Source organism: Pinus tabuliformis, chromosome 7 (assembly GCF_031772625.1).
Source record: "Pinus tabuliformis cultivar Carrire ecotype Pingquan chromosome 7, CPIR1, whole genome shotgun sequence".
Classification (NCBI taxonomy): domain Eukaryota; kingdom Viridiplantae; phylum Streptophyta; class Pinopsida; order Pinales; family Pinaceae; genus Pinus; species Pinus tabuliformis.
Genome location: NC_142293.1, coordinates 424,691,580 through 424,763,668, shown reverse-complemented (window position 1 = coordinate 424,763,668; position 72,089 = coordinate 424,691,580).

The following is a 72,089-nucleotide window of genomic DNA, read 5'->3' as shown; positions in this document are numbered from 1 at the left end:
GTTCCGGTTAACAAAAAGCAAGGAACAATAAGAATATGTATCGATTATAGGGACAATGATCGAGCCTGTCCAAAGGACAATTACCCAACTCCCTATATCGATCAAATCATTGATGATTGTGTCGACAGCGAAATATTCTCCTTTATGGATGGTTTTTCCGAATACAATCAAATCAATATTCTACCTACCGATCAACCAAAAACGGCTTTCATTTGTCCATGGGGGGCATTTGCTTATTGAAAATTACCTTTTGGGCTCAAGAATGCCGGGGCAAATTTTCAAAGGGCCATGTCTTATGCATTTCATGACATCAAGCACATTGTGGAACCCTATCTCGATGATTTTCCTGCTCATTCATTACATCAAGCTGATCATCTCAACCATTTACGAGCAATCTTTATGAGGTGTAGGCATTATCGGATTAGGTTGAATCCACACAAGTGTGTTTTCTGTATAGAAATGGGTCGGTTGCTGGGGTTTGTTGTTTCGAAAGCCGACATTCACGTCGATCCCTCGAAGGTTGAAGCTATTGTCAAATTGCTGCCTCCTTCGAGTCTTCGCCAACTCCAAAGTTTGCAAGGGAAAGCAAACTTTTTAAGACGATTCATTCCTAACTACACCGAGGTTACAAAGGGTTTTACCTGGTTGTTGAAATAGAATACTCCATTCTATTGGGATGAGATAGCTCATAAATCTTTTGATGCACTAAAACATGCGTTGACCCATGCACCATTATTGCATCCTCCCAACTACAACCAGGACTACTTCTTGTATCTCACCACCTCCCATTCCACCATTGGAATGGTGTTGGTTCAGGAAGATGAATTCAGTACTGAACATGTGATATATTACCTTAGTCGAACTTTAAATCCAACTGAGCTAAAATACTCACATGTGGAGAAATTGGCATTGGCAGTTGTTCAAGCTGTCCAACATTTTCGTCACTACATTTTACTACATAAAACTACAGTAATTTTTTATTGCAACCCTATGATTTATATTTTGACCAAGCAATTGCTAGGGGACAAGTACTCCAAATGGATTGTGATCCTGCAGGAGTTCGACTTGGAATTTGAAAAGTCTAAGTCGAAGAAATCTTTAGTTTTTGCAGAGTTAATGTGTGACTTCCCGCGTGCTGATAGGGAAACTGTGGCAGAGGAGCCCATTGCGGACGAATCCTTGTTTCTAATAAGAACTTTATATCCGTGGTATGGGGATATCATCGTTTATCTCCAGACCCAATCCTTTCGGCCAGAAATTTCAAGGTCAGAACGTCGAAAAATATGATTCCAGTCCCAACAATTCAGAATTATTGGAGATACTCTTTATCGCCATGGGGCGAACTCTGTTTTTTGACGTTGTTTAACTCACAAGGAAGCTGAAGGGGTTCTAAATGACTGTCACTCTGGAGTGTGTGGCGGTCATATGTCTGGGTATGCCACAACCCAAAAGATATTGCGCGCTAGCTACTTTTGGCCGTCCTTGTTTAAAGATTGTATTAACGCGGTCCAAAAATGCCACAACTGCCAAATTTTTGATCGAAAGATGCGCGCTCCAGCTGCTCCTCTCCACCCTATAATTGCAGTTGGTCCTTTTTCCAAATGGGGTATCGATTTTATTACATGTAACCCTCACTCAGCCGGGGGGCATGCGTATATCATTCTTGCGGTAGATTATTTTACCAAGTGGGCCGAGGCGATGCCTACATTTGAGGCAAACGGGAAAAGAGCTACGATTTTTGTGTTCAATCATATAATTGTTAGGTTTGGTGTTCCACAAGCGATTATCACTGATCATGGGCGTCATTTTCGAAACGTTATGATGACCGAACTTACAGGCCAGCTTGGCTTGCGTCATGATAGTTCAACTCCTTATTATCCACAAGCTAATGGTCTGGTTGAATCCATCAACAAAGTTTTAGTCATCATGATCCGATGAATCATCGGGATTCATCAGTTGAATTGGCATAACATGCTATTTTCAGTGCTTTGGGGGTATCGAACCTCAGTAAAAACATCAACAGGGTTCACTCCTTTCCAACTAGTTTATGGTCTGGAAGTTGTGTTACCCATTGAATGCGAAATCTCGTCATTGCAAATGGCCATCGAGTTACTTCCAGCCACTTCCAAAGAGGAAAAACGTTTTTTATACTTGGCTAAATTAGATGAGAATCGACGTGATGCTACATTGGCGATCGAAACTCATGCAAAATGTATTAAAGCTCAGTATGATCGAAATGTGACCCCTCGAAATTTTTCGGAAGGAGACCTAGTTTTATTATACGATCAACCTAATGATAAATTACGCACTGGATAAATTCGTTCCTATGTGGCATGGTCCCTATGTTGTCAAGTGAAAGCTAGCAAAAGGGCCTATGAATTGGTAAACTTTGACGGGGACTCTTTAGGTAAACCCAAAAATGGTCTTTACCTGAAGAGGTATTATTCTTAAAGAATGGGTGTGGAGATTTTTAGTTAGGTTAGTTTTCTTTCTAGCTGGTGTGTTTTAGTTTAAAAAGTGTGCTTAGCTTAGAGAGTTTTTTTCGTCATTATTCCTGCTTATCTTGGTTTTACTTTTGATATTGCAGATGTCGATGACTCTCCAAACATACACTAGTTTTGCTGATGGTGCTTGTCGTAATACATGGAACATTTCTTCCACAGCTTGGGTTATCTATTCGCCCTCTGACGAGTTGGTATCTATGCATGGTGTAAGCCTCGGTCAAACAACGAGCAACATTGCCGAGTATAGTGCAGTGATTGAGTTATTGTCTAAATCTATTTCATTTGGGATTCAGAGTTCGATAGTGAGGTTAGATTCTGAACTCATTGTATTACAGCTTAATAGAGTATATGCCATTAGAAATCCAGTGTTATTGATATTGTTTTTGAGAGTGTGTCTCTTGGAATGTGAATCTGATTATATTGAATATCAGATATTCCAAGATCTTTAAATACATTAGCAGATGCAATTGCTTCTCGAATGTTAAGTAGACATTTGCAATAATCATACATGTAAATTTAAAAGCATTCCATAACATGTTTTACAAGATAAGCCGGTAATAGTGATATAGTATAATATAGGAGTGTGTCAAAATATACATCGTCCTCAATCATAGGTTGAAAAACACCTTATGATCGGCAAAAATGATAAGTACAAAAAGCAAAAATGTCATATGTGTCTACAATAGGTGATCATCCTATCACTGGTGATGATCTCGATAAGAAAACACTGTACGGGCCACCTTACAAAGGAACCTCATAAAAGGTCCTGGGACCCCAATCATATAGCACTGTATGTTGGAAATAATACTGAGAGGGGGGGGTGAATCAGTATTATCAGAGTAATCAAACTTTTTCTATGCCCAGAAACATATACGCTACTTCAGTTAAGTGAACCAGCGTGTACACGCTACTGTGACGAAGTAAAACAGCGTATAAGCAGAAAACTCACAATTTAGTTAGCTTATTCTTCAATTAAGTGCATCAGGACATTATTCATCATATTAACAGTAAACATGTGCAGTATAACAGAACAGATAAAAAGCCACACACATGAACACCAAGATATAAGGTGGAAACCCAATGTGGGTGAAAACCACCTGCTGCAAGTTGTCTCTATCTTTCTTTAATATGAAACTTCAGTTTACAATCTTTTGTACTGGTGCAGCCTTATACCAGTACGCAGGCTACAACCTGCAGAAGGCTTCAACCTTCTCTCGTTCTCCAAACTTCCTTGGAAGGGAGCTCCAACCCCCTTTGCTCTTGTACTATCCAAGATACTAGTACGTAGGTGCTGACCTACAATCTTCCTTCTTCCAGGTATCACTTTTCATACATTTTCAGACTTGGATATTCCTGAAGCACAACATTACAATCTGAAGACCACAATTCATTCAATTTCCACAACAGATCATTGAAGCATAAGACAACCAAACTTTGAGTCACTGAACCACTGAACCCTGTCAAACACCAGTTACCAGAACACAGAGCAGACTATAGAACTCTGCAATAACAGTCAGACCCCACTGTAAACCCAAAATCAAGCTTCAAAAGATATACGCTACTTTAATGAGCAGAACCCGCGTGTACACGCTCTTTTACCGAAGCCAACCTGCGTACAGATCTAAAAATAAACTTTCTCAATTTGCAGCTGTACCAGATATTAGTTAGACCCAGAACGTAACATTGCGACAATATGCAGATCTAGAAATACGCATAATCAACCATATCATGATAGTGCATTTCAAACCATTAGATCCCGATCTATCCTTAGATCTAGTCTTCCATCAACCGATGTGATCTCTCCTTGACTTAGATCAAGCAACTCAGAACCTGCATATCAGATCTCTTTCTCTCTTAGATATTCAAGCCTTGTCGAAAGATGATTTTTGCCTAATGATCTTCTTCTCCTTATATAGCCTTAGGCCTTTCTCAATACCAAGAGCCAAAACCATAGTAACACAATACCATCAACTTTAAAACTAGGGATCGACACGCCCGTCGAGACATAATGGTCCGAAATCATAGGCACAACTTCCAAGGACTAACCACCATGAACCAAAGGAACCTTTCCACATACACGCGCTTTTTCTGAATCGAACTAGCGTGTACACGCGACTTGGGCTTAACGCAACGGCGTGTATGAGCTTCCTTGGCATGCTGTCTTCTGATTGAGTTGCCATCACCTGTACCAACCTCTGAGCACCTGTACCATCCACTGAGTGAGTTGCCATCAAGGACAACACTTGAATCATAATGCCAACAATCTCCCCCTTTGGACTTGATGGCAACCACCACACCAAGTCACTCTCCCCCTTTGACATCAAGGGCAAAGGGCTATGCTCCCCCTGAGGACATGCTGATACCTCTGCTTGGCTGTACTGACTCGTGCTCCCCCTGACAGTAGGCCAGATCTGCAAAAGATGTTCTTCAACAAGAACCAAGACTTATACACCATAAGGGACCTTTCTATCATCAAGGACTCAATACATACAACCATAACATATCAGAAACAACCACTTTATATTACAGCATTCATCCCAGGCATAGTGGGGAAACCAACAAAGGCCGTTACATGACCTTGACACCATAAAAGAGACAAGAGAGATACATGACATAGAGACAACAGATCTAGACCAAGACTTAGGAAAGACACCAGCAGCATCTGATAAACATCTTGTTAGATCAGCAACTAGAATTTCTTTCTGAGCTCCTTCTCCTGAAACCAACAACCAAAACATCTGAATGCCAACAATGCTTTATGAGACTTTTGAGCTGCTCCCCCTGAACCTGTGCCTGTTGCACTCCCTGAAACTGTGCCTGAATAATTCTGACATTCCCATTGCTGTTCAGAACTTCAGAGTTTTCCCTTGCTGTTCAGAACTTCATATACGCGTTTTATCCTGTATAAAACAGCGTATGTACGCGGATATTCTTTCTGCAACAAGCGTCCAGAATACACGCGACTTACCCAGCATGAATCCGCGTGTATACGCGCATATCCCTTCCGTAACCTGCGTATACCAACTTTTCTGTAGAACAAACAAATTTAAACAACAGGATGAAGCATCAACTACTCCCAGCTTTTGTCTGAGATATTCAAAAGTTTCCCTGGGCAGTGGTTTTGTGAGAATATCAGCAACTTGCTCCTTAGAAGGAACATACTCCAACTTGACCTTCTGCTCAAGCACTTGTTCCCGAAGAAAATGGTACTTGATTGGTATGTGCTTGGTCTTTGAGTGCATGACTGGATTCTTTGAAATGCTGATTGCACTTGTATTATCACATAAGATAGAGACAGGTGGAGTGCAAGTGATTTGAAAGTCCTGCAAGGTCTGCATCATCCAAAGAAGTTGTGTGCAACAAGATGCTGCAGCCACATATTCTGCTTCAGCTGTAGATAAGGCAATCGAACTTTGTTTCTTGCTGAACCAAGATACTAATCTGGAACCCATGAAGAAAGCACCTCCACTTGTGCTTTTCCTATCATCCACACTTCCAGCCCAATCTGCATCTGTGTAAGCATGAAGAGTGAGATCTATATTTCTAGGATACCATAAGCCATAGTTTTGGGTCCCTTGAAGATATTTGAAGATTCTTTTGACTGCCTGAAGATGAGTTTCCTTTGGGTTGGCTTGAAATCTTCCAACCATTCCTACTGCATGTGTAATATCTGGTCGAGTACCTGCCAAATAAAGCAAACTCCCAATCATGGATCTATAAGTGGGTTGGTGAACTGCTGCTGATTCATCATTTGCACTGAGGCTGCATCCTGTAACCATGGGTGTACATACTGGTTTTGACTCTTCCATGCCATACTTCTTCAAGATCTGCTTGAGGTATTTGGTTTGAGACAAGAAGATACCTCCTTCATTTTGTTGGATTTGCAATCCAAGAAAATATGTCAATTCTCCAAGAAGTGACATTTCGAATTCTTTCTGCATAACCAAGGCAAAGTTTTGACTCATAGTCTCTTCATTGCTGCCAAAAATAATATCATCTACATAAACAACAAGAATTAGCAATTTGTTATTTTCAACTTTTATATAGAGATTGCTATCTGCTGATCCTTTTGAAAAGCCTTGTTGGTGAAGATATTTGTCCAACCGATAGTACCAAGCCCTTGGAGCTTGTTTGAGCCCATAGAGAGCCTTTTTCAATCTGCATACAAGGTTTGGATCATTCCCAAGAATGAACCCATCTGGCTGCTCAATATATACTTCTTCTTCTAAGTCTCCATTCAGGAAGGCTGATTTCACGTCCATTTGAAATACCTTGAAGTTTTGAAAGCTTGAGAGAGCAAGGAACATTCGGATGGCCTCTAGTCTTGCCACAGGAGCAAAGGTCTCTTCAAAATCTATTCCTTCTTGCTGTGCATACCCTTTACAAACAAGTCTGGCCTTGTTTCTAATTACTTCTCCATTTTCATTTAACTTATTCTTGAAGACCCATTTTGTTCCTATTACATTCTTATCTTTTGGTCTAGGAACTAATTCCCAAGTGTTGTTCCTTTCGATTTGCTCAAGTTCTTCATCCATTGCTTTGACCCAACATTCATCTTTGCATGCTTCTTTCACATTTTGTGGTTCAATGGAGGAGAGTAGAGCCAAGTAGCTTGAAGCTTCTGCAAGTGTCCTTCTTGTTTGTACTCCTGCTTCTTTCTGCCCCACAATCTGAGATTCTGGATGATTCTTTTGGACATATCTGGATGGAGTCTTCTCTTCTATTCTTGTCTGCTCCTCTGGTTCTTCTTGAGATTCTTCTTCTTCTTGAGGTTCTTCTTCTTCATCATTTCGCCTTTGAGAGTAACCTTCATCTTCTTCATGATGAACTTGCCTAGGAATATATCCCTTCTCATCAACCACTATATCAATACTGTCAACAATTCTGCCAAGTCTTTTATTGTAGCACTTGTATGCTTTGCTATGTGGAGAATAACCAAGAAGAATGCCCTCATCTGCTCTAGGTTCAAGTTTGCCAAGTTGCTCATCAGTATTCTTAATATAACATTTGCTCCCAAAGATTTTGAAATGCTTCACGGAAGGAGTTTTACCACTCCAAAGCTCATGAGGTGTTTGAGTGCTGTTTACTCGGACATTTGTTTTGTTAAGAATGATAACAGCAGCATGTGCAGCTTCACCCCAGAAGGTTGCAGGAGTACCTGATTCATCGAGCATAGCACGAGCCATTTGTTGGATAGTTCTGTTCATTCTTTCCACAACCCCATTTTGCTGAGGAGTTCTAGCTGTAGAGAATTCTCTTCTTATCCCATGTTCATCGCAGAAATCGAAAAATTCATTTGATGTGAACTCCCCACCTCTGTCAGATCTGAGGCACTTGATTTTGTGTCCTGATTCATTTTCAGCCAATGCTTTGAAGGATTTGAATTTTTCGAATGCTTCATCTTTGTGCTTCATAAGCCCTAACCAAACAAACCTTGAGAAATCATCAATGAATAATATCAGATATTCTTCTCCTCGAGGTGTCCTTTTCCTAAATGGACCACATACATCTGTATGGACTAGCTCAAGAGGCAAGCTAGCTGATCCTTCCTTCTCTGGAAAGTTAGTTCTGGTTTGCTTTCCAAACTGACAAGATTTGCATATGGTGTTGTCTGGAATTTTGATATCTGGAAGATCGCGAACTGCCTGATATTTGCATGCTTTCCTTATTTGTGAGAAGCTTAGATGTCCCAACCTTCGATGCCATAACCAGTGCTCTTCATCCTTGCTAAGATAGCATTGTTGTTGTCCTTCTTCAAATATGTACAGATTATTTGGAGTTCTTTTGCCTTTGAGAACTGTTTTACCTGTATCAAGATCACGAACAAGACATCCATTCGATCTGAAAATAACCTCTGTTTTTTGATCACACATCTGGCTGACACTTAGAAGATTATGCTTCAATCCATCAACATACAAAACATTTTCAGCCTTGACCTTTTCTTTCAAAGGAGCAATACCTTTTCCTTTTATAGTTGCAGGAGTATCATTTCCAAAAGAAACTTTCTTTCCCTTTTCTAAAGTAGAATAAGATTCAAGTTTTTCTTTATCACCTGTCATATGTTTCGAACATCCACTGTCAATGTACCATAGATTTTCCTGTCCTTCTGCATAAAATGCTATCCCACATCTTTCTGTTTGAGGTTCCTTTATTCTCCATGTTTTGGTGCTTGTGGCTTGTTCCTTTTTCTCCTGAAACCTGCTCCTGCATTCAGAGTCTTTATGACCAAAATTATTGCAAATAGAACATTCAACTTCATTTTCAAGCACCGAAAAGTTGTTATAGGTCCTTTTTGTAATCCCTGTCATACTTCTTTGTTTTTGAGCTTCCCTAGTCATGATTGTTTTATATGCAACACATTGAGCTGCTCTGTGACCAAAGTTGTGGCAAGAAAAGCATTGTCCATTGAAGAAGCTTTTGCGGTTATTGAATCTACCAGCCAACTGATTGTAATTTCTATTTTCATCTATTCTTGAGCCAAACTGAGAAGATTTTACCTGTGGTTGGTTGTAGCTTTTGTTCATCCTTAAGGAGGATTGTCCCTGATAGTTTCTGTTTGTAACTCGTCCCTGCTTTACCTGATTATCTTCATTGTTCTTCCGCTCATTTCCTCTTGCTGCATCAAGATAACTTTTTGAGGTGGATGCTTGAGAGGTTTCTCCATTATAGCCCAAACCTGTCTTGTTTAGAGGAGACCGCTGCACACTGATAATCTCATCCAAAGTTTCAGATCCTTTGACAAATTTAAGATTAATAGCTTTTGTTTTCTCAATTTCTTTTCTGAGACCAACAATTTCACCTTCTAGTTTTTCAAGATGTTTTTCCTTTTCATCAATCTGAAATTGCAAAGTATCAATGATCACATTCTTTTCTTCTATGCCTCTCTTGAGTCTAGTGATTTCATTATAGAGATTATCCACATCTATAGCATCCTCATAATCATCATCTTCAAATGCCATTAACAGCTTATATTTATTACCTTGTTCATCTTCATCACTGTTTGATAAGCCATCACTATCTTCATGGGTGTAGTAGCTTTTCTTATTTGCACTTTGTTTCTTGTTCCATCTAGCAGGTTCTTTTCCTTTATCCTTATAAGGACATTTTGCAGCATAATGACCTACTTTCCCACAAGCAAAGCATTTGAAAGGTAGCTTACCTCTGAACCTTCCAGAACCCCTTTGAAGATTTCTGACAAAATTTGATTCTTCTTCCTCTTCTTCTGGAACATGGCTTGCTTCATAGTAATCTTCTTTTCCTGATGCCTTAAAAGCAGCTTCCCTTCTGTCAGATGGACCTCCCTTTCTCATTTCATAAGCGGTTAGAATTCCATGTAGCTGAGACATAGTGAGAACACGGAGATTTTCTTTTTCTTCTATTGCAGATACTTTAAATTCAAACTTGGGGGATAAAGATCTTAGAATCTTTTGAACTACTATAGTTTCTCTTATTTCTTCACCCAAATTTTTCATACAATTAACAATCTCATCTACCCGAAGAAAATAATTAGCCACACTTTCATCATTATACATCTTGAGAGTCTCATATTGAATCCTGAGTGTTTGAAGTTTAGCTTGCTTTACCTGTTCATCTCCTTCATAGCTAGTGATCATTTTGTCCCATATTTCTTTTGCTGATTTGAAGTGCATGACCTTCATGAATTCTGTTTGAGATATACTTCCTAATAGAGTACTGACTGCTTTTGCATTTGTTTCATATGCCTTTTTCTCAGCTGGATCTGTAGGAGTAGCTGAAGGAAAAGCATAGCCTGTTTCTACAATGTCCCAAACTTTTGTACCAAGAGATTGAAGATATGCAGTAACTCTTACCTTCCAATAATTGAAATTTGTTCCATCAAAAACCAGTGGCCTGATTGATGCTTCTTTCTCGTAGTTGCTCATGATGAATGATCTTCCTTCAAGCGATCAAGCTTCTCTGAAGGACCTGCTCTGATACCAATTGTTGGAAATAATACTGAGAGGGGGGGTGAATCAGTATTATCAGAGTAATCAAACTTTTTCTATGCCCAGAAACATATACGCTACTTCAGTTAAGTGAACCAGTGTGTACACGCTACTGTGACGAAGTAAAACAGCGTATAAGCAGAAAACTCACAATTTAGTTAGCTTATTCTTCAATTAAGTGCATCAGGACATTATTCATCATATTAACAGTAAACATGTGCAGTATAACAGAACAGATAAAAAGCCACACACATGAACACCAAGATATAAGGTGGAAACCCAATGTGGGTGAAAACCACCTGCTGCAAGTTGTCTCTATCTTTCTTTAATATGAAACTTCAGTTTACAATCTTTTGTACTGGTGCAGCCTTATACCAGTATGCAGGCTACAACCTGCAGAAGGCTTCAACCTTCTCTCGTTCTCCAAACTTCCTTGGAAGGGAGCTCCAACCCCCTTTGCTCTTGTACTAGCCAAGATACTAGTACGTAGGTGCTGACCTACAATCTTCCTTCTTCCAGGTATCACTTTTCATACATTTTCAGACTTGGATATTCCTGAAGCACAACATTACAATCTGAAGACCACAATTCATTCAATTTCCACAACAGATCATTGAAGCATAAGACAACCAAACTTTGAGTCACTGAACCACTGAACCCTGTCAAACACCAGTTACCAGAACACAGAGCAGACTACAGAACTCTGCAATAACAGTCAGACCCCACTGTAAACCCAAAATCAAGCTTCAAAAGATATACGCTACTTTAATGAGCAGAACCCGCGTGTACACGCTCTTTTACCGAAGCCAACCTGCGTACAGATCTAAAAATAAACTTTCTCAATTTGCAGCTGTACCAGATATTAGTTAGACCCAGAACGTAACATTGCGACAATATGCAGATCTAGAAATACGCATAATCAACCATATCATGATAGTGCATTTCAAACCATTAGATCCCGATCTATCCTTAGATCTAGTCTTCCATCAACCGATGTGATCTCTCCTTGACTTAGATCAAGCAACTCAGAACCTGCATATCAGATCTCTTTCTCTCTTAGATATTCAAGCCTTGTCGAAAGATGATTTTTGCCTAATGATCTTCTTCTCCTTATATAGCCTTAGGCCTTTCTCAATACCAAGAGCCAAAACCATAGTAACACAATACCATCAACTTTAAAACTAGGGATCGACACGCCCGTCGAGACATAATGGTCCGAAATCATAGGCACAACTTCCAAGGACTAACCACCATGAACCAAAGGAACCTTTCCACATACACGCGCTTTTTCTGAATCGAACTAGCGTGTACACGCGACTTGGGCTTAACGCAACGGCGTGTATGAGCTTCCTTGGCATGCTGTCTTCTGATTGAGTTGCCATCACCTGTACCAACCTCTGAGCACCTGTACCATCCACTGAGTGAGTTGCCATCAAGGACAACACTTGAATCATAATGCCAACACTGTAGTCGATGAGGAATGTCATATTTGCCAGTCTCTGGAATGTCCCTTGTCAAACGCTCTAGATGACTCTCCAACTCGGCCAAGGTCTCTGTTGATTCGTCCTGTGGGGCTGGTGCCGCTGCAGCTAGTTGTTTCCTCTCGTAAGGCTGGAGAGTGGCTGGTCACTGTGGACCCACATCTGCATTTGAAACTTTTACTATCAGTTTTGGGATGAGATAAAAACAAAAATAAAATAAACTAGGAAAATGTTGAAAATGATTTTACCTGAGTCATCCCATTGCTCTCCTGGTGGAAGAGCCATGTCTGGGTCATCGCGAAAATCTACCCCAGCGTAAGGGAAGTCCTGAATAGCAAAAACCTGGTTTTCCAACCAATGGAAATACTCAGGTTTGAATCGAATGACCTCTGTCCCCTCGTCAGGATGACGGGCCATAACTGCAACCCATCGCATCAGTTTGGGCTCTTGAGGAAGTCCAACTCCAACAGTGAGGTGTTGCGGGACCAACATTGGGACCCTCTCCAGACCAAAGCTCACAACTAAAGCACAATATCCAAAGGTCTTCAGTTGTTCGTTCTTGGCTCTGGTCAGTTGGCCTTTTACATTAGCCAACACAACATCGCACTAGTTGAAGATGGTGCCTCGAAAGCAGTCAACTGTCATCCGCATCTGGGATCTAGTGGAAATATGTAGTGCAACACTCCCACAGAGCCTGGTAACAGTAAACGTGATCACCATGAGTTCAGGACGGGATATGGTTTTGATGTCTATCCCTTTGTCTCTAGCATGGTTGTTGCAGAACTCTAGCCGGAGGCTATCGACAGACTGGCCACCTAGCCTAGTCCCGAATAGAGTCAAGTCTTCGCCTTTCTTAGGCAAACCAGTCAAAAAGTATATGTCTGCCGACTCAATTTCGAGCTGGTGGCCACCAATGAAGAAGAACTGGTCCTGTATGCTCCACCTGTCTACCAGCCACTGCAAGAAATCCACCTAGGCCCTCATGCCAGGTATGGCCCAGAATTTGTACAAGCCGCATGCCTTCAATGCATCGATCGAAGATTGGTGATTTAACACGGCAATATCTACATCCTCATGCTCATGTTCTCACCAATCAAGCATGATGTATACTCTACATCCAACAAAAAGCCAAATTAGAATGCAAAAAATTAAATTGTTTGGGTCAATTTTGAGAATTTTAGGGTTAAAAACCCTTATTGCGGGGACTGCACCCTCTCTATTAGAGACAGTGCATGGGTCCGCACCTTGCCTTCATGGCAGGTGTGGACCCCTGACTTTTTCCCCATTGAGAAAAAGTCGGGGTCCGCAGGCTGCCAATGTTATGCCTGCGGGCCCCCACGCGCGGGTTTCTAGCCTAAAAACCCTCTAAAAAATGAAATAAAACCCTAAAAAATGATTTGAAACAGATGAAATTGAAGAGTAGGATGATGTGGATTACCTAGAGGAGATGGCGCTCGATTCCGACAGATGGATTTTCCGCAATCTTCACGGGAAGTTTCTGACCAAAAAGCACTATTTTCTCACCCAAATATCAAACGGTAAAAATGAATTGACGAAAGCCCTTTTTATAAGTTTTTTGAATAAATGAATTGTAAATTTGTTTATTTTTCACTTTAGAAAGGTAACTTTTGCAGCATCTTTATCCATCTCAAACAGGTATGAGTAATGTTTGCATTTTTGTTCAGGATAATGGATTTTTCAGGCGAAATCGGTCATTTTCGATGAAAAAACATTTAGAGTCACCTTTAAGCTCTTTTCTGACTCCTAAAACATGAAAAGATCGCCGAGTTTTTCTTTTTAAACTCGTTAAAACGTAACTAAAAATATGGTCCACTTACAACTCTTTTTCTGATTGTAAAAACATGAAAAGATTGCCAGATTTTTGTCATTTCAAATTCGATATTGGTTATAAAACGATGTGTCATTGATCGCTTTTTTACTTTTTCAGATCAGAGGCACTAATTACGAAAAGTACTCCTTGGTTGTAAAGATCAAGTGGTTCTCTCAAGTATTATTTTATACTTTTTCGGGCTTGGGAGACACAAATTTATGAAAAAGGTCGACCCTGGGGTCTTCTTAAGTTTTTTCAGACTCTCTAAAATTGAAAAACGTCGAGTTTCTGCTATACTGGACTCGTTAAAATTTAATAGTAAAGGACCTGTTCAATTACAAACAGGAACGGACCACTCCTTCTTAGGGTTCAAATTTAAACTAAGTTGGACTCATCCGAAGGATGAGCTTATAATCAAGCAAATGTTATCCTCCTCAAGCTTGTCAAAAATAAATAGGTACTTGCCAGAAATGGTGGGGGAAAAGAGAGAAAAATGAGCCTGTTTGTCATACTTTGTAACCACTCTTGAACACGACACTTTTATTCACCTGGGTTGGGAAATCCTTTGCCTAACAGTTGATCAAACCACATTGAAAGTCTTCAGCCGGTTTCTAGGTATTAACTTTGGGTCAATTGTCACCAAACCATCTGCTGTGTCTTTATGTGTTCAAGAAGTCATTGCCAATAAGCCATTCATATGCAAAATATATGTCATCCATCTTGACCATCCCTGAGTCAGTCCTTGCAACTAAATTTCTTCAACTTGATCTATGATTTTGTGTTGTGGACTTGCCTACGACGGATCGGTTTCTATCGACTTCAGCTGATTATCTAGAAAGATGATCTAGAAATCATCAGTACCTTGGGACCTGCATGCCTCAATGGCAGGTTTCTCACCTTCAACGACAGGTTGCATCATTGACCTTCGATCAAACGATTCCGTGACATGTTCAACATCAACACATCTATTCACATCTCATGGATTGTACTGGGTACTTTGAGAGCCATTGACATTACTGGTGGTTTCTCTCACACTTGTTAACAGTTTACATCATTGACTGGTAATCAAGTGGTTTCTACCCTGTTCGACTTCAACACATTCATTCGCATGGATAGAATCGTACCGTTTCGGGAAGTAGAAATGAAGACCTTGGATCTAGTCTCCGAAATCCAGGCTGCGAGGAATTTTGTATTCATTATATTGTGGACTATTCGTAAACAGATGGCAGCTTCCATACTGTGTCTACATGTGTCTATACTTGTGATGTATACAAGATCATTCCTATATTAGAGTAGTAGTTAGTTTTCTAGTTAGTTTTTGATCTGAGTATGGGAATGCCTACCTCAGCGATGATATTATCTCATATATATATTTTGCATTGAATGTTTTTACAGGTTCCGATCGGGCTCTCCACAAGATGATCCTCGAAATGATAAAGTACTTCACTCTTCCTAAATGATAAATGAAATTCTCATCTACTAAATACTTTTCACTTTAGGGGACAATCTGTTAAACAAAAATATCGTCACCATGACTATTTGTAGTCAGTATGGGTCTATCATCCCTTGTACTGTCCTCCTAAGCAAGTCTCAGACCTCAGCTCTTCAAGTCAAGCTTTGAAAATGAGAGAAAGACATTAAAAATCAACAAATCTTTGGTTCCACACTTGCTCTCACTGTTGCCTGCGGTCTCGCACCCCCTGCTCACCAAAACTGTGGACCTGCCTGCTTTGTCCCTAAAGGAGTGGGTGCGGAACCCTGTGAAAGTAAAAAAGGCGCAAGTTTATTCTAAAAAACTCACTTTGGGTTAATTCTAGATGATTCTCAAAGGAATTTTGACGTGGATTGGTTGCTCTTAGGTGGTTCATGCATCCCAAAAGAGAAGGAGCTAATCCCTTGATGAGAGGAGCTATCCCTTTGAAGGAGGGCTTTATCCCTTTGAAGGAGGACCTAGTAACTTCCATCCATTGCACTATAAATTAAGGCATTGGGCTGGTTGCTAGGGAGGTTAGAAGCTGAACATTTTTTAGGGTAAATGCTGGTGGAATCGAGACTTCCTAGTTAAGCTTGAGAGGAGAGATCACATACCTTTTTGGCTTCATTGGGAAGAGAGTGAAACTTGTCAAAGTAGAGGAGACTTCTTGTTGGACCCTGGGAGGAGCTTGTACAGCATCAAGGCACAGGTTGTAAAGTTCTTCTTTTATTTGAATTAAAACAATCAAATTCATTTTTCTCAACAAATTGTCTTATGTCATTTGTTTCATGAATTCCTTGATCATCATGTTAAGTATGCTTTATGATATTGGCTTTTCAGGTGCTATTTAATTTGTTTGCTTGTTTGTGTTTGTAGATTCGCAACAAGGGGGCTCATTTGGATCAAAGGAGCGAGGCTTCCACAAACTTGCATTGGACCCAAGGTAGGCCTAAAACACTTGTTTTCCTTTGTTTATATATTGCATATTTAGAGAAAGACAGTTTTTGATTGGCTTGCTTGTCACTAGATATTGTTAGATCTAGGAAGGTCTATCTTGTCCGCAAGATCGACTCATTTCGTGTGACAAAATGCTAGTCTACGCTTGCAGAAATGAAATTGCAGAATGGAAATGAAATAATCTACTTAGCAGAAGTTTGTAGTGGAAAATAGAAGAAAAGTAGCAATCACAAATACTCTGACGCTTCCTCGGCAACGGCGCCAAAAATATGGTGGGCTCCAGTATTGCAGCAACAATGCTGCAACTCTTGGGACTCCCTTTTTACTTTTATCAACCCGGTAGTTCGTAACAAACTTGGAAGCGACGGTGATGTATGCACAAGTACTAGCTCTTGCCGCAGCTGTCACTTGCTCAGGTGGCACAAGTCTGCTATGGGCTCAAGCCAACTTCTATGAGCTCTGATAAGAAGCTTTTTAACTGATGGATGGAAGCTAACTCGAAGGAAGCTAATCTATTTGCAGAAAGAAACTAAAAAGCTGAAAGCAAACGCAAACCCTAATTTTACCGGCTAGCTCTACTGATGCAAGAAAGAGGATGAAAGCTACTGGGAGAGATGCCATTGACTTCTAAGAAGATGAAATGCATGTATCTAAGCTATGTCTACAACAAAATCTGAAAGAACCATCTTTTTGTATTTTTGAATAAGCTGTCAGAATTATCATGCATGCGATTTAACCGTTTTTGACTGTGCAGAGGTGGATTGGCGAGAGGAAATGCTTGGAAGAGGTCGGGAAGGTTCAGAGAGGGCCTAAGGGGTCCCTAACACCCTTCCAGAGAGTTTCACAGAGTTTGGCTATCAAGAAACCTCATTCATGAGCTTCTACAGGAAGTCTGCAGGGGTTCCACAGGATGTTCTGGAATTTCTACAGGATGTCTGTAATTTTCTATAGGATGTTCAGAAATGGGATTTTGGTAGATGAATGGAGGAAGAAAGATGAAGGAGTGGGTATGGAGGTGAGCTAGGTCTGTGAAGAGGTCCAGGACTTGGGGAATGGAGCCGAGGAGTGGCAAGGATGGTGGGACTTGTTCAAGAGGCAGTGGAGCAATGTGGCACAAGGATATGGGGAATTAGGGCAAAGTGAGAAAATGGCGAACATGAGGCAAGAATCCACGTTAGGGGATGGAGCAGATGGGTTTGATGGAGTATGGGCAGATAGAGAAATGGTACGGGTGCTCTGCAATTTGTTTTTCCAACTGAACCGACAAAGACTTGAAAGAAATCAAAAATCTAGTTATGCTAACCTAATCTGATCTAGCTAACAGTAAAGAGACTGAACTGAAGTTTACTTGCAATGGAACCATGTATAAACACTATGCAACGAAGCAATCAAGAATCTGAACATGTAACCAACTTCTGCAAACAAAAATTAAACACTAATGGTTGCATGGGGAAGCAAAGATAGTGTTTTTGATGGCAGCAAGGTCATCTTGATCCCAGCTCCTGATCCCACGGAGGGAGAGGTGAAATCAGAGGTGCTTGATGACCCTTTTTGGAAGATCTCCCCTGTTATTATCCTAGCAGCTCCCTGATGCATATGAAAAGCCTATCTAATCATTAACCATGAACTATGTAACCAACAAGATGCTATTCTACTTAACAGAATTATTTTGCAGAGACATAAAAAAACAAATAACAGTACATAAAGGAGGCCTTGGCTCTTAGGTTGGGCCCAACCCCAAGAGCTACAAGCTCCTATAAAGAACTCAGAGCTGATGCCAAATAGAACTGCTTTTCATTATCCAAAAATAATCGTCACAAGAAAGTTATACAGCAGTAGCTACAAGAAAATGAGTTGAGAAAATGACAGCACTATAGTGCAAAAATACAACAGTTCCAAAAGTAAACTCTGAAGGTTGAGGCCTTCCTATTTATACACTACGAGGGGCCTAGTAGCCCTCCTAAATTCAAGGGACACGGTTGTTCCAACTGATAATAAATAGTCACTCTTCCCAAAGCTGCTTGGTTGCCTTTAGGATTCGTTTTGGTGGCCTGTTGAGCTCGGAGTTGAGGGTGGATATTTCGAGAAAGGGCCATTTAATGCCAGAGACAACCCCCCTACGAATCCTCACCTCAAGCTTGGCTGTCACCTGGCCCATAATTGCTTGGTTTTTCTCCAAAATTTGTCCAAAAAACCTAAAATAACCACGTATTAGCCTCCCTGGTAGAGTGACCACCCTTATTTGTTCAAATAACATAAACATACTAAAAAAACATGCATAATATATGAAAAATGGAGGATTGAACAAGGGAAATTAGGCAAAATGAGCCTAATAAGTTACCCAATTCGGGGCTCATCAGTAGCAGCAACATACTTTACTTCTTTTGTTGAAAGTGCAACAACACTTTGTAGTTTTGAGGCCCAACTGACAGTTGTTCCACCTACAGTAAACACATACCTTGTGGTGTTCCTCCTGTTATCTCTATCACCCACCATATTTGCATCAACATATCCCTGTAGAGAAACGTTTGAACCACCAAAGCATAATGCTTGATTTGTGGTACCTCTCAAATACCTAAGAATCCACTTCACCGCCATCCAATGTTATTTTCCTAGGTTTTTCTTATACTTCCTTACAACTCCCACTGCTTGTGCAATATCAGGCCTTGTGTAGACCATTGCATACATTATGCTTCCAACTACTGATGCATATGGAACTTTAGACATATGAGCCATTTCTTCCTTAGTCTTGAGACACTCCTCCTTACTTAATTCGAAATGGATAGCCAAAGGTATACTAACTGGTTTTGCATTCTGCATATTAAACCTTTTCAACACCTTTTATATGTACTCACTTTGAGACAATGTTAATTTGTGATTCTTCCTGTCTCTAGTTATTCTCAAATCAAGGATTTGTTTTGCAGCACCCAATTCCTTCATTGCAAATAAGTTCGCCAATTTTATTTTGAGCACATTTATTTCCTGCATGTTAGAACCTACAACAAGCATGTCATCTACATACAATAACAATATAATATAGGTGCCATCATTTTGCCTTTTGAGATAAACACAATGATTAGAGTGACATCTAGTATAACCTTGTTCAGACATAAACTTGTCAAATTTTAGATAGCACTGCCTTGGAGCCTGTTTTATGCCATACAAGCTCTTCTTCAACCTGCACACTAGTTTCTCCTTCCCTTTTACTTCATATCCTTGTGGCCATTGCATATATATCTCTTCCTCCAAATCCCCATGGAGAAAGGTTGTATTTACATCTAACTACTCAAGATGCAAATATTCAGCTACTACTAGACTTAAAATAGTTATGATTGAAGTCATTTTCACAACAAGAGAAAATATCTCATCAAAGTCTATACCCTTTTTCTGTGCAAACCGTTTCACCACAAGTCTAGCTTTATACCTTTCTCTACCTCCATCTTATTCCTTGAACTTGTAAACCCATTTATTCTGCAATTTTGTTTTACCTGCAGACAACTTGACTAAGTCCCAAGCCTGGTCATGTGCTAAGGAGTCCATCTCTTCTTTCATGGCTTGCTCCCACTTCTTCCTGGTTTCTACCTATGCTGCTTCTTCATAACATTCTAGTTCACCACAATCAGTCAACAATACATAATATAATGAAGGAGAGTATCGTTCAGGGGGTCTACTTATCTTGGAAGATATTCTAACACCACTTTCAGGTGTTTGAGGTGCTTGTTGTTGTTGTGGTTGTTGTTCTAGATGTTGATCATTATAATTTTCAGGCACCATCACTTTTTCTGTGATCTCATCAAGCACTGCGTATTCTCTATTTTCTTTTTCCTGTTTCTTTCCCTACAACTGATCCTTATACAAAACCTTTTCATTGAATATGACATCTCTACTCCTAATGATTTTGTGTTTTTCATAAACATAAAAGCGATAACCAAAATCATTAACACCATATCCAATAGAGATACATTTCTTTCATTTTGTCTAAAGCTTTGTTCTATTTTCTTTATTAATGTGGACAAAGGCTTCACAACCAAAAGTCTTTAAAAAAGATTAGTTTACTTTTTTACCTGTCCATGCCTCCTTTGGAATACCACCATGTAAGGAACTTGAAGGCCCTCTATTTATTAGATAAAAAATAGTATCTACAGCATGTGCCCAAAATTGTAAAGGCAATATTGCATGCAATCTCATTCACCTTGCACGCTCCATGATTGCCCAGTTCATCCTTTTTAACACACCATTTTCTTGTGGTGTTCCTGGAACTATCTTCTCTCTGCGAATTTCATTCTCTGAACAGTACCTATCAAACTCTTTGCCACAATATTCACCTCCATTATCTGATCCGAGACACTTCAAAATTTTTCCTGTCCCATTTTCAACCAAATTTTTCCATTTCTTGAAAGTATCAAATACAACAGCTTTATTTCGAATACAATAAATCCAGGGTTTTTTGGTTAAATAATCAATAAAAGTAATATAATAATGAGAGACACTAAGAGATGATACCTAAGCAGGTCCCCGTACATATGTATGCACAAGCTCTAATTTTTCTCTCTTCTTTTCTTCCCAACTTTGAGGAATATGACTCTCTTCTATTTTCCATAAACACAATTCTCACATAATTTTAAATCAACATGCTTCAAACCTGGCAAAAAATTTCTTGAGTGAAGAATTTGCATCCCCTTGTCACTCATGTGCCTAAGCCTATGATGCCACAATGTCATATCTTCTCCTATAGAGGTTAAAGCATTAACAGAGTTAGAAATACCATTGCATAAATACAATGTACCAACATTTTCTCCTTTTGCTATTACCAGGGATCCTTTAGTGACCTTCCAGGTTTTTTCTGTAAAAGTAGTCACACAGGCTTCACCTCCCAATTGCCCTATTGAAATAATATTTTTCTTCAGATCTAGAACATGCCTTACCTCCTTCAATAGCCATTGATTTCCATTTTGATTTTTTATGAAAATTGTACCCATTACAATGATTTTACAGGGTTTATCTTCACCCAATCGAACCTGTCCAAAATCTCCTTGAACATAATCATGAAATGTTTCCTATCAGGTGTGGCATGGAATGAGGCCCCTAAATCTACCACCCAGGCACCAATATTATTTTCTAAAGAAAGAATCAAAGAATTTTGCAACACATCACCTATTACATTCCCTTCATAATTATTTTCTTGTTGCGTGTCTCCTTATTTTCCCTTTCGAGACTTGTAGTCTTTCTTCAGGTGTCCTTTCTTCCTGCATTTCTAGCACACTATCTATGATATGGACTTGGATCCGCCTTTTCTTGACTTACTGCGATATCCAGGGCTCTTTCCTCTTTCCATTTTTCTTCCCCTGGCCTCTGTAGTCAAAGAATTTCCTCATGTTCCACCAGCGCTTTTCTGTTGCATTTCCTCGCTAAGGATTGCACCGACAACATCATCAAAATTTAAAGTACTAGATCTAGATACAGAGTTACTAATGGGCATAACTAAACCATTGCAACTTTCTGGCAATGTGAATAGAAATAACATAGCCCTAACTTCATCATCAAAAGTTACCCCTACAGAACTTAACTGACTGGTAACTGTATTAAATTCATTTAAATGATAACAACAGATCCACCTTCTGACATCTTCATATTAAATAAATGCTTCATAATAAATAACTTATTTGAGGCCGAGGGTTTTTCATATAGTTTGGCCAATGTCAACATTAAACCTTCTGTTGTCATTTCCTTTGTCATATTAAATGCTACCGACGCCGTGAGGCACAACTGTATTGTTCCAAGTGCCTTTCTATTGAGAATATCCCATTCTGTGTCTATCATACTCATATTTTTCTTTGCCTTTCCACTCAATGGTTGGTATAGATCTCTATGATACAAATAATCTTCCATTTGCATCGTCCACATCTGATAGTTTTCACCGTTAAATTTTTCGACCCCAAACCTACCATCTTCCGCCATTTCTCCCACTCGAACCAGGAACCCTTCTCTCCTGTGAGTTTATTAGCTAAATAGACCTTAGGCTCTGATACCAGTTGTTAGAAAATTATATATTACACATTTACATATACGCAATACAATTTTTCTCATATATAGCGAGGGGTTGTCTTCTAGGGAAAAAAATCCTTAAATTAAACATAACTTCTACCATCAGATCTCCGCCTAATGAACGACCCAAATTGACTACAAAATTACAACATTTTCTAAGGCAATTTTACATCTATTTTTAGCTTCGAGGGCGCTACCCCTGATCCCCCGCTAGGGGGGGGCTCCTAAAGGTCGCAACTGGCTCGCTCGTGAACCCCCCTATAGCGAATATTTTACGGGCGGTGTTGTCGCCCCATTATGAACTAGGGTCCAATGCGGCGATACCTTTGAATACAGAAGATAATCAGGCTCCACACCCAATAGTTTATTTCTTGGTAGAATCTTAGTGGGCATATCAATATGGTTATTATTTGAATGGATATTTTCCATGGATAACCATCCTTCCTCCAACACATGCTAGATCCAATGGTACCTTAAGTCAATGTGCTTGGTTTTTTAGTAAAATGCTAGGTTTTTCGCCAAGTGAATAACACTCTGACTGTCACAATATAGCACATACGCGTCCTTCTTTATTCCTATATCTCCTAGTAATTGTTGCATCCACAACATCTCTTTACAAGCTTTTGTTGTAGCTATGTACTCTACCTTTGTTATAGAGAGAGATACTTTTTTTTTGTAGCCTTAATACCCAAGAAACTATTGGCCCTACAAATGCATACAAATAACCTATAGTGGAATTTCTAGTATCCATATCTTGAGCCATATCTACATTTGTAAATCCTTCAAGCATAGTATCATTATGACCAAAACATAAACAATAATTAATAGTACCCTTGAGATACCTCAAAATCCATTTTACTGCTTGCCAATGTTGTTTCCGTGGATTGGCAAGGAACCTGCTCACTACTCCCACTAAATATGCAATGTCTGGTCATGTGCATACCATGGCATACATCAAGCTGCCAACTACTGAAGCATAAGGAATCTTGCTTATTTCTTCCTTCTCATTGTTATCACTAGGCCATAACTCAATAATCAACTTGAAGTGGGATGCAAAGGGTGTACCAACTAGCTTGGAATCCTTCATATTAAACCTATCAAGCACCTTCTTGATATATTTTTCTTGTGACAACTATTATCACTCCAAGAAACTCTCCTATGGTTGTAGCTTGGAGATGCTTGGTAACATATAATATTCAATATTGTTCTCTAAACTATTGGAATAAATAATGCTCTGGAGTAAGCTGGATAACCACTTTGAATCTGTTATTACTCAAGACATGCATGAACACCCTCAGCCTACCAGTCTTTAGACCACCAATGCTCAATAACTTGTAGATTAAGTGAATGAATGGAGAATACTAACCATACCAGCAGATACATACATAAAACATATGATGGCTAGCTACAGAAAGCAAAGAAACTTGCAAGTCTAATACATCGACACAGAGAGAAGATGACTGTTTTTTGGCATTAGACACAAAATAATCCTGAACAGCCTGTTCAATTGCAAGCTTAGAACACAAGAGAAATTGGGATATTGAACACATGACAACAAAAGAAGCTTGTATTACTGATGAACGAAGATGAGAAGCTTTAGTAGCAGGGTCTTTATAGTCTCTAGAAGTTGAACCTTGATTACATCTTACTTTCAGCTATTTATAGCTATTTACAATGTTCTCGAGCTTTTTAGGGCTCGAGGTGTCTTAATCTATCGCTACTGTCTTTAACTGCCTGATTGCATACAAGGACACAATTCTCCTTCCATCACGAAAAATGGTAATTAATTCTGGTACAGTGTTGCCCTGTTAGGTGGCTGGCTTGATTGCACTAGTGAGGCTCCATGACTATTTAATTCCATTTGCTTGTATCGTGCTACATCCTTCCTCTCTTAGCCATACTTTCTATTAATTCAGTTCAGCGACCTGACTATCACAATACTGAAAGAGTCAACAACCTTCCTGGTAGGAAGTAGAGTATGAGGTGCATGGACAGCTAGACGTGCTAATTAGGAAGAACAGAGTAATGGCGGGATGGTGAAGGACTAACGAGTAGCTGTTGTATGAATTAAATCAGACGGACAGAGTAATGACAGGGTGGCGAAGGACAAGCGGGAGCGATCTTGAACGAGGGCCGCTGGATCGGAAGAAATGGATGGAGGGGATCGATTGCATGAGGCTTGTGGTCTTTGGTGAAAGCAGAAAAGTCTGAGCCATTGGATCTCGGCGGATAGATCGGATGGCTATCGGGCGGACGAGGCGCTCGGACAATAGTGCCAGGGGGGTGGTTTAGTTTGGGTGGTTACATTTCTTATCAGGCACTTATCGGGCGGTAAGCAGTAAAGGGTGCAGTCCGCTCGATGCCACTCATTGCATGACACGTAGCGGAGGAGGAGAAAGAGAAACCACCTTTATCAGGTGGGTACTCCTCTCGCTAGTTGCCAGCGCGATAAGAACGACAACTGTTAGATCTAGCGGGAGTGATCTAACGACAGAGATCGATTGAGCATATCTTGTCGATTGGGTGAAACGTGGGCCATCGGATCAATGGGAGAGATCGATGGTAGAGGAACCCAAAGGTATAGGATATCCTCGAGAAATGTGTAGAGGGCGCGTATGGATGAAAAGGTAAGGTTTTTCATCGTTTTGGGTTATTATATTTAGGACTAAGGCAAAAGAGGTTTTTGTTATGAAGTGAGGGTCGGGTTAAGATATGAGCGGGATAGAATGTAAGTGGAAGAGTGGGGAAGGTGGAGTGATGGCCTGTGTGGGGGCCCTTTCTAGGACGACAAAGAAGGCCATCTTCTTCCTCTAATCTTCAAGCTAGCAGTGCTGCACCTTATGTCTAACGCTGGCTCCTTCTGGGGATGAAAGCCTCCTTCTGAGGTTTGAAGAACTATAGATCACTGCCTTTCCAGTAAAACCAAAATCAAATCTTCCTCCTAGTGTTCCATTGGGGATGGAGTCAATTTTGCATAAAAATAAAAACTGAGACAAAAACATATTTACAAAGCTAAGGCCTTTACAACCTTAAAAAAAATAGGGCTTGAGAAAACGCCCATTGATTGGGCCATCGAAAACACTTTCACCCTCCATATTGTGAAGGACAAAGGTGTTGTTTGTGTGAGCCTGAGTAATGACAAAAGGTCCTATCCATAAGGCATTGAATTTACCATGATTACCCTTCGTTTCCTTGAACACATCCCACTTGAGGACCCAGTCACCAACTTGGAAATTATCCATCTTCGTCTTTTTATAAAAACGTCCTTGATCTTCTTTTGATGCATTGCTGACTTTTCAATCAGTTTTTCCCTGATCTGTTGGACTTCAACCAAGTCACTCATCCTCCTTTCCATGTCATCTCCTTCATCCGGATCCTCTTGCAAGAACTTGGCCACAGGGAGGGTCAATTGGATAGGAAAAACAACCTCAGTCCCATACACCAGTTTGAATGGAGAGTTCCCTGTGGATTTCTTGGTGGTAACTCTATCAGCCCATAGTGCAAACTTCAACTTGGAATCCTAACTCCTTTTTTTTGTCTTCTAGCAGTTTTTTGATTATCCTTACCAGGCTCTTATTGGATGATTCTGCAACGCCATTGCGTTGAGGATAGTATGAGGTGGAATGCACCAATTGAATGCCCATTGATTCACACATGTCTACCAATTCCTTCACTCTGAAATTTGCTGCATTATCAGTGAATAGCTTGGTTAGGCAGCCAAATATAGTGAAAATATTCTCAGATAGGAACTTCATGACAACCTGGTGATCAACCTTCGTAGTGGGTATAGATTCAATCCATTTGGTAAAATAATCAGTGGCTACTAAGATCCACCTGTCGATCTGAATTTTAAACTACTTGAAATTTGTTTGCTAGGTATTCAATTCAGAATTAAACATGCTTAAAAGATTTCCATGTCTCGCAGAAAGAAAACACATGAAATTTTCAGCTGTTCATGACCCATTTAAGCATAACAGAGTTATTTCCTTTTACTTTTGAACATATTAAAATGAATTTGTTCTGCAAAATAAATCAACCACAAATGCAAAGGAAGTTGATAAAGCAGTTCACCCCCTCCAGGGCTACGTCTGCTGCGTCCAAAGCTCCCAACCCGGCTTGTCCTTGTTTTTATTAAATGATCAAATTGAAAATACATCTGAATAGAAGCATCTACAGGAGAAATAGATGGTAAAAATGGATTCACATCACTTGAATCCTTCAGGATTGACTATTGGATCACCTCCAATGGATACTTGCAACCCTATACAGTCTTCACAAAACTGGGCCCTCGTGGCTCCTAGAAATTTCACGGCTCCAAAAGCTCTGCAAAATGACCTCAGATGGCTATAATACCTGCACCAATAGCTTCAGAAGGTCAAAAATACCCAAAAAAAAAAAAAAAATCGTCCAAAACCGACTTTCCTAGCCAAAGTTATGGCCATTTAAAGTTTCTCCAGTTTGCCCCTAGAAAAACTCCAGCTAACTTTAGTTAACTCCATATAGCTCCGCCAATCATGGCGGGTCCGCCAAATTTGGTGCTCCTGCCAAAATTCTGCCAACTTAACTGCAGTTACATTTAATGTTTTGGTGGTTGCCTCGGATTTCGTGCTCACGGAATATTCCTTTTTTAATTTTTTTTTGAAAAAATAAAATTTCTCATGTTATGGACAAATTCTTCTTTTTGCCATAACTTCCTCATACGGCGACCATTTTTCGAACCGTTTGCGGTGCCGGAATCAGGAAGATGAGCAATTTAAAATCATTCAACTTTGAACCAGTTCTAAGCACTTTAAATTTTGAGCATTTTACGACACTTAGGACATGAGCACCTAATCACGCCTCCCCATTGGGAAGCTTTTGGACCCCAAAAGCCTTCAACTACCTGTTAAAGAGGTGAGGGTACAACTCCCTCACTCTATCCACCTCCATCCACTTTGCCTTGTTCGGTTTGCTGCCTTTGAAACCAACCCAAACATAATCTACACTGCCCCTCCTTGAAGTGCGTGTCCTTCTGTCAAGGATTGTATCTTCTTTCAGCTCATCTAAGAATTCTGGCGAGAAATCTTCTATAGATGGAAGCTGAAAAGCATTTTCATGATCAACAATCAAAGGAGGTTCATACAAACATAAGTTCTCCACATTGACAACAGAATACATTTGCATGTAGGAAGGCAAATCTAATTGAAAAGCATTATTTCCAACCTTCTTGAGAATTTTGAATGGACCATAACGAATAGGCTTCAGCCTTTTACCTTCTCCTTGCATCCTTTCCTTACTAATGTACAGCCATACCTCATCTCCTTCTTGAAACTTGTGATCGACTCTATGCTTGTCGTGTCTTTCCTTGTACTTGCCTTGACTCTTCTCAAGATGTTCTTGAATTTGCTGATGTATTTACTGAATTATTTCAATGAATGAACAAGCTTTTTCAATGTCACTATGTCCCTCAATGGAAACATCTTTCTCAAGAATGAAATCAAGAGGCGATTTTGGCAAGTAACCAAAACAAGCTTCAAACGGTGAGGTGTTTGTGGAAGAATGCTTGACACGATTGTAAGCATGCTGTATGTAGTGCAAATGTTCATCCCAAAGCTTGGGATGCTTGCTGCAATAACCTCTCAAGAGGTGCACAATGGTTCTGTTCACAACTTCGGTTTGTCCATCTATTTGTGGATGGAAAGCAGTACTTTTCTTCAACTTTGTGTCCATCATCTCCCATAGGTTGGACCAAAAATTCCCCACAAATATGGAATCCCTGTCACTAATAATGGAAGTAGGAAAACCAAAGTGAATCCATACATGATGAAAAAATAATTCAGCAGTTATAGTTTTCTTACAAGGCATAAGTATACACATTTTGCTGAAACGATCAACTACTACATATAAATAATCATGCTGCTTTCGAGATTTTGGCAAACCTCCTACAAAATCCATAGAGATGCGCTCCCATGGTCTAGAAGGTACCGGCAAAGGAGTATACAAACCAAGCTTCCTGTTGCTAGGCTTGCTTGTAGCACATACTGAACAACCTCTTATGAACCTTGAAACATAATCTACCATGCGAGGCCAATAGCAATACCTCTGTAGATGTGCAACTGTTTTTATCACACCAAAATGGCCAGCAATAAGAGAAGAATGAGCTTCTCTTATGAAATTTATCCTCTCCCCCTGTGGTATACACAACTTGCCCAAATGAAACAACAGATTGTTCTGCATGTGATAGTCATTTTCCTCTACATGATTTCCTTTACTCAAGTTAGCATACACATCTTTAAAGTCATCATCAAATGCATATTGTTCTATGTAACTATCATGTACAATGGAAGCATTCTTAAGTAAAGTAACAACACCAATAATAGGCCTTGAAAGCATATCAGCAAACTTATTCAAAGTACCTTTCTTATAAATTATTACCAAATGGAACTGTTGCAAGAAGCCCATCCATCTGAAGTGTCGTGACTGTTGTAACTTGCTTTGTGATTGCAACTACTGTAAGGGATGATGGTCAGTATGTATAACAGTTTCTTTGCCCATCAAATAGTGTTTCCACTTTTTGACGCTTTGTACCAACGCATACAACTCCTTATCATATGTAGGATAATTTACAACAGCACCATTAAAAGTTTCAGAATGAAAAGCAATAGGCTTACCATGTTGTAGAAGAACTACACCCATAGCATAATCACTAGCATCAGTTTGTATCTCAAATGGATATCTCAAATCCGGTAATGCAAGGACTGGAGCTGAACTAATCTTCTCTTTCAAAGATTCAAAAGCTTTTTGTTGCTTGCCTCCCCATTGGAAATCATGCTTCACACTTGTCATTGCATGCATAGGAGCTGCTATAGAAGAGAAGTTAGAGATAAACTTCCTCCAATATTGAGCTGCACCCAAAAAACTTCTTACCTCTGTTATGGATTTGGGAGTAGGCCACTTCACAATAGCCTCAATCTTAGCAGGATCAATTCTCAAAGCACCTCCTCCTACTATGTGTCCCAAATAAACCAAAGAAGTCTTTCCAAATTCACACTTTGACATTTTAAGAAATAACTGATTCTTCTTCAAAACATCAAGTACTTTTCTAACGTGCATGACATGATATTCTCTAGACTTGCTGAAAATTAAGATGTCATCTAAGTAGACAATAACGAAATCATCAAGAAAAGGACGCAAGACATCATCCATTACCCGCATGAAAGTTGTAGGTGCATTGCACAAACCAAACGACATCACAAGCCACTCAAAGAGTCCTTGTTTGGTTTTAAAGGCTGTCTTCCAAATGTCACTTTCTTCAATTCTTACTTGATGATATCCACTGCGAAATTCTAGCTTAGTGAAATATCGAGCATCTTTTAGCTGGTCTAGCAAATCATCTATCCTTGGGAGTGGGTAACGATTCTTTACCGTTATCTTGTTCAAGGCCCTAAAATCAACACACATACGCCAAGTGCCATCTTTCTTTGGAATCAATACAATCGGTGACCCACATGGCGAAGTACTTGGCCTTATGAAACCCTTGGCCAACAAGTCCTTGATTTGCTTCCTTATTTCAACATTCTCCATAATAGACATGCGGTGCATGCCTATGTTTGGAAGAGGACAATCTGGATGCAAATGGATTTCATGCTGAATCTCCCTCTTAGGAGGCAAACCTGTTGGGTCCTGAAACATCTCATGATATGCATCAACTACATCATACAAATCTGATTTAAGTTTTGGATCACAATTGTCAAATGACTCATGATTCACATCAACCTTGGGCTTAATCATAAGAAGAACAAAATTCTTACTTGAATTGACCATCCCTTTTTCCTGTCCTGCATTCACCATCGCTATATTTGTCTTCTTGCGATGAGCTCTAACAATGAACTCCTTGCCATCTTTGAACAGATGATATTTATTTTCATGGCGGTGAAAGATAGCTTTCCTGTCAAACAAGTAAGGACTTCCCAAAACAATTCCTGCTATATCAAAAGGTACCACATCAAGTTCAACTGTGTCAATAAAATGTGCAGTAATTGCAAAGCGTAATGTGCACTTTCTTGAAACTTGTAAATTTGCTTCCTTGCAAATCCATCAAAGTGGATATGGCTTTAGATGTGGAACGGTCTCAAGTTTAATCTGCTTGACCAAGTCCTCTGATATAAGGTTTGCTTGTGACCCACTATCAAAAAGTGTGTCAATTTTAGTATGTTTTGAAATCACCCTCACATGAAACAGTTCAATTCTTTCTTCCTCATTAGGAGCTTGTACATGGCAGTTTGAGGTACTAGTGCTGGCTTGATTTTCAATTTCTTTTCCCTTCAAGTTTTTCAAACCGATGGCTGCAATTTTGGTTTCATCACCTGAATCTTCCCCTAAATCTTGTGGTGTAGATGTAGTAGCAGCAGTTTTCTGTTTCCCTTTGGATTTGTTAAATTGAGGTCTTTTTTCAGGATATAATTTCCAACAGTTTTTCTCCTCATGACTTGGTTTAGAACAGTGTTTACAGATCACTTCCTCACTCTCCTGTTTGACAGATGCATTCTTTTTGCCCTTTCCCTTGGAGGTTTTCTATTTGTTTTTCCCCTTGGGGGGCTTGTTTCTACCCTCTTCAAATGTGTTTTTTCCCCTTGCCTCTAAATGCGTAGCTTGGACACAAACCTCATCTAGGCTAGTAGGGTTAAACATCAAGATGGTGTGTCTAAGGTAGTTATGCAAGCCACCAATGTATTTCAGTAAGGTTTCCTGGGTCTGCAAATCTACCCCTAACAAGAGATCTCTTCTCCTGAATTCTTGGGTGTAGTCTTGGACACTCTGACCCTTAAGTTGTCTGAAATTTTGCCAATTCATAATGGCCTTCTGCATGTGAGCAAGAGGATAAAACTATTTTTTAATGGCTAACAGAAATTCAGGCCATGTTAAGGTAACCTTACCAAATTTCTTGATCTCCTCTTTAGTCTTGGCCTCCCACCAGACCAATGCTGCTCCATCCATTCTCAAAGAAGCCAATTGAATCTTTGTGGCATCATCATGCATATTTTAGTTCCTCAAGTAAACTTCCAACTGCCTAATCCAGTTGTCAAGCTTTTCTGCATTCACTTCACCATTAAACATAGGTAATTCGAATTTTACATCAAGCTTCAAGAAAGGACTTTTTCCAGAGGATCAATGCTTATGAACAGAGGAAGACGAGGATGAAGAGGAAGAAGGTGAAGATGGGGGTGGTGGATCACCATTTCCTCCATGTCCTTTCTTGGAATGATCATCATCCTTCTTACCTCCTGAAGAGCTCTCTCCTTCATGTGGATGTTTGGACCCTTCTCCAGCCAATTTCTCATTTCTTTCTTGGTACAATATCCTCACCATTTCAGTGAGGTCCAAGAAAGCCTTTCTGAGGACTCTTTCTTCTTCTCTTGGATCTGTCTCTATAGGAATTTCTCCTTCATGTTCAGACATCCTTGAAGCTTCTGCTGAGACTCTTGAGGGTGAAATTGAAGGTGGAGGTGATGGCTCTCTCGCCTTCCTTGACTGAGGATTATCTCGTTCTCTAGTCAACTGTCCTTCCCCTCTTTTGAGTTTCAACCTGGTAAGCATCAATATTTTGCAAGACAGTTAGAATATCTTTGCACAAAACCCTGAGCTCTGATACCAACTTGATCTGAATTTGAAGCTACTTGAAATTTGTTTGCAAGGTATTCAATTCAGAATTAAACATGTTTAAAAGATTTCCATGTCTTGCAGAAAGAAAACACATGAAATTTTCAACTGTTCATGACCCATTTAAGCATAGCAGAGTTATTTCCTTTTACTTTTTAACACATTAAAATGAATTTTTTCTGCAAAATAAATCAACCACAAATGCAAAGGAAGTTGATAAAGCAGTTCACCCCCTCCAGGGCTACGTCTGCTGGGTCCAAAGCTCCCAACCGGGCTTGTCCTTGTTTTTATTAAATGCTCAAATTGAAAATACAGCTGAATAGAAGCATCTACAGGAGAAATAGATGGTAAAAATGGATTCAGATCACTTGAATCCTTCAGTATTGACTATTGGATCACCTCCAATGGATACCTGCAACCCTATACAGTCTTCACAAAATTGGGCCCTCGTGGCTCCTAGAACTTTCACGGCTCCAAAACCTCTATAAAATTACCTCAAATGGATATAGGACTTGCACCAATGGCTTCAGAAGGTCGAAAATACCCAAAATCAAAAAAACATTCATCCAAAACCGACTTTCCTAGCCAAAGTTATGGCCATTTAAAGTTTCTCCAGTTTGCCCCTAGAAAAACTCCAGCTAACTTTAGTTAACTCTAGATAGCTCTGCCAATTATGGCGGGTCCACCAAATTTGGTGCTCCTGCCAAAATTCTGCCAACTTAACTGCAGTTACATTTAATGTTTGGGTGGTTGCCTTGGATTTCGTGCTGGAGGAATATTCTTTTTTTAATTTTTTTTTGAAAAATTAAAATTTCTAATGTTATGGACAAATTCTTCTTTTTGCCATAACTTCCTCATACGGTGACCGTTTTTCGAACCATTTGTGGTGCCAGAATCAGGAAGACGAGCACTTTCCAATAATTCAACTTTGAACTAGTTATAAGCACTTTAAATTTTGGGCATTTTACGACACTTAGGACATGAGCACCTGATCACCTATGCTGGCCACTGGAATGTGGATTAATCTCCCCTATGAAATCTAAACCCCACTGCTGGAAGGGACCATTGGTGTATATGGGCTTCAAGGGCAAATATTTCAGTTGTTGTCTTCCTGTAAACCTCTGGCATTTGTCATAAGATTTCACAAATGAAAACACATCAGAGAACAGAGCGAGCCAATAATACCCAGCCCTTAGGATCTTGTGGGCTGTGGTTTTCCAATAATGATGCTCTCCATAGATGCTAGAATGAAACTAGTGCATAACTTCCACAAATTTTTCTTTGTCTAGACATATTAAGAGGATTCTAGATGGGTCCCTCCAATAAAGCAGGTTCTTATTAATATAAAACTTAGCTGATCTGAGCCTAATGGTCCTAGCCTAACCTGAGCTAAGCCCTGGAGGGGCTTCTAGTTTCAATAAGAAATGAACTATACCAGAATACCACTCACAAGTGGCCAAATTCTCAGCCAAAGACTGGTTCTGTTCGTGCTTTCCCGCTGCTTCCTCTGTTTGTTCTCCATCTGAATTTAAGCTCATGTAATTTATGTCCAGCAGACTGCAATTTTTGTCAGCCATAAGCTTAGCCAGGCCTTGGCCTTTGACAAGCATGGTGGGCTTCACCTCTATATTGAATTCTATGGGTTTTTCAATCCATTTGGCTCTTCTTCCATCAACATCTGGCGAGGTTAGGACATCCTTTACTGAAGCTGAAGGCACATAGGCAACCACCTTTGAGTGGATAATGTAAATTCAAAATTCCGTTAAGGATTTTATAAGAGCATATGCCTGTTTTTCAATAAGTTCATACCTTATTTCAGCATCCCTCAATGTTTTGCTAAAGAAGGCCACTAGGTGCTCTACATCTTCACCATTTTTTTGCAACAAGACCCCTGCAAGTGTATCATAAGAGGAAAAAGAGAAGATATAAAACTCCTTGGTGTAGTCTGGGATGATTAAAGTGGGAGCTTCCATGATAAATCTTTTGATGGCTTCGAAAGATCTTCTTGCATCCTATGTCCATTTTATCTTTGACCCCTTTTTTAGCATGGAAGTGATGTGCTTCACTAGCTCTGCAAAGTTTGGAATAAATCTCCTTACAAAGTTAATTCTACCCAGAAAGGATTGAATGCCCCTTTTCGACCTTGGGATGGACAATGTTTGTATTTCTTGAACTCTTTTCGGATCAATTTTGGCACCTGTAGAAGAAACAATATGCCCTAAAAGCTTGCCTTCTTCAAGTGAAAAATGTTACTTATTTGGATTTAGTGAAATTCCAAACCTCCTAAAATTTAGGAACACATTCCTCAAATGTTGTAAACGGTCCTTGTGACTGCTGGAGAAAACTGTTATGTCATCAAGATAAACAAGGACAAACTTGTCCTTCTTTCCAATGAAGGCTATGTCCATGGCCCTCTGAAAAGTAGCCCCAGCATTCATCAGTCCATAAGGCATCTTAAAGTACATGAAAGTGCCCAGGGAGTAGTGAATGCAGTCTTCTCTTGGTCTTCTAGGTGTACGACAATCTGATTGTAGCCTGAAAATCCATCCAAGAAAGACATGACTCTAGCCCCTGAAACTTTTTGCAGCAAATCTTCCATCTTGGGTAGGGGGTAGTTGTCTTTCTTAGAGCACTTGTTCAGATTCCTGAAATCAACACAAAGCCTGATTTCTCCATTCTTCTTCCTCACTATCACAAGTTTGGCTATCCATTTTGAGTACCTTAGGGGAACTATGATTTTGGCATTTAGCAACTTCTTGATCTCCTTTTCAATCAGAGGTAACAAGAGAGGATTAATCAACTTCAATTTCTATTTGAAGGGGATGGTGTTCTTCTCTAGTGGAATATTGTGCTGAATAATGTTGGTGTCATAGGTTTTAAGGTTGTTGTATTCCCAAACGAAGACATCAGCAAATTGTTTCATCAGGGTGCAATACTCAGAGCTTTGGGTAGAGGACAAGTGAGTGGACAAATTGATATATTTTGGATGGGTTGTACTCCCTATATTATGTTCCTAAACTGTAGACTCACTTTCCCTTTTGCCAGGTTTATATGGTACACATTATGGTCAAAAAACCTCTCTAGGGGCACCAACCCTTTGGGTATATGATTACTAGGCAGCTGCACAATACTATCTTGGCCAATTTTGTCTCTCATCTTGGACTGGTTACATTCCTCAATGGCTTCATTCTCTTGGTCAATTTGCATTTCAAAGAATTTATCAATGACCTATAGAAACCTATTGACTTCATCATCATCTTTAAATACTTTCCAGTACTTGACATTGTTGGGCAAGGACGGTCTATATTTCACTTGGACTTCATAAGTCAACTTAGGAGGCAAAGGAGGGATAAAAGTGCTCATATACACAGCAAGGGAATCAACAAGTTGATTCTTAGCTCTAGGGATGTACGAAATACTAAAACTATTGAAAGAATCCTTGAGCTTCCATACCGCATCTCTGTATGCCTTCAGCCTAGGGTGTTTTGCTTGGAATGTCTTGCTCACCTGTTGAATAATCAAATCCACATCTCCAAATACTTTTAGATTTTTGATGCCCATTTCTTTAGCAGCGTTTAGGCCTAACATCAGGGCTTCGTATTCTACTATGTTATTGGTGACTTGAAAGGTTAACTTGAAAGATAAATGTATGTATTCTTGTGTGGCAGATACAAGACTTTCCCCTTCTCCTGCAACTTCTTTAGAGCAAGCTCCATCAAAGAACATATCTCATATTTATGGGCCTTCCTTCTCTTTGATATGGCAAACTAGCTTTCTAAGCTGCATGGAGGCCAACTGTGCTTTTTCTACTTGAAGAATACATGAAACAAAATCAGTATCAACAATATAGATGGGATGATTAGTAGGATTCCTTTCATCGGTGATGCTATAAGCTAACTGAGCCTCTCTATACAATCTCCTGCTTTCACCTCCAAAGACTAGGATGTTGGCATAGGACAAGTCGTTCTGCAATGTCCTAACTAATCTTTTAATCCATCCTCTGGAAAGTAACATGCCAAATTTGTGAAGGATTTTGTCATGAATAGTCAAGGAGACATAGAATGATGGAGAATTGTCATCGGAATGTTCAATCATTGGGATGAGGACAACTTCTGGCTTGTCATCTTGCAAATTCACATAGTCATTGGAGGCTTGTGTGGCTTTAAGCTCAAGCGCCTCAAAGATGGGTCTATTAAAGGATTCATTCTTCACTAGTTCAATCAAAGGTATGGATATTTTTAGCTTTTGGATTTCTGATTCAAAACTGAAAGGAGAAGGGAACTTGTTAGGGCCTCTTACCTCTTGAGTTGGAGCTTTGAGAATGATGGGATTAGCTGCTGGTCTCTTTTTCTTGTTAGTTTGCTACATTATAGGAATGGTAGCCCTCTGAACAGGGGTTTGCTGGGCATTATTTACCTTGGACCTTAGATTGTATCTAAGTTGGTCATCAGTTTGCAAAACAGCCCCACCATCCCACTCTTGGCTGCTTTGGTCTTTCGGATAGTGACTCTTCATATGCAGCTAGGGTCAAGAAAGAGGCACTACCGTTGTCTTCCAGACAATGGATCTCATCGTCTTCCTCATAATGATCTTCATCCATGACTAAATTTTGCAAGGGGGTCTTCATTCTTTGGTCTTCATTTTCATCTTTGTTTCTTTGAGGAACTTGCAACTACTCATTAGTTCTTCTGTATGGGTTCGGATTTCTAAAAGCAAAGGAATTAGGAGCTCTCCCTTTCCCAAAGTGTTGTTCCATCTTTAGCTTAGAGACTTCAGAGGCTAATGACTCTATTATCTTGGTCATCTTATCTAACTTGGGATCTAAAGATGATGAAGATTCACCCCTCTGTCTCCTTCGATCAGCATGTCCCTTGAGTTTCTCTGTGGTTATGATGTTGGATTCTACCTCCAAGGCTGCATCTTGCATCTTAGCCAAAGTAGCACATCTTCTCTCTCGCAATAGTAGATAGAATTCAGAGTCAAAAGAATTGGCGTAGGTGAGTTTAGCAGAGGTAGGGGTGGGTTTCACTTTGGTTGGTATCTTTTTGTACATGCGGTTAAACCTATTATTGAAATTAGATAGTGACTCACCATTTTCCCTTTTCAGGTTCGCAAACTCAGTATGGTAGTAGAGAAGATCTTTATTATCCCCCCAATGCTTTAAGAATACATCATCCAAAGCTTCAATATCGGTTATAGACCTCGGGGTCAATTCTCTGAACCATTTTCTAGCCTCTCCATCTAGGCTTTGAACAAATACTCTCATCCATACATCATCTTCACTAATGTATGGATTATCAGCATAGTTATAGAATGATTCAAGATGTTCTTTAGCTGTAACCCCTTCTCTCCCAGTAAACTTAGGCAGTACTAGAGGTCCATACCTAGCAGCTATAATTCTCTCCATCTTGGTGGGTGCTTGTGGACCTGCCATAGCTGTGGTGGCTAGAAGGGTCCTAGAAGTTTGAATGATAGAGGGTTGAGGGGTGACTGATAATATTAAAGGGGGATGATGGATAGGAGGTGAGGTTCCCTTTGGGCTTACAACAAAAGGAGAACCTAAAGAATTAGGAGCTTTATGTATCTCTGAGGTTTTTCCTTCACTACTTGTTTTAGATACTATACTCTCAAAATGTACTCATTCAATTGCAGGATTTTCTTGAAGACCTATAGAACATTGTTTAGTTTTACCTGAACCCAATGCTCCCTTATGGAAAGACTTTCTTTCTTTGATGATCTTGTCACAGTCAGGGATTGGGTCTGCTTGTGACATTTGAGGATTTCTCCGAGTATGCCTTCCAAACTGAGCTAGAATTATGGAGTGGAGTCGCCAAGAGGTTCGTCCTCCAGTAGAGTAGCTAGATAGATGATTACAATCATAATTGTGTCCAGACTTTGTCTATCATCAAAGCTAGATCTGTGTCATTTCCCAGGGAAGCTAAGCTTAAATCTCCTCCCCCCAGCAATGGCACCAATTATGTTACCATTCCAAGAAACTCTCCCATGGTTGTAGCTCGGAGATGCCTGGTAACATATAATCTTCAATATTGTTCTCTGAACTATTGGAATAAATAATTCTCTAGATCAAGCCGGATAACCACTTTGACTATGTTATTACTCAAGGCATGCAGAAAACCCTCAGCCTACAAGGCTTTAGACCACCAATGCTCAATAATTTGTAGATTAGGTGAATGAATGGAGAATACTAACCATACGAACAGATACATACATAAAGTAAAGAAACTTGCAAATCTAATACATTAGTGTAGAGCTAAGATGACAGTTATCTGGAATTAGACACAAAATAAACCTGAACGGCCTATTCAAGTGAAAGCTTAGAATAGAAGAGAAATTGGGATATTGAACATATGACAGAAAAAGAAGCTTGTATTGGTGATGAATGAAGATGAGAAGCTTGAGTAGCAGGGTCTCTATAGTCTCCAGAAGTTGAACCCTAATTACATCTTACTTTCAACTATTTATAGCTCTTTACAATGTTCTCGAGCTTTTTAGGGCTCGAGGTGTATTAATATATCCCTACTATCTTTAACTGCCTGATTGTGTACAAGGACACAATTCTCCTTCCATCATGAAAAATGGTAATTATTTTTGGTACAACGCTGCCCTATTAGATGGTTGGGTTGATTGCACCAGTGAGGCTCCATGATTGTTTAATTCTATTTTCTTGTATCATGTTGCATCCTTCCTCTCTCAGCCATACTTTCTATTAATTCATTTTAGCGACCTGACTGTCACAATACTGAGAGAGTCAACCACTTTCCTGGTAGGAAGTAGAGTATGAGGTGCATTAGTGGCTGGACGTGATAATTAGGAAGAATAGAGTAATGGCAGGATGGTAGAGGACCAGTGGGTAGCTGTTGTATGAATTAAATTAGACGAACAGAGTAATGGAAGGGTGGCGAAGGACAAGCGAGAGCGATCATGAACGAGGGCCGTTGGATTGAAAAAAATGGATGGAGGTGATCGATTGCATGAGGCTTGCGGTCTTTGGCAGGAGCAGAAAAGTCCAATTCGTTGGATCTCGGTGGACAAATTGGACAGCTATCAGGTAGAGGAGGTGCTCGAACAATAGTGCCCTGGGGGTGCTTTGGCTTGGGTGGTTATAGTTTTTATTGGGCGCTTATCGGGCGGTAAGCGGGAAAGGGTGGAGTCCACCCAATGCCACTCACTGCATGCCACATAGCGAAGGAGGAGAGAGAGAAACCACCTTTATTGGGCGGGTACTCCTCTCTCTAGTTGCCCGTGTGATAAGAGTGATAGTCGTTAGATCGAGCGGGAGTGATCTAACGAAGGAGATCAATCTAACATGTCTCATCGATCGGGTGAAATGTGGGCCATCAGATTGGTGGGAGAGATCGATGACAGAGGGACCTGAAGGTACAAGATGTCCTCGAGAAATGTGCGGAGGGCGCATATGGACAGAAAGGTAAGGTTTTTCGAGGTTTTGGATTAATTTATTTAGGACTAAGGCAGAAGAGAGTTTTTTTATGAAGTGAGGGTCAGGTTAAGATATGAGTGGGATAGAATGCAAGTGGAAGAGTGGGGAAAGTGGAGTGATGGCCCATGTGGGGGCCCTTTCCAGGACAGCAATGCAGACCATCTTCATCCTCTAATCTTCAAGCTAGCAACGCTGTACCTTAGGGCTAACAACAACCACAATATTTTGTTTTTCTTGTCATGCATGATCCTCATGCCCAATATCTGTTGTGTTGGACCCAAGTCCTTCATTTTAATTTGTTTGCCAAAATCCTTCTTCATCTTATTGATTGTATTCTTATCATGCCTAGAAATTTACATGTCATCCACATATAACAATAATATTATATATTTCCTTGATGATACCTCTTGATATAGACACACTTGTCAGCTTCCAACATATGAAAACCATGTTCCACCATGAATGAATCAAATTTCTTGTACATTTTTGAGGTGCCTATTTCAACCCATAGAGACTCTTCTTCAACCTACAAACAAGGTGTTCTTTTCTTTTTTATATGGAGCCTTCGAGCTGCTCCATACAAATTTATTCCTCCAATTCACCATGAAGGAAAGTAGATTTTAGATCTAATTGTTCACATTCTAAGTCTAATGTAGCAACAACACCAATAATGAATTTAATGGATGACTTTTTAACAACATGCGAGAAAATTGCAGCGAAGTCAATACCTTCCTTCTGGGAAAATCCTTTCACCACCATCCTTGCTTTATACCTCTCCTTCTTTTCGTCACCTTCATTCTTAATCTGTAAACCCACTTGTTTTGTAGAGCCTTTCTACATTATGGGAGATTTACCAACTCCCAAGTTTTATTTTACAACAAAGATTTCATTTCTTCCTTCACTGTTTCCTTCCATTCTTTACTGTGCTCAACCTTAGAAGCTTCTTGAAAGCAATAAGGCTCACCTTCATCAATTAATAGTATATAGTTTGAAGGAGGATACCTTTGTGAAGTCTTATGAGGCCTAGAAGATCTACGAACCAATTGTGGTGGTGCATTATCAGGTTGAATCTCTTGTGAAGGTTCCTATACGATTCCTTATTTTTGGTTTTCATCATTTTCTACTTGTTTTCCTTCCTACTCCAAAATATGTTGTCCATTTTCTTGCATTGGTGGGATGAATTCATGCTTCTCTTCGAACCTGTCAATAACTTTCTTTACCTCCAGCTCACCTACAATCCTCTTAATCATTTTTGACTCATTAAATATAAAATCCTTGCTTCTAATAACTTTATGTTTTACTGGATCCCATAAACGATAACCAAATTCTTCATCCACATATCCCAGAAAAATGTATTTCATAGATTTATCATCTAAATTAGTTCTATTTTCTTTGGGAATATGTACAAATTCTTCACATCCAAATATTTTCAAATGAGAATAATTCAACTTCTTACCAGTCCAAACTTCTTCTTGAATGCCTCCATCCAAGGTTGTAGTTGGAGATCTATTTATAAGGTAGAATGTTGTCTTGACTGCTTTTGCCCAACAATGCTTATCCAAACCAGAAGTGGACAACATACTCCTCACATTTTCCATAATGCTGTTATTCACCCTTTCTGTGACACCATTCTGTTGAGGAGTACCAGGTTGAGTGTTCTCATGCTTTATGCCAAACCTATTACAATATTCCTTGAATGAATTTGAGCAATATTATCCACCATTATCTGTTCTCAAGCACTTGAGCAATCCTTTAGTCTCTCTTTCAACAAGAACATGGAGTTTTTGAAATATTTCAAGCACTTAATTTTTTACTTTTCATAGGGTAGGCCCAAACTTTCCTAGATGCATCATCTATAAATGTTACAAAATATGATGCTCCTCCTAATAACTTGACGTTAATAGGTCCAAATACATGTGAGTGTATCAATTCTAACAATTTTTTTATTTCTATCATAGACACCTCCAACGAATGAAGTCATTCTTTGTCTACCATATATACAATGCTCACAAAGATCAAGATTATAGGATTTCAAACCTGGTAGTAAATTTTACCAACAAGAATTTTTAAGCCCTTCTTGCTCATGTGACCCAAGTGCTTATGCCAAAGATTTGTTGAATTTACTTATTTTGTGATAGTAGCGAAATATTATTTTCCTATCATTTCCTTTAATGTATATAATGTTTCTATCTTGGGTCTTTTGCCCACAACAAACGCTCCTTTGCTAATTTTCCAGCCTCCTTTTCCAAAGCTTATGGAATAGACTTCATCATCTAGCTGTCCCATAGAGATCAAACTCATCTACATTTCTGGTACATGCCTACACCGTTTCAACAATATTTTATTGTCCATCCTTCTTCTTGATTTGCACATATACCACTCCAACAATACTGAAATAATGATTATTCTGCAAATGCACTCTACCATAATCACCAAGATTATATGTAATAAAATTATCTTTGCATGGGGTTACATGGGGTTACATGGTGATATTCTCCATATTCAAGGATCCAATCAAAGCTTCTACTAGATGTATATAAACATGCATCCTCTACTGAAACAATAAACAACACATCATGATCTATGGCTAGAACAATAGTCTCACCTTCATTTGTGTTGGATGACTTTTGATTTATATTGGTCAGTCTTTGATCCTTTTCTCCATTATTCCAGACTAAAAATTATTTCTTCATGTGCTTGGGTTTTCCAAAATGAAATAAAATGAGCCTTCACCTCCTTGAATTTGATTGGACTCTCAATCTTGATCGCCCTTGTTGGCCTCCACCAATTCTCCTACCACGGTTAGCTAGAGCTAGAGCTTCTCCTCCCTAATTTATTGCAATTGACTTGTGTCACAACTCCTCATTCATTAAACCACTACTGATAGTATCAAACTTCATGGTTCTTGTAGGTGCTAAAGTTCTCATAGCTACAATTAAATTTTCCTAGTTGTCTCACATAGAACACATTAACAAGATAGCTCTAATTTCATCATCTAGAATGATTTTTACAGAGGCAAGATGACTAGTAATAATATTGAATTCATTTAAGTGCTCAACAACTGAAGTGCCATCCTTCATCTTGAGATTATAAAGCTTCTTCATCAAGAACACTTTGTTTGATGTCGTGTTCTTCTCATAGAGACCATGGAGCCTTTTCCATAGTCCTTCTTTTGTCTTTTCTCTAGGCACATTGAAATACACATTCTTTTCTAGATATTAGTAGATTATTGCAATCGCCTATCTATCTAGCTTATTCTACTCTTCATCTACCATCGATCACAGTTTCTTTGTTGTGCCCTCCATCAACAAATCATGATCGTTTAAAATCAATATATCCTTCATCTATGATTTCCCTAAGGAAAAATTAGCCCATCTCAACCTCTCCATGCCAGATAATGTTGTTGTCTCCATAATAAAATTCACGCTCCAGAAAAAAAATCAAAAACACCGCTTCTGAGGTAAGAGACTTTAACTATTACACCTTACTGAATTTTAAATAAAAGGCCAAAGAAAAATCTATCTCCTTTAATAAAAAGAACCTTCCGCACCTGCCCCCTTTTTTTAATTAATAAAAGAACCAAACTTCACATAATTATAAACGATATATAAATATATATGTTTTACAATAACAAAATATAGGCTAACGAATTGGCCTTTATAAATTCACTTCAAAAATTTTCAACAAATTAAATATTCAACTCAAAGACTCATGACAATTTAAGCATAATTCCACGTTTCTTCACTTCCAGATCTGGGATCAATAAAACTAACTTCAGGTCAGTAAGAGTGATATGACTCACTCTCTTGGAACTGATTTGGGATCAGTAAGAGTGGTATGACACACTCTCCTCATATGGAACTGACTTCAGGTTAGTAGAGAATGGTATGAGACATTCTTGATCAATTCTTCTTCTTCATGGTTCAGCAGAGTAGAGCAGTGCAGGGCACTGATGCCAGAGATAGTACAGTCAGACAGATGGATTAGCGGATGGAGTTCTCCCTAGTTGAGAGGGAGTGTTAAAATTGGAAACTAGGGAAAAACTCCATGTGGGTCATTTTATTTATAGCAGCTGATATTTTTGTTATAACCCTCTCATCGAGAGGTGTAGGATTGATCTAAATATCATCCGATTCCGATAAGGATTCATGGAGTTATGAATTTATTTGTGTTATAAGACAATTCGTCAAGGTCGGCCAGCAACCAAATAAACCCCACATGTGCTCAACGTTTTAGTATAAAAGGATATGACTTGAGGGTCATTTCTCAGACACACTTCTATCTTTATTTCTCTCCAATTGTCTTAGGTTTTAGTGGAAGAGAAATCTAGGAGTGGAAGCCCTGGACATTGGAGGAAAGAAGACTAAGGGTTCTACCCTAGAGGAAATGCCCTAGCCCTAGACACGGTCTAAGAGAGGCCCTAACGCTATCCAAAAGGCAACCCTAGATGTCATCTACGAGCAACCCTAAACGTTGTCCAAAAGGTAGCCCTAGACATAGTCTAAGAGTAGCCCTAAACGTTGTCCTAAAGGCATCCCTAGAAGCACTCTAAGAGTAGCCCTAAACGTAGTCTAAAGGGCAGCCCTAAATGCTATATAAAGGCATCCCTCATGTAGTCTAAAGGAAGCCCTAACGTTAACCTACAATGTCCTATATGTAGGCCTAATACAGCTGAAAAAGTGGGTTGTAGGTGACCCTCGAAACAGGGACAACATGAGAGTTTGAGGACTCAAACATGCCCAGGAAAACAATGCTAATAAATGGGACAACTTGGCTATATGGTGCTACTAAGACATATGGGACAGTAGCAGGTATGGCAAGGCTAAGGGGACAACAACAAGGTATAGCATTACTATTAGGGATAGAAGCTACACCTATATGTCTAGGTAGAAGTGATGGGAAAACAACATACTATGATGGGACAACAATGAAATTGATGGGACAACATCATACTATGATGGGACAATAATGAAATTGATGGGACAATAGCATACTATGATGGTACAACAATGACATTGATGGGACAACAACATACTATGATGGGACAACAATGACATTGATGGGACATCAACATACTATGATGGTACAACAATGACATTGATGGGACATAAACATACTATGATGGGACAACAATGACATTGATGGGACATCATCATACTATGATGGGACACTAATGACATTGATGGGACAACAACATACTATGATGGTACAACAATGACATTGATGGGACAACAATATACTATGATGGGATATCAATAAAATTGATGGGAAAACAACATGCTATGATGGGACAACAATGACATTGATGGGATAACAACAAAAAAATGGGACAACAAGCTAACATGGAATGGTTATGTCACTAATAGTGGGACAACAGTATGCCACATAGGAAAATAGTGGCTAGCATGGTTAAACAATGGCACATGGGACAACAGTGCAACATAAGGTGTAGCAGTATGATGTGTACAACATGGTCATGAGGTTCAGCATTGTGATGATGGATGTAGCAGTATGATGTGTACAACATGGTCATGAGGTCCAACATTGTGATGATTGGTGCAACATGGTGCAGCACGGTGTGGTGTAGCATGATGACTACATGCAGCATAATGATAGGTGAAGGAGTCACCTTCGAGAATCAACTGAAGTAGTTGTCTTCAACTAATCTCATGTATCATCTTCTTATAGATGATCTATGCTCTTATTTTGATAAGTCAAAATGTTGACTTCTGTTGTAAATGTACTATCTCCCTCTCTCTCTCTCTCTCTCTCTCTCTCTCTCTCTCTCTGCTGAACTATTGAAGAACATATAAGAAGAAATGATGAAGGGTTTCCCCACATTGGGGTTTTTCCTTGGCTAGCACCACATCTTATGTCCTCTTGTCTTGGCTTGTCTTCTATGATTTATGTTTATGTTCTATCTGCAATTTAGTTTAATGCTGATGTGATTGCTAATATAGAAAAGATATTGAGCTAACTGTGAAAATCGAAATAAATTTCTCTAAGCATAGAACATACCTAAAATTAACAAGGAGCCTCCTAGGCCAGCTGACAAAGGAAAGGGACTTCTAGATACAAATGGCAATAAACCTGAAGTCCTCAAAGAAGAGAAGTCACCCTCCCCTTCCTAGCTCATCTTTGAAGAAGCGAAAGAGCCAAGTGGTGTTTGTTTCTTCCATGACCAAAAAGACATCAGTCAACAGACTATATGTGAAGAAGAGGTTACTGCAAAGATTTCTTTTCTATTTCATGACCCTATGGCTAAATACATGAACATATTCATAAGCCAACAACAAAGTTCATTTCAAGAGCATGTATCAGGTTCCATATTTGTAGAGTTTTTATGGTGCATGCTTATTTTAATTTCTCTTTTTCAATGGTATGAAGGCATGTGGTCCAGTAGCCTTATCCTAGCCTAGATCTATTGGAGAGTTGAACATACTTAGCTGAATTAAGTATTGTGCATAAGTAGGATTGTACATAAATAAGCTCACCAGTTAAGCATTTAATTTTCGGTTGCTAGAATTTTTAGTTTCTACATTTTAGATTCCAGAGGAAAGTCCCTTGGAGATGTTGCTGATTACAAAGTTCATATATTACTGACTCCATGACCAATGGTGAAGGATACTGGTTTGCAAGTTCTCAACACCTTTCTAGCAAGGCACTATCCCCAATAGGAGCCAATGTTATCACTCACTTATTTTTCATCACTAGTGGCTTCGGAAGCCAAATATCAATGATGCTTGATGCCAATTTTTGAGCTACAAAAGCTGTCAGAATGAGATGGTACCCTCTCCAGTGCATAACTCTCGGAAAAATATTTTTGGGGGTATATAGACATCCAAAAAACGGTTCCTAGATTAGAAGCTAGGGCTTGTTGAAGAATTCCTCTAGAAAGCTTAGAAAACCCAAAATATGGCTAAGTACGAGGGAAAAATTACATATCGGCATCGACGGGTCAGGGCACCATGCTTATTGGTATCAGCGGGATTTAAGCAGGGAAAAATTTAAGAACCCCCCCTAAATTTATAAATATAATAAATGGGCGAATCTCCATGGTATATAGGAAAAATGGAAGGTGATTTTATCAATAATATAATATGTATATATAATTTTTTGGCGAATCTCTCACCTGGCATGGCGAATATTTTACTCAATTATAAAATCTTGTAAGATCTTGGCGAGTCTTTCACTAAATAATAAAACTTTGTAAAGTCCTAGTGAATCTTAGCATAGGCTACATGCTGGTTTAATTCCCCCATTTAAATAGGCTACATTCGAGGTGAATACCATGGGTCAATACCATGTGCCATTTTTATTTTTATTAATTCTAATATTAGGGTTAATAATGTTTTTTTGCATGGTATTAATAAGGTTTCACCTAAATATAACCCATTTTTTATAAGGTGACTTATGGAGTAAATATAAAAAAATGTTTTATTTGTTTACCATACCTCTCGTTTATTTATATTTTGTTAATTTACCATACCTCTTTTATTCCATAGGATTCACTTAAATAAAACCTCTTTCTTGAGCCTTCATAAATAGAACGAGGGTTATGGACTAAATATAAAAAGAGGTTTTATTTATTTATGATACATCTAGTTTATTTATATTTTTATTTATTTACCTAGTTTATTTATATTTTTATTTATTTACCATACCGTTTGAGTAAGTATAAATAGAACGAGGGTTATGGCCCATAGGATTCACTTAAATAAAACCTCTTTCTTGAGCCTTCATAAATAGAACGAGGGTTATGGACTAAATATAAAAAGAGGTTTTATTTATTTACGATACGTCTAGTCTATTTATATTTTTATTTATTTACCATACCGTTTGAGTAAGTATAAAAAGACGTTTTATTTATTTGCCATACCTCCACTTTACTTATATTTTTATTTGTTTACATCGTTACATGTATATAAGGTGACTTATGGAGTAAATATAAAAAATGTTTTATTTATTTACCATACCTCTCATTTATTTATATTTTTATTAATTTACCATACCTCTTTTATAAATATGGTATTTGGCCCATAGGATTCACTTAAATTTCTTGAAAATGGGCGAATGGATTCACTTAAATAAAACCTATTCTTGAAAATGGGCGAATGGAAGGTTGTAAGTCCTAATTTCAAGGGCTAAATTGACCTTTTTTACCCTCTCCCTTAAAATAAGGTGGGCTATTTGAGGTGATTTGTAAAAATGTACTATGATACAAAATATTCGCCCACTAAAAATTTAAAACCCCTTAATTTCGCCAAAGGGCGAAGATTAGCCCCTAAAATTATCCTTGGATTTAAGTCTTGAATACTGTTTGCATGTGTTGTCCTTGATGGCAACTCACTCAGAGGTATGATACAGGTGTTGTCCTTGATGGCAACTCACTCAGATGATAGATCATAGTGCAGCAGGTCAAGAGCAAATAATTAATGATTAGAGAGAGGTATACGTAGGTTAACCATGATGAAAGTGCGTATACACGTAGGTTAGCGGAACAAAAGGAGCGTATGCGTATACACGCACTTTCACACAAGGAAAAACACGTACATGTTGGAGAACTAATTTTTGGTCTGTGGTATTTGGTCCATGGTAGTTCGGTATTTGGTCTGAGGTATTGACCCTAGGTATTGGGTCCAAGGTATTGGTTCTACATGGTTTTGGATCAAGGTATTGAGATAGGCCTAAACCTATAAAAGGAGAAGATCGTTAGGCCAAGATGGGGAAGTGAGCAAGGATTGAATATCTGATGAAGTGTGAGATCTAGTATGATGGTTATGGGTTTATGATGCTTTGCTTGATCTAAACCAAGGAAGCACCTATGCGGTTGATGATGGATGATGGATCAGGATCATAAGGCTTGGAATGTATTATCATTGTGGTTTGATCATGGATAGACTAGATCTGAATTATTGACGCATGTTTTATTGTATGAATGTTATGATCTGGGTATGATTGATGTCTAGAACAGCTGCAAGGTTATGAGGAAATATTTGCAGATTTGTAAGGGGGTTGGATTTTCTAAAAGTGCGTATGTATGCTAGTTTGGTTCATCATAGTAGTGTATACATTATGAGATATGATATTTAAAGTTGTAGTTGGATCTGGTTATTGTTGCAGAGTTCTATGTTCTGCTTTATGTTCTGGTGACTATGTTTTGTTGACAGGGTTTCAGTGATTCAGTGTTGGGTGATTCAGAAATGAATGATGCAAGTGTAGTTGATGGTTGTATTGCAGTGGTGATTGATTTTCTGCTTCATTGTTGGTGATGGGTCCAATATGAAAATTGGATGAAACGTGGCCTTCAGATTATGGTGTTGTGCTTCAGGTGTATCCAACATGAAAATTTATGAAACGTGGTCCTTGGAGGAAGAGAAAAGATCGTAGCCTTCTATAGGTCGGCGCCTACGTATTGGTAAACATATCAGCCAATACAAAAGCCAGGGGGTTGGATCTCACTTCCAAAAGTAGCTGGAAAACGAGTGAAGGTTGGAGCCTTCAGTAGGCCGGTGCTTACATACTAGTAAACGGATCAGCTAGTACAAGAGCTAAGGGGGTTGTATCTCCCTTCTAGGGGAAGCTAGAGAATGAGAGAAGGTTGTATCCTTCTACAGGTAGAAGCCTGCGTAGTGGTATAAGATTGCACCAGTACATAATTATTGTAAAAAGAAGTTTCTTATTAAAAGAAATTACAGACGAATTGCAGCAGGTGGTTTTCACCCACATTGGGTTTCCACCTTATATCATGGTGTTCATGTGTGCTTCTTATGTGTGATGATCTGTTTTGTTTTACTACACCTGTTTACTATTCATATGGCTAATAATGTTATGATGCACTCATTGAAGATCAACTAACTAAGTCATAAGTTTATTGGATATATGCTAGTTGCATTAAACACAGTTGCGTATACATGAGGGTATCCTTAACTGAAGTAGCATATATGCATCTGATAATAGAAATGAAAAGATTATTGATTTGCTAATACTAATTCACCCCCCCTCTGGGTATTATTTCCAACAATTGGTATCAGAGAAGGTCCTTTGGTAGAAGCTTGATCGCTTGAAGGAGATCCGTAGAACAATGGGAAAGAAAGCACGTCAAAAGAAGAAGACATCTCAAAGGAACAATGACAACCTGCTGTTGAGTGGAAGCAAGTATTCAGATTCTGAATCACCTCAGATTGAAGATGAACAAGAAAATGAAGCATCAGATCAAAGCATAGATCAACAAGATCTACTTAGCAAAAGGGAGAGTGCCCTCAAAGAAGAAATTATCAGCTTAAAATATCAGCTGGAATGTGCCTTAAAATTTTGTCAAATGCTGCAGGAGCTGAATGAAGAACAATAAAAAGAGATTCTCAAACTAAGGCAACAAGTGGAAGAAGTAAGAAAGTCTGAAGAAATTTTGAAGAATCAATGCCTGGAAAAGGAAGAACAACATCAGGTTCAGGTGAATATCTTGAAAGGTAAATTAGAAGAAAAGGGTAAACTATTACGATTTCAAGACAATACTAAGATTTTGGATGATATTCTTAGTAGTCAAAGGTTGCCTGCTATTAAAATTGGTTTTGGCTTTTATGAATCTGTTGAAGGTGAATCTAGCTCACAAGGTGAGGCAAGGAACTCTAATGAGAAATTTGAAATGCTAAACAAGGAGATGAGAGGGCAACCCCATGAATAATGTTGAATGTTATGTATGTCATAATATTGGACATGTTGCAGCCAGATGCAGAAGTATAATGGTTCAAGACCGCCACACAAAAAGATCATCACATTCCAGGTACTTCAAGGGATATTGTTTTGCTTGTAATATGTTTGGTCACAAAGCCATTGACTGCTATAGGAGGAATGTGAAACATGTAAGATGTTATGCATGTAACAAGCTTGGACGTATAGCAAAGGAATGCAGGAGAAGATTTTGGGCACCATACCAAAAGGAGATAACAACATCATAGTTGAAGATATGGAAGAGAAAGGAAGTACAGATAGAAAGATGTGGCATAGTAGAATATACAAACATCACAAACTCAGAAGAAGCTAAAAGTGTGGAACACCAGTGTTCTAAATCTCATACGCAGGTCTCATGAAGAAAAGTCATGTACATACGTGAGTTAGAAGTTGCACAATCGTGTATATGATGTTCTGAAGAAAACCAGTAGTACAGAAGTCTAATATGGTTTAGTCACTTATCAAGCTCTGTTTGATGATGGCATGGCATAGGCTCAGGGGGAGCATATGCGTCAAATAATGCATTGTTGGCATTAGGATTAAAAGTCCTTGGTTACAGGTTGCCAATGATTGTTGAGAGATGCTTATAGTGCAGATCATATATGGTGTATGATAGTTGCTGATGACTATCATGGTCTTGATTAGATTGCTAGTCTTTGATTTGTAACCCCACTATGCATGAGATGGATGATGTAATGTTTCTTATTTTTGAGTCATGTATAAACTTTTGGTATATCCCACTTGGTTGGGTGGATGCATAAAAAATGGTGTATTCCCACTTGGTTGGGAGATTGATGTGTGTATGAATCTTTAGGAAGGTCATTGGCAATGTATGTATAGAGTCATGTTATGCTTTTGTAGACCTTGCATGTGCTGAGGGGGATCATGGATGGATTGGCATGTACAAAGGGGGAGCTCAATTAGATATTTCAGCAGGTACTCAGGGGGAGTATGGATAGAAAAATGTATATCAAGGAAGAGAATATCTTGGTCCGCCCTTTGCCCTTGATGTCAAAGGGGGAGAGTGACTTGGTGTGGTTGTTGCCATCAAGTCCAAAGGGGGATATTGTTGGAATTATGATACAAGTGTTGTCCTTGATGGAAACTCACTCAGAGGTATGATACAGGTGTTGTCCTTGATGGCAACTCACTCAGATGACAGATCATAGTGCAACAGGTCAAGAGCAAAGAATTAATGATCAGAGAGAGGTATACGCATGTTAACCTTGATGAAAGTGCGTATACACGTGGGTTAGCAGAACAAAAGGTGCGTATGCGTATACACACACTTTCACGCAAGGAAAGGTGCGTACATGTTGGAGAACTAAGTTTTGGTCCGTGGTATTTGGTCCATGGTATTTTGGTATTTGGTCCCCGGTATTTGGTCCGAGGTATTGACCCCAGGTATTGGGTCCAAGGTATTGGTTCTACATGGTTTTGGACCATGGTATTGAGAGAGGCCTAAAACTATATAAGGAGAAGATCATTAGGCCAAGATGGAGAAGTGAGCAAGGATTGAATATTTGATGAAGTGTGAGATCTAGTATGTTGGTTATGGGTTTGTGATGCTTTGCTTGATATGAACCAAGGAAGCACCTATGCGGTTGATGATGGATGATGGATCAGGATCATAAGGCTTGGAATGTATTATCATTGTGGTTTGATCATGGATAGACTAGATCTGAATTATTGACGCATGTTTTATTGTATGAATGTTATGATCTGGGTATGACTCATGTCTAGAACAGCTGCAAGGTTATGAGGAAATATTTGCAGATTTGTAAGGGGGTTGGATTTTCTAAAAGTGCGTATGTATGCTAGTTTGGTTCATCATAGTAGTGTATACATTATGAGATATGATATTTAAAGTTGTAGTTGGATCTGGTTATTGCTGCAGAGTTATGTGTTTTTCTCTGTGTTCTGGTGACTATGTTTTGTTGACAGGGTTTCAGTGATTTAGTGGTGGGTGATTCAGAAATGAATGATGCAAGTATATTTGATGGTTTTATTGCAGTGGTGATTGATTTTGTGCTTCATTGTTGTTGATGGGTCCAATATGAAAATTGGATGAAACGTGGCCTTCAGATTATGGTTTTGTTACTTAGGTGTATCTACTATGAAAATTTATGAAACGTGGTCCCTAGAGGAAGAGAGAAGATCATAGCCTTCTGTAGGCCAGTGCCTACATACTGGTAAACATATCAGCCAATACAAAAGCTAGGGGGTTAAAGCTCCCTTCCAAAAGCAGCTGGAAAATGAGTGAAGGTTGGAGCCTTCAGTAGGTCGGCGCTTACGTACTAGTAAACAGATCGGCTAGTACACGAGCTAATGGGGTTGTAGCTCCTTTCTAAGAGAAGCTAGAGAATAAGAGAAGGTTGTAGCCTTCTGCAGGTAGAAGCCTGCATAATGGTATAAGACTGCACCAGTACATAAATATTGTAAAAAGAAGTTTCTTATTAAAAGAAGATAGAGACAAATTGCAGCAGGTGGTTTTCACCCACATTGGGTTTCCACCTTATATCATGGTGTTCATGTGTGCTTCTTATGTGTGATGATCTATTCTATTTTACTGCACCTGTTTACTATTCATATGGTTAATAATGTTCTGATGCACTCATTGAAGATCAACTAACTGAATCATAAGTTTACTGGATATACACTAGTTGCATTAAACACAGTTGCGTATACACGCGGGTATCCTTAACTGAAGTAGCGTATATGAATATGATAATGGAAATGAAAATATTATTGATTTGCTAATACTAATTCACCCCCCCTCTCAGTATTATTTCCAACAAAGACTGCATTGGGGGGTCGATTATGATATGATGTAATATCTTCAGGAGCTGATTGCGATACGATGTAATATGACCAGCGGGCCAAGAAATTCATTTACAAATAAAATTCTTAACAAAATAGGAGTGGGTCGCTGCCCTTCCCTCTCCTCCATGTGGCACAATCCAACATCCTGCATCACAACAGTCCCATAATCTAAAACTTCAAAGACCTTGCAAGGTCTGATTGCGATACAGTGTTGTACTGCAGGGAGGGTCTGATTCTGAGTTACAAAGGAAATGGCTACACCAACCAAGGGTCAAGCCTCCCCTTCTCTCTCCTCAATGTGGCATTGACGATCGATGGATCAATGAGGTCACACGTCTGAAACTATAAGAAATTGTTGATATTGTGACATGGGCCAAAATTGTCAGGGAGAGTCGATCTCTGAAATACAAAGGAAATTATGGAAATACTGGGCTCGACCGACCTCTTTCTCTCTCCTCCAAGAGGGCACGTGGCATCTTCTAATTGGTCCTCAGAGCTAATGCAGTGGATAATGTCACTAGTGATGTGGCATGTATGGATGATGACGTGGCAGGTGGACACATGTCACTCGTTTTTGTCATTCTTAGGAGTCCTATGGGGCTGTTTCCCGATGCCATGTGTCACCACTCAAAGGGTGACATGTGGAAGTGATGACATCAGTAGGTTCATTGCAATTCATGATCAGTAATCATGCAATGTAAAGCTTCTCTTCCGTTGTGTTTCCTCCTCATCTACGATTGCGATAAGGAGAGGGACCCCCTGGATGCAATAGGTCATGTGTTTTATTGTATAAGGACCTCGCGTTTGGACTATCGGCCTACTCCAAAGAAAAGGGTAAGGGGCCTTATCCTCCAGCATGTGATTGGAATATGCAGGCACTCCCTCTGGATGCGATAAAGGATTAAGGTATGGTTTATAGGGACCTCATGTCCGGACTATCGACTTCGCCAAGGAAAAGGCGTGGATCCGGGTAAAATAATGTTGAAGCATCAATATGCAACAGATTTGCAATAACAAAGGAAAAGGCTCCCGGACATGGTTCCGATGGCCTTAGCACCTGAGGGCTAATCCCCTGGTTCTAGCCCCCTGGTCATATACAAAAATTTACAAAATGGGATTTAATAAGGGGGCTAAAGGAGGAATTAAAAGCGCCTACCTATTTTTTTTTTTTTTTAGTGTTTAAAGACCCACGAACATGGTGCTCCAATGGTGTCCTATAGCGATTTAAATGGGCATATGGGCTAGCAGAGGTAATAGTTAATGGAGCATGGCACAACTCCAAAATAATATAGGGGGGACTCAAGAGGACTTAATGACATGGCATGGTGCCCCATCCCTCTACATAGAAAATGACTTATCCTGTAACACGCCTCCATAAGTCGGTTCCGCAGGCAGTGAAAGGATAGTTGACAAAAGCCAACCAATGCAACAATAGACTACCTCAAGAGCAAAGAGAAGCATGAAAATAGTAGGGACGTGGCTCCACCCAAGGCCTCCACTGAAGAAGCAAGGGGACACCTCCTCCTTCCTCTCTTGACTTTCTTCCTCTAAGATTTTATTTCTATATTTTTCAAAGAAATGGATTTGATCCCTGTTGTAATCTTAGGTAGGTGGTAGCAGAGCCTAACAGAGCCAAGTCAGGTAGTTTATCATGATAGCTAGGGCTTAGGCTCAGATATTTTAATTGTTATTCGAGGCTCTCCCCCTCTTCTTATAAATAGGGGGATGAAATATAATACAAAGGTTCCAGAATTTCTCACCCGTCAGGGCTGAACTCTATGATACCATATTTTGGCTCATAACTTTAGAAGTGAATGAATATTATCTTAGATTGTATTACTTTTCACAGGTTGATGTTCATACTATCACATAAATTGTGGTGATTCCTCCTTCTTATCATTACAATATGTTTTTCCTTCTGCTAATTCCATTATGTTCATATTCTTCTCTGCATGTGTGCTACAATAGCTACTATAAATTATTTCATGCTTCGTTATAGATCCATGTGTGTTGATTTATTAATGCATAATTCATGTATTAAGGGATTAATTATATCGTTAAACTACTCTATAAGAATCATAGCACCCATCCTCTCTTCATTCCATTATTTCTGCTTGTAACTCAAACAAGTGTAGAATTTCCCATTACTTGTGGTTCTATGTTTAAACATAGAATTTTGGATGTTTTGGGCTCTTTATGATGAGTTATGCTCTCTCCTAATCCTCTCTCATTTACTCAACAAATCCTATTAAGTTGTAATCCCCTTTGGAGTAATCGGCCTCTGTTGTTCTACGTGATACTACTGGGAACTGCGAGAAGCAATACCTGAATGCATAACTCATACATTTGGAGGAACGAACCAACCCCCCTCATATATTTTTCTTTTTATGTGAAAATTGGAGTGCTACAACCTCCTCACATATAACCTTACAAGCACTCCTCTATTTAAGATGTCCTAGGCATTGGTCTGCAATCAACCCATAGGCCGTCTATAGGGAGCTTTCCTTGCCTCTTGCTATACTTGTGTTGCAGGTGCAAGATTTAGCCACAACATTGATTGTGGTCAATTTCAATCAAGGCTAATCACATATCATTATTATTGGTTAATATTAATAGTCAAACATAGTCAACCACATTAGGAAGTCTACTCAAACAAAGTGAACCTTGATAGTCATTTTTTAAATAGTTGACAGTGATACAATTTGGTAAACCATATGTTTAGCATATTTTTAATATTTGGTTTTAGTATCAAGGTTTTAGTATAGGGTTTTAATATTAGGGTTTTAATAATCAAACATTATGTGATGTTATAATGGTACATAAATCTATCCAATGTCGATTGTCACTAATATTGTTGCAATGTGACAATCATTATGGAAATCATTGCCGCAATGTTACATTATATTACAATTTATTCAACGTTGCATTGTGCCATTACAAAATTAGTCAACCACATCTACTGATGTTTTTGAATATGTTCAATTATGTTTGACAATTATTACTCCTCATTTTCAATGAATCATAACCCATGTTATTGTTGATGACTAATATTAATAGTCATACATAGTCAACCACATTAGTACCATAGTCAAAGAGTCATTATCTTGGTTCAAACATAATATTCTATCATTATTATTGAATAATATTATTAGTCAAGCATCATCAACCAACTTAGTGATCATAGTCAAACTAAGTCAACCTTGATAGAAATTGCTTAAATAGTTGACCATGATGATATTATAATATTGGGTTTAGTATTTGGTTTATAAAATAGGGTTTTAATATTATGGATTATAACATTGGGTTTATAATAATGGGTTAATATTAGAGTTTATAAACCTAATATTGTAAACCCTGATATCATAAGCCCTTTGTATTAAAACCTAATATTATGTCAATAGGGACACATGTTCAACCATATTCTAGCCATGATCAAACATCATCAACTATCGCCTCCATGGTTAAATATGGCTAATTATGATTCATCATAGTTAACTAGTGTCACCATGGTCAACCATTGTCAACCGTGGTCAACTTCGATCAAACATAATCATGTATCATTATTATTGACTAATATTAATAGTCAAACATAGTCAACCACATTAGATGACAAATTCAAACAAAGTCAACCTTGATATTCATTATTTAAATAGTTTACCATGATCAAACATGGTCAACCGTGTATTTACCATATTTTGAGTATTAGGTTTTAATGTTGGGGTTTTGTTATTTAGGTTTTAGTATTGGGATTTGGTGTTAGGGTTTTAGTATAGTTTTCTAATATTTGGTTTAAATATAAAGGTTTCAATAATCAAATGAGTTATGAATTTCATTTAAGTATAATATTAATTCCAATATTCTAAACCATAATATTAATATATCTGACTGTTAATATTAATCAATAATAATGATAGGATATTATGTTTGAGTGAAGATTAGGAGTGTTGACTGTTAAACATAGTCAAACATATTCAAGAACATTATTAAATGTGGTTGACTAATTTTGTAATGTCACAATGAAATGTTCAATAAATTGTAATGTAATGTAACATTGCAACAATCATTGTCACATTGCTACACTGCTTGAGATAATGCGATGTTAGATATACTTTCATACTATTTTGACATCACAAGGTGTCTAAGTATTAAAACCTGAATATTAAAGCCCTATTAGATATACGAAATAAAAAGATAAATTAAAGTTTGAGAATAAATTGAAGGGAAAAAACATCACTAATGATATTGGAGAAAAACAAGTAAAGCATAAAAATTCCATAAATGTGAAAATTGTTGGTCTTAAGGAGGAAGAAAATGAAGGCATCCTAGAAATCACTAGTATGTTCTTGACACACACACTGCAGATTCAATAGTTAAAGGTATTAGACTCATTTTGAGTAAGGTGGTTGTGAATTTTTGAAATGCATTCCCTCAAGCCAAACTATTGAATCATATACACAATCTAAAATGTGAAATGATTTGGTTACATGAATGCCTAAGGATTAATTCGCTAAAAGGAAAGGTGGAATGATGAAGGAAAATTCTACTAGAGAAGATGTGAAATAACTTTCTTGAGATGGAACAAACCTATAATAATTGATAAAGAAATAAGATAAACCATGTTTGGAGACTCCCGACTAAGTATAACAAGTGAAGACCAAAAGGATATGTTTTTGGGAGAACAAAGACTTGTTCTTAGATAAGGTATATGTAACCGATTATTTTTTTGAAAATATTGGTGTGCTTCGTGTATTATAAACTTAGGAGTGTAAAGGTAGGGAAATATCTGAGATATCTTAATTTATATTTCTACTAGAACTTTAAGGATAATAGTAGAGGAAGACTATTTAGAAGTTTTCCGTGTTATCTTCTTTTATAACATGTCCAGATATTTTTTTTTTTGCAAAAACATATTCTCAAATGATGCTTATACTCATTTAGCAAAGGATATTTTAGATTATTTTACAAATGGAGGAAATGATTCTACATGGAAATTTCAATTCTATGATATATGTATTGCACATATCCTTTGTAGACACAATTGGGTGGTTTAATATGTGGAAGGTCATTAGCCATATACAAAGAAATGATATGTCTCAAAGATAAAAGAATTGTATGACTTATATGTAGATGCCATAGCATGCTAGTGTCATTGGCATTGGGTATCATAACAATAAACCTTTTTTCTTACGGGAAAGAGTCTTCCCTTATATATTCATATGATTAGATTCATCACAACATGTTGGGCCAACTACTTTGAAACCATCACTTTTTCCTTTATGACCCATATAATCAACTAAAATTTCACCTTTTTTATTAATGTGTGTGATGTTATAGATAGAAAGAAGATTTTACCAAACTCCAATCATTGAAAATATGTTCAAATGATCCAGATCTTGGGGGGAGGCCCCCATGATCTAAAAGAGTGAAATGGATTGTGGGGCAGAGGCCCCTAAGATCTAAAATGCCAGAAAATAAAGAAGAGAATGCCCAATAAACAAAACCACAAAGATTTTTTTTATTAAAACAGAGAATAACTATAAAAGCTACATTGTGGTAGGAAAGCTGTCCTTTTACAAAATGTGACTTGTTACTTATAGTACTTTTCAGTTACAATGCCATGGGCCAATTCCATGGGTGAATGAATACCATGGGTGGATGTCACAATACCATGGGAAAATACCATAAGTGAATGAATACCATGGGTGGATGTCACTTACAATACCATGGGTGGATGTCACTTACAATACCATGGGTAAATTCCATGTGTGGATGAATAACATGGGTGGATGAATACCATGGGTTGACGCCATTTTTTATTCCGATCATTCCTCCCTCGTTAAGAAGCAACGGTCCCCATTGCTTGAAGTTCCATCTTGTGAAGCCTTTGTTGAATATGAAGAGCCACTGAAGAGAAGGTTTTTATGTGGTTAAACCATAACCATGATGAACTAAGATCTAAGGATAGAGATACGCTGTAATGCTTATGACCAACTATGATACTGATAGTGTGCAGCCTAGAAAATGGAATTCGATGAACTGTGGGTTTGTGGATCACCCATAACCATGATGAACAAAGATCTGAGGATAGAGATATCATGTAATTCTTGTGACCAACTGTGATACTGACAGTGTGCGGCCTACCAAATAGACTTCGATGAAGTGTGGTTTTGTGGATGACCCATAACCATGACAAAAAGAGATCCAAGGATAGATATACCTTGTAATGGTTATGACCAACTGTGATACTAACAGTGTGCAACCTAGAAAATGGACTTCAATGACAAGGATTTTGTGTAGTTGACCCATATCCGAGATGTTGGTTGTTGATGAAGTTGCAGGTGCTTACATAGCTTGGGGTGGGAGGTCACGTCTCCAAAGAACCCAAGATGATTGATGCTATGTTGTAACTGATGAATGTGAAGTAGGTGCCCACTAAAGCGAGATGGGAGGGCACATCTCCAAAGGGAACCCGCTCCGAATGTTGCTCCAGAATTAAAATGGACATAACTTGGCCAATATAACTCAGAATATTTATTATAACCTATTTTTGGAAACAAAAGGACCATTTTTGACCTTCCCATGTGGTGAAAAGCCTTTCTGGACACTCTAGAATCTCAGACTTGCACTGCAACTTTTTGGTTGCCACAAAAGTTCTGAAAAAATAGCTTATTTTAAATTAGTGATATCTCCAACATACGAACTCCAATTGTTTTTTGAAATTGACATAGTTTTTGAGAGGAGCTCAGATATACAATCACTTATCTGAAATTATGCACCAAAATTGCAAAAAAATCTAGGAGATCTGTCATCCACAAATTGTCGTCATAAACATTTCTGTAACATAGTTGATTTTAAATCAGCAATATCTCCTTCATCCGGACTCCGATTCGGTTGATTGTTTTTTTGAATTTGGGTATTTCTTCGCAAGGAATCTAGATATGTTATTGGTTTTTGTAAATTTTGCACCAAAAATTTCATATATGATCTGCAAACTCGCTGCCAAAAAACATTCCTGCAAAAAAATGAAAAAAGAAAACTTCTTCCCGCTTGGCGCAAGAAAATGTTATGTGGAGGACATAACACATGCTTTAAGTTTGTTGAATATTGCTACAAAATTTGAAACTGAAAAATGCATAAAACCCTCATTCCCATGGAATCATAAGCTACTCTGATACCACTAATCCAGATCTAAGGGGGAGACCCCCAAGATCTAAATTATTGAAATAGATTTTGGGGGAGAGGCCCCTAAGATCTGAAAAATTGAAATGCGAGAAGAAAAAGAAGAGAATGCCCAATAAAAAAACCACAAAGAATTTTATTATTAAAACGGAGAATAATTGTAAAAGCTACATTGTGGCGGACAAACTGTCCTTTTACAAAATGTGACTTGTTACTTATAGTAATTTTCAGTTACAATACCACGGATCAATTCCATGGGGGAATGGATACCATCGATGGATGTCACAATACCATGGGAAAATACCATGGGTGAATGAATACCGTGGGTGAATGAATGCCATGGGTGGATGTTACTTACAATACCAAAGGTGGATGCCACTTACAATACCATGGGTAAATTTCAGGTGTGGATGAATAACATGGGTGGATGAATACCATGGGTTGATGCAATTTTCTATTCGGATCATCAAATTTCGTAGTGCCATTTTTTTCCTTTGTTGGGCATCTTCCCTTTCCCACATTCCACACACATTTTCTAGAGCTGATATCTTCCTTGGATGGGGCATACACCTTCCCTCAAGCTATACGCTTTTCTGGTTGGTTGAACGTCAACCTCCCAAGTTGTGTGACTTGGATAATGTTCTCAAAGAATTGGTTTGAGTAAAAAATGTTTTCCTATTGCTTGGAATTTGTATCAACTAAGTGGTGTGTTTTTATTATCCAGTCTTCATAATTAATATAAAAAAAATACATGATATGGACTAACGAGTCCATAATGAATGGTTTCCATATCGTGCAAAGGCTTGAAGAATGGTGCTTTAGGTAATCATGGTCAAATGAGCTTTGAAGTTTATTCTTACATGTGGAATCACTTTAGTGATAGATCATCCATCGATGGATAAGGAATGATATATATATATATATATATATATATATAGATATATGTATGTATATATAATCCATGTTGAAGAGATAAATAAACCATAATCTTACTATTTATGGATCAATGAGTTGTAGAATATTTGTCTACTTTGTAACCTTGCTATATGTTGGTGTTATAGCTCCAAATCTCACTCTTGAGGTTTGTGATGCTACACTCATGGCCTAGGGAAACCTCTCCTTCTAGACCTGGTCCAAAACTAAAAAAATAGTGTTTTACTCCCTATACGCGACATTGCCCTGAGCTAAACGCGTGTGTACGGGGGTTTGTGTATACCCAACCCGTGTTTATGTCTTAAAACACTTGAAAAAATTAAATCTCCTTAATTTCGGGCGGAGATCACGGGTTTCACCTGTTGGTTACCTCTTAGTGCCCATGTCTCAACTGTTCCCAACGAATTCCCAACTAAAAAACTACTTTGGGAGAAGTATAAAAAGGCTTCAATGGGAAGGCCTAAGGGAGGAGAGAAGAGAGAGAAAGATCACTCTGCTGAGATTTTCCCTGACCAGGTCTGAAGATCCTTGTGCCTCTTGCACTTCCCCCATTTATAGGAAACCCTTGTTTCCTTGTGTGATGATGTCTTTCTACTACTTGAGATATCATGGAGTAAGTCATGGAAGGAGTTTGTTGAAGGCTTGAGACTGGACGAATCTGGAGGACGGTTCCACTTGGAGCCTGCGAAAGGACGACTCAGGTGAAATTATTCCTTTCTGTACTTTAGTTATCTATAATAAAAGAAACACTTGTCTTTGTTCCTGATATAAATCTTCTTCATGTTTATGATATCCATGTTATGATTCATATATGAATGGTTGTTCTAATTGCATAACTAACTACCTTTCAATATACTATGAAGATGATTTATTTATGATGTTTAGTCCATATATTGTTGTACTTTCTTGAATTGATTGTTTTGCAGGTTGAAGAAGCAAAAGGAAACCCAAGAGGGTTTGGACCCTGGCCGGATCTTCCCACATGAAGGACCCCCATGTGCACCTCAGTTCGTTTAATTTGTTTATATTAGCATCATGGCTGTATGGAATGTGTGTTTCTCTGCGTAGATAACCTCTGATCTGCTAGGGTATTAACCCAAGACCCTAGGGGAATTTATCCCTTAACAAAATTGGCGACTCTGCTGGGGACAACAGTATTGTTGTTCCTAGTTTGGGTTTATTCAATCCAATCAGGGCTCAGCTATCTGTTTGCTTGCTGTTACTGTGTAGTCTATTCCTGTAGGAACTTGAATTGTAAGTTTGATCAATTTCTTCAGGCTGTTTTTTGTTTTTTCTTGAAATCTTTTATATACACTGTTTTTTCTATTTACAAGGCAAATATACGCATGTTTCCTTAAGTAAACCTGTGTATACACATGTTTCCTTAGGTTGAGCCGCGTATACACGCAGTTGTGCACTAACACAGTCGCGCATATCTTATAATTTTCAAGATTTTTCAAATCTTTTTGTTTCTGAAGGTCTGTCTGTTGGTTTGATTCAGTCCTGAATAGTTACTTTTTTGTGTCAGTCTTTAGCTTGACAACAAGTATCTAATTTCGAATTCTCTCTGATTGTGGAAAGTGTTGGTCTTATTTTTTTTGTTGCAAACGTCATCGTTTTTTCTTAAGCACACAAGATTTCCTGCTAGGATTCTTGGATGCTCTGTGTCTTCAGGGCAGAAAGGTTGATTTCAATCTTTGTGTCAAGTTTTGTTTTGGTGACTTTTTGGTTTGCATGTCAAAACTATATTTTTTTGACCATCTTCTTTTCTTGCTTTTCGAAAGTTGTTGATTCACACTTTCTTGGAAAGTTGTCTTTTCAATCTTTTGGTTTTTCCCAAGCTCTTGTTGTTGCTTTTTGATTGTCAAGAGCATTTTGAAACACATTTTTTGTTGATTTCTCACCTGTTTTGTGTTGCAAACTCGCAAAGTGTTTTGTTGGCTATTCTTTGATCATAAAGTTTCAGTCTTGTCTAGAGCACTTTTGAAAAGTCATTTTTGTTTTTCCTTTTGAATAAAACATATTGAAAAACTTGGTTTTGCTTTCTTGAACTTTGTTTTGATTTAGTTTCCTATTTGCAAGTGAAAGTGCATTTTTGTTTGTCTTGAAACTTGCTTTTAGTTTTTGGACAAAAATGAGCATCAAAAACTTATATTATATCTAAACATTTTAAGTGGAAAATTAAAATTGATAAACAAGTTACTTTCATTTCTTGATTTAAGAGTAGTTTTTAGTTTTGCATCAGCATGTACTTATTGCATTAGGGTAAATTTGTGCATCTTTCAGGCATCCATATTTTTGTTAATTTTTGTGAGTGTGAAGCTTGAGTAAAAGAAAAGAAAAGAAAAATTTGTTACTTTCTTAGAAGTTCCTCTAAACCTAGTAGAAATTTATTTCATCGAAGAACAAAACGAGTGCATTTGCATATAGTTTGGTTTTTATTAATTTCTTTTGCATCAAAACACCACTAGTTTCATTTCTGCTTATCCCTTGACTTAAAGAACAACCCATTTAAAAACAAGTGCTAATTAAAATATACTAGAACTTTTTTATAATTGTCAAGTCAGACACACCAAGAAGTTTTAGGGTATTTTAGGGCCTTAGATTAGGCGAGTGGAGAGAAAACTCTCCAAGGCCATTTAAACTGTCAAATGTAGGAATCTAAATAGTGAGTGAAAATCCAATAGCATTAGGGAGACTAGGAAAGCTCCGGATCTGGGAGTTAAGCACGAGGGTTTTTGAAGACAAGGAAGAGAGATACCCCCTCTCCTACTTGTCGGATATTAACTCAAGACTTTTCCGCCTGGCTTCTGACATGAGTTGGTAACCTTAGTTGCTACTCCTAGGGATCTACATAGGTTGCTATTGAGGGGAATCCCATGGCACCTGAGGTCGACATTGTATCACTCTCAACAGTACTACTGGAGGGCACCCTTGCAAATCTTGGGGGCTTGCATCGACGCAGGATGTTGTTAGGAGGTCAGTGTAACTTCCTCTGTTACCTTCGCTGGTAGGACTAGGTCATCATTATCCCAGACTATCTTTGGAAGGCTCCTTACTTCAATTTCTTGTATTTTGGTATCCGGTCCTAATCACCTGGAGCGGAAATACTTGAAAGTTGTTTTATTGGCTGACATCTTTTATGGACTTTATAGTTGAGTGATCTTTGCTCCTTCTATATAGTTGGCTTTAGGTATTTTTGTCTAGTCACTTTTGGACTTTGTATTCTAAGTGACTTACTTACCACTCCGCCAATCTTGAAAGGCTTTTCGTCATTCTTTCGGAAGTTGTGGAGTTTCCTCCTCAAGGGAAAATGTCTTGATTGCGTTTTTATCTTCCTTGAAACGTCATTTCTACATTCCCGTAAGGGAAGGGTCTGTGAATCAGTTAGATATGGCCAATATTCCTGTGGAAACCAGCCCAGGTACGTTTCCAAAAGGAGATCCTTGTGCTTTTCCTTTCTTTGGAAATGTTGGTACTCCCTTGATGGCCACTTTGAATATTCCTGGGTTGAATGTTGGACCACCTGTTTGGCTATGGTCCACTTCGAATATTCCTTATGCTCTTGAAGCTTCTAAGTTGAATGCTTTATTTCAGGGGCATCACATGGGTGCTAATTGTTCATCTTATTTCAAAGAGAAATCTGGGATTCCTTTTTCTCCTCCTTTTTGTAATAAGAAATCTAAAAAGAGGAAAAAGAGGAAGTCAAAGAAGAAGAATAATTATATCCCTTCATCATCAACCTCTGCATGTCATGTTGGAGATGAGCCTTTAGCCGCTGCGAGTCATGTTGGGGGCACGAGTCTAGTCACTGCAAGTCATACTAGCACTTCATCATCGACCTCTGCTAGTCATGTTGAAGATGAGTCTTCAGCCACTTCAAGTCATGCTAGGGGCATAAATCTAGTCACTTCAAGTCATACTAGTAAAGAGTCAGGATCATCTGCAAGTCATGAATCTCCGCAAACCACTGCTAGTCATGTTGGTGGAATGGAGGTTGATAAGAAACCTGGACATAGAAGTTTTAAGCTTAAGTTCTCTTGTAAGATATGCAAGGGAGACCATCTTACTCATTTATGCCCTGGTATTCCAGAGGTACAAAGGATATGGTCTGAGTCTGAAAGTACTTCTACTCCTAGATCTGATATGGTTTCTTGTCAATCCTATCAACCATTAGTTGATAATGTCGTAGAGCCAGTGCAATCTCTGGCTGATTACACTCCTCGTTTGGGGGGTGAAGTGCCTAACAAAAGAGTCTACCTGATTTCTAGTACAAAGTCTTCTAGTATAGGGGGCATTCCAGTTTCTTCGAATGTTCCCCCTCCAAGTTCTAGGAGTGTTTCCTTTGATTGGGATAGTCTTGTCGAGCCTCGTCTTCCTTCTGCTGCACCTTTCCAAATAAAGGTCAGAGTTAATTCCACAAATGTCTATCGATGTATGGTGGATGAAGGATCCTCTGCAAGTATTATATCCTCTTTGACTTGGAAAGCTTTGGGTTCCCTAAAGTTGTTGAAAGCTCAGAGTTAGTTGGTAGCCTATGATAGAAGACCTGGCGAATCTATGGGTGTTCTTCCTCAATTGCCTATCACTTTCAGTGGGAAGACTGTCTTAATCGATATGATGGTGGTTGATATCCCTTTAGACTTTAATATGCTACTTGGGCGTGATTATGTCTATGCTATGAATGCTGTGATGTCTTCACTCTTTCGAGTAATGTACTTTCCTCATAATGGGAATATTGTCACTATTGATCAGCTTGCATATGATAATTACCACCCTAATTCGACTTTACTACAAACTACCCCTTGGTTTGTTCCGAGTGTTCAAGTAGACTCTACCCCGCCACGAGTCAATTATGTGGCATTGAATCCTCAATGTTCAATTGCTTCTAAGAAGAATCCTTTGACCTATTATTCTCCTTCTTGGGACTTGGTCCCGAAAGTTGACCGAGAGATTCTTCCTATAGGGACATGGGACCCCTTAATTCCCTCTTTTGATCCTTGTAGTTCTCATGATTTCTCAAAACTTGTTTTTCCTTCACAGGAGGAACTCTTTGAAGCCATGAGTTTTTACTACCAAAGGAATCCTTGGCTTGAGCCCTACAAGGGCTTTGTTTAGAAGAACCATTATGCATAAGTCGTAAGGTTTCGTGGTTCCTCGTACCATATTGTATATATGAGGTATGCATTTTCAAGTTTTGTATTCTATAAACACACGATTTTATATGAAGTTTATATGTGGGATGTATTAACTTCTTGTCTAGTGTTCCTATTTATGTTTATAGAACTTGGAAGATTTATCCTTTGGAAATTTCTATGGTCGGTCCGTTCTGACAGGTATTGGTTCTCGAAACTGGCATATAGGTTAGGTTTTTCACCTACATTGTGCACTTATCAGTTTCATTTTCCATTTTGGCCTTAGGATCAACCCCACCAAGTTATGGTGCGGAACCTTCTCATTGCTTAGACGTATCATGACTTGTGTGGTAGAGCCTACCTTATCATGGGTGCCCTAGTTAGTACCTTGTTGTCACTTGGCACTCATGCTGATTTTTTGTCCCTAGGCTCAGGAGTCCTCTGTAGTCCCGCCATGACTTATGCGATGAATACTCATTCCTCTTTGCTTCTTCGCTTCGTTCTGGCCTTATACCCTAGAGGCTCCTCTATGTTGAGTTGTACTACTACATAGCATTTTGACCATTTTCACCTTTTGGCCTTAAACCGGCTTCACTTGGAATCGTGTTTAAGCCAACTTTTGACCATAAGGACTGCAAAATCAAACTTGCATACCTTTGACTTCTGCAACTTGACACACCTTGACCCGTGGAAGGAACACACGTTTGAGTGTCTTTGACCAGTTTTCACCTCCCTGCATAGAGCATAGGATTGTTCTAATCCCAGGAACTAGTTCATCTGATTCACCGACACTCGTTCTTTCCACTCTACTATAGCATTCTTTTATTCTTTTTCCAGCTTAAAAGAAAAACACAAAAAATTATATATTCCAAAAAAAAAAGAGTGGGAACGGGACAATATTTCCACTTATTGTTGGCAGCTAGAGTCAGTCGTGTCGCCCTTGAACAAAGCACTCAAAACAAAGTCTCCTCCATTTGGGCGGGATTTAGTTTGACTTAGGTACGCCTTAACCTTGTTATTGAGTCAGTTCTCCCCCGATTGGTTATCTCTTCCACTCATATCAAGGGTTCGTTCATTCCTCCTGTAGAACGAGCTTATACAGAGTCATCATATGTTGCCACATAGTCACATTGAGTCGTGCTTTTGTTCAAGGGAAGTTAGCTTGAGTCGGCCTCTTTGCGGTGTCTCTTGACTCATTTTTCAGTTGGCCATCCCTGGTTGTCAGTATCATGTCTCTCATCACATCAACTATATTGGTCCTTTACTCGTGCCGGTTTGAGAACGTCCCCATTGACTTCTTGCTAACTGGTCTTGTCCTAATCAATGACGACATCTTGCTCTGAGGATAGGCCTAGAGCTGCACCCTCGCCCTATTTTCATTATTGATAGGTCACCTTGTGCTCAGTATCGATCAGTATCATGGGTCTTTGACTGAGTGGTTTCCCTTGTGTTCGACATCAGCTTACATTATCACACATTGGGATTCGTGCAACACCTTGGTTTCCATTTGACCCTATTGGTGGATACCTCGCCTCTGTGTCAGCTTTCATTATTGGTTGGTTCAGAGGGTTTCTATTGTGTACTAGCCACATCTTGTGTATGCCGGAAATGTGATTCGGTCAGGTTACTACATCTCTTTCATCTAATTCCTTCCACATTATTGGCCTACGGGTTACACTCATGTTAGATTGATGAAGGATGCCTTAATACCTTCCTTCTAGCAGATCTTTCCCTATCGACTTCGACTCATTGCTCTGGGGCAAAGATCTAGAGTCCATTTGGCAGTACCTTGGGGTTTGCAGTCATTAGCGGCAGATCCTTCGCTATCGACAGTGTGAAACCATCATTGTCTCCTGATTGATAGATTCTTACAGGTGTTCGACTTCAACTCATCTATTCACACTTTTTAGATTGTACTGGGTACCTTGACGCTCATTATCATTATCGATGAGTAGTCTCGCGTTTGTTAACGGTATACATCAATGACCGGTAATCAAATGATTTCTCACATGGTCGACTTCAGATCATTTACTCCCATGCTGTAGAAATGTACCACGGTGGTCAGTGAAGACCTCAGGTTGTATCAGCATTCATTGGTTCACTTGACAATTGCTCCTATTGCTGCTAGTTGATACCACTCCACCTTATATGGTGTAGTCATTCATGGTGACATTTTATATGCTGGCACCTGAGTTTGCAGTGTAGTACCATCTTATTCCATCATGTTCATTTGGTACTTTTTGGGATCAGTCTTTGATATCAGTGATCTGCTTCATCCTTCAGCGTCATTGACATTCTTATATGTGATATTCAGACATGTACTTGTTCGATTGTGATCAGATGATCCATTATGTATTTTCCAGTATTTTATACTTGTATACCTAGTGGATCTGATTATACTTGATATGCAGACATGCTATACTTTCTCTGAGCATGGGTATGCCCACCTCAGATAATGTTTCTTTTTTATCTCCTTTTGTGGCTTGGCAAGCTGAACTTTGGTGAAGTCCTCCTCAGTTTTTGATAGATTTCCTTTCCATGTACTAGCTTAATACATTTCGGACATCATGTACCCCTTCTGACCTCATATATTAGTGGGCATCTGTTATAGCTCCAAATCTCACTCTAGAGGTTTGTGATGCTGCACTCATGGCCTAGGGCAACCCTTCCTTCCAGACCTAGTCCAAAACTAAAAAAACAGTGTTTTACTCCCTATACGGGACATTGCCCTGAGCTAAAAGCGTGTGTACACGGGTCTGTGTATACCCAACCCGCGTATATGTCTTAAAAAACTTGAAAAAATTAAATCTCCTTAATTTTGGGTATAGATCACGGGTTTCACCTGTTGATTACCTATTAGTGCCCGTGGCCCAACTATTCCCAACGAATTACCAGCTAAAAAACTACTTTGGGAGAAGTATAAAAAGGATTCAATGGGAAGGCCTAATGGAGGAGAGAAGAGAGAGAAAGATCACTCTGCTGAGATTTTCCCTGACCAGGTCTGAAGATCCTTGTGCCTCCTGCACTTCCCCCATTTATAGGAAACTCTTGTTTCCTTGTGTGATGATGTCTTTCTACTACTTGAGATATCATGGAGTAAGTCATGGAAGAAGTTTGTTGAAGGCTTGAGACTGGACAAATCTGAAGGACGGTTCCGCTTGGAGCCTACGAAAGGACGACTCAGGTGAAATTATTCCTTTCTGTACTTTAGTTATCTATAATAAAAGAAACACTTGTCTTTGTTCCTGATATAAATCTTCTTCATGTTTATGATATCCATGTTATGATTCATATATTAATGGTTGTTCTAATTGCATAACTAACTACCTTTCAATATACTATGAAGATGATTTATTTATGATGTTTAGTCCATATACTATTGTACTTTCTTGAATTTATTATTTTGCAGGTTGAAGAAGCAAAAGGAACTCTAAGAGGGTTTGGACCCTGGCCGGGTCTTCCCAAACAAAGGAGCCCCAGGTGCACCTCATTTCGTTCAATTTGTTTATATTAGCATCATGGTTGTATGGAATGTGTGTTTCTCTGCGTAGATAACCTCTAATCTGCTAGGGTATTAACCCAAGACCCTAGGGGAATTTATCCCTTAACATTTGGTAGGTTCTATAATAAGTTAGTAAGCTTAATAATATATTTAGGGGTCAACGTGTAGAAAGAAATTGATGAAAGGGCAGGGTATGAAAACTAAAGAGTGGGAGAATTAATTTTAATGTATTATAAAGTTCCATTACAAGGTGAAAATTCTTGGGCCTACAATTTCCATACAGGTGGGATTGGCCCATTGTAGAAATAAGGTAAAGGTATGTCTTTGAGGAATCAAATGCAAAAGGTAACAAAATGGGCCTATGTAAACTACAATCAATTAGTTTGTTGAGCTGTGGAAAAGAGTTCATGTGGGCCAATAAAAATCAAATGTTAGCTGGCTCTGATATGAACATAGATATTATAATGTAGAGTGGAGAACTATGCAAATATATTCCACACCCACAAGTGTATATAAGTACCACGTGAAATTCTAGGCTCAAGGAAAACTTTGTATTTTTTAGAAATGCAATTATGTTGATCAAGGGGATTGTTGTTTAAAACTAAAATATATGAAAATATTCAATTGAGACCAGAGAGAAGTAGCCCAATGAATAAATTTTTGGCAAAGGCTTGTTAGTATAAAAAATCTATTGAATAAAATAAAAATTGATTCCATGCTATTGGCCTTTATTATCAACTAATTAAGTAATTTCATAGATTCTACTATTTGAATTCTTAATTAATTTTTGTTACCATTTGTTAATGAATTGCACACCTAGAAGATTATTATTTATGCAATTATTTTGGATGTATGGAATCTAATGCTTGATCATCTGAAATATTTGTTAGTGACATGTTGGTTCTGATAGAATCTTTCCCATTTGAAAGTATATAGCCAATGGTCAAATTAAACCAAAACAATGATGCACGTAGCTCAAAGAAACATATCCACAAGTACTTTCAATAATAATTTTCTAAGGTATAGATATGAGTGTCGTCACATACACAGATGCTAATAGTTATGGAAACAAATCCTATAATGTTTAATTTGCAAATTGAATTCACCCAGCTCAAAGAATGGAAGTCTAGAAATTGTGGAGAATACAATTCAAACACTCTGAACAAAACGTTGAGTTCTTGCAAATTAAGATTATCATTTTTTTGATAAAGTATATAAATGGCCTGCGAAATAAGGATTGAAAGAAATTATTAATTATGTAAGACCATCTGTTAGATCCTTGAGAAAGAAAACATCCAAAGAACCATATAAGATTATGAATGCTCAAACTAATATTGATGTTGCTACATATCAAAACAACATATTTATATTACTCAGTTGATAAGAAATACATCATATATACATATATGAAATGGGTGTAGGCACCCTAATCAAATAACAAGGAGTATGGTGTATTCTAAATGAGAGTAATTACCAAACAATTTTGCTTGTGTGAGAACCATGGAATTGGTAAATAAAAATGATTGAATTACAATGTACATAGATAAAAATAAAATACAGAAGGCAATGTTTTGAATGTAAGATATAGAAAGAGAAAAGATAGATATAAGGTGGATTTAAGAATCCCATATATTAAAAAATAAGTACAGTATAAAACACAATTTACTCAACGCAAGTATGCTTGAGCACACTCTATGTTTAAATAAACAGAGTATCAAGTTCCATAATGAAAATGGATATATTAATCCACATAATTAGAAGATTTACATAAAATATTTACACATGAACAAAGAAATATGTCAAGATAATTGTATAACTGAGGGCTTAGGTACCCTTGAATAAATACAATTTTTTTACCAAGTGATTAAACATATACAAAGTGTCGCTCAAGAATATTCTATATCCAAGCAAATTAATTGTTTAGAAGTCCAATAATAAGTTAGGGGAATCTCAGATCTAAACTAATAAAACACTCAGAGAGACAATTATATAAATAAGGCCTTTAATATGTCTAAAAATGTGAAGAAGTGTCTATGGCTCATGCCAGGAAACATTTTTCCTATATTTCCCAATACCTGTAAAAGAAAAGTGTTGATAAGAGAAGTGTACCTTTGTGGGGGAGGAGGTGGAGAGTGATGCAAAGGTTTGATATGAGGAATAACTTTTAATCTAGAGTGGGAGAACATACTTTCTATAACTTGGAAGTTTTAGTTAGTATCTTATGATATACCTAAGACATAAATCAATTTTGGAACAATGCAAACACATTAAAAAATTTACTTTAGGGACTCTAGTTGGTATTAGATGGAATGACCTATTTAAATTTTATGTTTAGCTAGCAAATAGAGTATTGTTGTGAATCCATAAAACTTGAAGCTAGAATATAAATGACTAATAGATTGAAATCTGTTACTTTGATAACAGGTTAACAA